This window comes from Schistocerca piceifrons, chromosome 11 (assembly GCF_021461385.2).
Source record: "Schistocerca piceifrons isolate TAMUIC-IGC-003096 chromosome 11, iqSchPice1.1, whole genome shotgun sequence".
Classification (NCBI taxonomy): domain Eukaryota; kingdom Metazoa; phylum Arthropoda; class Insecta; order Orthoptera; family Acrididae; genus Schistocerca; species Schistocerca piceifrons.
The window spans coordinates 97696710-97768798 of record NC_060148.1 but is presented as its reverse complement, the minus strand read 5'-3'; the positions used below and the strand labels follow the sequence as shown (position 1 = coordinate 97768798).

General features: G+C 42.1%; 1 protein-coding gene across 8 annotated transcripts; it reads right to left on the bottom strand.

Annotated features, from left to right (window-relative positions):
* Window positions 1–14253: 14253 nt before the first annotated feature.
* On the bottom strand, window positions 14254–63483 carry LOC124720154. 8 transcript variants are annotated; one of them, XR_007006078.1, is made up of 3 exons: window positions 15233–15680; window positions 14856–15030; window positions 14254–14766 (listed from the first exon to the last, which is right to left on the bottom strand). XR_007006078.1 is itself a non-coding variant. In XM_047245461.1 (3 exons), exons 1-3 carry the CDS (start codon window positions 63167–63169, stop codon window positions 14618–14620), a joined length of 420 nt encoding a protein of 139 aa, XP_047101417.1. In that variant the 5' UTR covers window positions 63170–63483; the 3' UTR covers window positions 14254–14617. The 8 variants fall into 8 exon arrangements, 2 of the variants coding, with proteins under 2 accessions (XP_047101417.1, XP_047101418.1); XR_007006077.1 differs by having other exon boundaries at window positions 14862–15030; XR_007006076.1 differs by having other exon boundaries at window positions 14889–15030.
* Window positions 63484–72089: the final 8606 nt, after the last annotated feature.

Below are 72089 nucleotides of genomic sequence, written 5' to 3'. Positions count from 1 at the left end.
GTGGAGGTGGGAGTACTCATCGCAGATGAACCGCGACGGACAGACGGAGGTGCAGCAGGCGGCGTCGGCGTCGGCGACGGGCAGCGGCGAACAGACGGACGAACAGCAGGCGGCATCGGCGTCGGTGTCGGCGGCGAACAGAAGGACGAACAGCAGGCGGCGGCGGCGGCGGCAGCGGTTGCGACGACGGCGATGGACAGCCAGCAGGCGGACGGACGGACGGACAAACACACACAATCTTCGAAGACGGAGATACCACCCTGAGAGTAGCCCAGGCTTTGCAATCTGACGCTTTCGAAGGAGGGGATCCAACCCTCTAGATGCACTACTACTTGCGATTGCATTTATATATAGCATTTGCCGTAAATAGTAGAAACGAGTATGAAGCTGTCGTCAGGAACCATTCAGTCTAATTCTCACTCACGTGATTATCATTAAAGAATAAATATATTTTTTATAAATAAGCTTTCCTTAAACGAATCGTCCACGAATATCCGAACAGGGGCCGGAAACCCGACTTTTACGTTAGGCAGGTATCGAAGAACGGCCCTGCTCCTGCCATCATCAACAGATGGCAGCACAGTAGCCACTCTTGCAATTGCTGCAGTGTCGATTCTTTCTCCCTTCAGTTTTGACTCCAGTTTAGAAGAAAGAGCGAGTTGAATGTTATAATTAGGGTCTGAACGTGTTCGCCAGATAAAGATAACAGAATACCGCCATATGCATTAAGGCAGTTCAAAGCAATTGCATGAAAAACGCTTTCTGCTGTGATGCAGCTGCTTGAGGAAATGGCGTTGTCACCTGAAAGTGGCAACCTCGTGTATCCTGATGTTCTCCAAACGAACAAGCCTCCATCTGATGCCTCTTCCTACCGTCCTATCTGTCTTAAATCAGTGTTCAGCAAACTCTTGGAATCCATCCTTACCCGGCGCATTCATCACCACCTCCACCAAAATCACCTCCTTCCTGACACCCAATGTGGCTTTAGACGTTCCTTCTCCGCCGATGACCAAGTCCTCCACCTGACTCATTTCCTCTCCCTCCAGCTAAACTCCCATCGCTCCGCCGTTTTTGTCTCCCTTGACCTCGAAAAGGCCTACAACCGTGTCAGGCATCCCGGTCTCCTGTTTAAACTCCAAATCTATGCCATTCCTGTCAACAACATCCATCTGATGGCCTCCTTACTCTCCTACCGCCCCTCCTATGTTACCATCCATAATCCCAATCCACGCACCTTCTACCCCTCTGCCGGTGTGCCCCAGGGTTCTGTTCTCTCCCCTCTCCTTACCCGGCGCATTCATCACCACCCCCACCAAAATCACCTCCTTCCTGACACCCACGTGGCTTTCGACCTTCCTTCTCCGCCGATGACCAGATCCTCCACCTCACTCATTTCCTCTCCCTCCAGCTAAACTCCCATCGCTCCGCCATTTTTGTCTCCCTCGACCTTGAAAAGGCCTACAACCGTGTCAGGCATCCCGGTCTCCTGTTTAAACCAAATCTATGCCATTCCTGTCAGCTACATCCGTCTGATGGCCTCCTTCCTCTCCCGCTGCCCCTCCTATGTTACCATCCATAATCCCAATCCACGCACCTTCTACCTCTCTGCCGGTGTGCCCCAGGGTTCTGTCCTCTCTCCTCTCCTCAACCTCCTGTACATGGCAGATATGCCCCAACCCCCCTCTCCAGTACACCTCTTGCAATATGACGATGACGCCACATTCCTCGCCCTCGCTCATACCCTCCAACGATCCCAATGCCTTCTCCAGAATCACCTTGTCCTTTTTGCCGCATGGTGTAACCAGTGGCTCCTGAAAATCAATCCTTCCAAGACCCAGGCAATCATCATAGGTCGTACCACTCACTCCTTCTGGCTCCTGGATTTCTCCCTTACCGTCTGCACACGTCCTGTCCGCCTCACCCCCACCCTCACCTACCTTGGCCTCACCATTGACTGTCACCTAACCTGGATCCCTCATATCCACTCCATCCAATCCAAAGCCCACAACCGCCACCCACTCATCAAACTCCTCTCTGGCCGGACATGGGGGTTGTACCCCTCTACCATCCTCCACACCTACAAATCCTTAATCCGTCTCATCCTCTGTTATGCCAGTCCCACCTGGATATCTGCTACCCCCAAATTCTATAAGTCCCTCCAGATCCTTGAGCGTCTTGCACTCCCCCTCGCCTTCTGTATACGCCTCCCGTCCCCCACGCGGATCCTCTATGATCTCATTCCTTTCACCCATCTGCTCCTATTCCTCAAACACATCCGCATACTCTACACCTCCCACCGCCTTGATCCCCCTCACACCCTGGTTGCTCCTCTCCTCTCCCATCCCTGCCCCCTGCCACCTCTTCACTTTTGTGTCCCCCTACGCTCCATCTCTACACCCTGCATCTCCTTTACCAAGGTGGCTTCCATCAACTCCCCCTCCCTGATGATGCCCTCTCTCTCTCCATTTATCCCTCCTATCAACTCTGATCCTCGACCCACTCCTTACCTCTGTCCTTTTCGTGGGCTCCCTCTCCCCCCTTCCATCCTCTGTTTTCCCCACCTACCATCTCTCTGCCTCCTTCCTCACCCCCGAGTCCTTTTGCATTTCCATCCTCTGCCTTTTCCCTTTCCCTATCGCGTCTGCCCTGCTCCTCCCCCCCATTATGAGTCCTCTCCCTCCTTTGGTTCCTCCCCCTTTCGTTTTTCCTCTCCTCCCTCCTTGTTTTACCCTCCCATCTGTCCAGACCCCTCCCCCATCTGCCCTCGGCTATGTTGTGTCATCTTTGTGCCGACATTTTAGTGCAGTGTTTACAGTGAGTGTTCAGTGTTGTGTCTTTTCCGAAGTGTTGTGAACAGACATCATACTGTCGCTGGGTGTGATTTTTATATCTCTTGCATACAGAAACCAGACTGTGGCCGTGTTCTTTAATTGTCTGTCTACTATGTTACATGTTTGCTTCCTGTGTATTTTATTAGCTTTGCCAACGGTTTACTTTATGTTTTAGCTTTGCACAATTTTCCACCGTTTCACAATTTAAGTCACCGTTTTATCCCCTGCTTTTATTGTTTCTTATCTTCTTCTTACGTTTTAAAAAGTCTGTAGGCTGCAGAGCAGCGTACTAAGCTGCTGCCAGCCCGCCCCCTTAGGGGGGAATCGAAATTCAATAAAGGAAAGAAAAAAGGAATGGAAGTGGCAGACACTAGCGGTAGACATGGCGTTATGGATATGGAATTCATCATAAGAATAAACCTGGTGTCAAAAAACACAATCGCGATGATAGGTCAGAAGCACTAGCAGACGTACACTGGTGTTATTACGGTCTTGGAAGTAGGTCCTACTTATGTATTAGCTACATTAAATAAAACATTATGATGTTCAAATCTATTAAGAGCCACCAACCTTTTTCTTAATAACGCTTTAGCTACGTATTTTAATTTAATTTCAAAAATGCTCTAGTCACAGCCTCTTTATTGTTGAGCTCTGATTGTCGCTCTGTTAATACGCGGAATGAAAATACCTAAGGCTGCAGACTGTTCCATAGTGAAACAGGGTTAGAAAGAGGGCCGAAAAATAGATTGTTCTTAATGTTTTTCATAAGTTTACAGAGGTAATCAATCGGCTTTGAACTTTTCTGAGGGACTGTATTAGACACAGTGCAGTTACACATCTAAACTGCAGGTTTCGCTGAATCGGTAGCCTGCTGTGGGCGTTTGTTCCCTGGTTACCATTTCCCCATAGTCATTTTTTTTCTCATTCAATTTGAAATAGCTACATCTCGTAATTGTAGAATTCATCATAACTTTTTATGAATAATGTACGAATTCTTGTTTCTAGTTACATATTGCATGCGAAATTCCCGTTTTTATTGGGTATATAACGTCTGAATTATCGATATTTTATGAATAACTGTTAACAAAAGTTGCTTAAATTAAGAAAACATAACAATATAATTTTTAAGACAAAAATGAAAAATCAAACACTTTTTATTTGAACTACCTTCATCGCTTCATACCGCAGATGTAGATAAGCCTCGAAGAAACATGAAAAACAAATATTTTCACAGCATCGAGCACGGCATACAAATTCTGCATTTTTACATTTGCCACTGTACCATTACAATACGAACTCAGCAGAACTGATCTGCTGCCAAATTAAGGGAATTGGCCCAAGAAATAACAAGACTTGCCAACTGCCAGACGTAGACTACTGGTACAAACGCACGCAGCTTTTTCACACGTCACGGCGAACGCTAGCGGGATACAGAACGAAAGAAGAAGAGAAAATGGGGCGGCTGGTTGGCTTCGTGTATTCTGATGTCGGTAGGGTCGTTATCAACGTAGCAGGTGACACTTCCAGAACTGAAATGTATTTCTCGGACTCCGATAAGGCGGGAGGTAAGAGATCACCAAATGACAGACTGTAATAAATACATTAGTGGCTTCAGTGTTCAACAGTACGATGAAATCCCTGCAGTATGCTTTTACATTACACACAGCTGGCTATGTTTAAGTTGGAAATTTTCATCACTCTTGTAATTAGAACACCATGTCAGGTGACAACAATTGCCTTTCATGCTTTCCGTCTTGTCACTGAAGAAGCGCGCGGTAGTGGTGGAGTTTCTCCAAATATAGTTTCATTCTCTTTAAAAATTAAATGACATTCGAAGCTATCTTGTTTCTTTCCTCGTCTCTTTTTACATCTGAACTGCAACTGTTCACATCATTGCAGGTTAGATGGACCGCTGGCTGGCCAGTGCTGTCCAAGTCTGATGCTCCGGTATAGCTGTTGTTCCGCATTATCGCTCAGTCTACGTGCGTGTAACACAACATAAAACGTATCCTTCTGATCGTACTTGACTGTACTGGTCTCAGCTTGGATTCCGCCCCACGTGAAACAAGCTCCAACTAGATTCAAGCAAACGTGCAAGATTACATGGTGTAGTGATTACATCAGTTTTATTCTTATTATGAACAGAGCATAATTAAGCTGTGCTGTCTTCCAGCATCGTCATTATATCAGACCGGCGAGTGCATTGATAGACGACATTCTTTGGAGGCAAACGACCGATCTGAATACTACACGATTCGCGTTATAACATTGCCCCGATTGTGAGAGAAAAACATAGATAAAAATAATCTCAGGGACGTATGAATTATAATGTGATTGATTAAAGTATGAATTATAATGTGATTGATTAAACTGCGAATGACCGCTAATAGTGTTCGGCCATGACCCCCAAACAATCCCAGAAACAATTTCTCGCCGATACAGCCCGAAACTGCACTAAGAAATGCATACTAAACTCATGTGTAACGTGAATAGAAAGGAAAGGGATCTTCAAATGAAACACGGCTACTTAAGATGAAATTGACATAATTATTTCACAAAAGCACACATGTGACACTACACAGCTTATCTCGGTACCGCAGGACAGAAGGGAGAGGGGAAAACAAGTCGCCTTCCGCTTTTTTTTTATATCGTTAGACAAACGAGCGTACCTACTACATTTTGTTTCAACATTTTAACTCAAAGATACTTCTTTACAAAATAATCCATAAATAACTAGAAATACATCATCTCATTAGTACATCGTTTCTTTCAATTATATACAAATTTATTTTTATATGCAAAATTATTTACGATATTTTCAGGCGATAATTAAAACTAGGGCTACTTCTTTATACATTTATAATGTAACATTTCAGCACGCTATCTGAACGTTCGTGAAGGGACGTGGCGGGACCGCATGTGATGACCAGTTATGAAAGAAAATGTAGCACTATGGATGTTCGGACATACAGCCACCTACATTGTTGAAACAGCGATGCTACATCCTCCGAATATCTGTCCTACGTTGAAGGGGAATATTTTCGGTTGGCGCGAGATGACAATCATCGGAAAACATTTGGCAACATGCTGCATATCATGACCATGGAATCCGCGCAAGTACTCTCGATTGCTGCACTTAACCCATAACTGACACGCTATAGAAGAATTCCGTACAATGCTATAGCCTGTTCATGTGGGTGATATAGGTGCGAGACTAGTTATAGAAGTGGGCAGCACGGGGGAAACAAGCACATGGATCAAAGGCACTTCATTAAAAATAGAAACAAATCAAACGTGACATATGCTTAAATTTATGTCATCCTGACGATGACGATGGGGGCTATCGTCGAAAGCTCGCGATCTTATCCCGAATTTATGCGGCAAGAAAACCGAGAACGTTTTACATATAAATGCCATTGCGAAAGACTTTTTTCTCATGATGATTAAATTCAATCCGCTATTTATCTTCAACTAAGGAATTTTGTTACTTACCAAGTCAGAAGAACGACGAAATCCTATCTATTTCTTCATTTCCATATCATTATTTTAATAAAATTGGGCAATTGGCAAAAGGCTGCCCAAGCACTACATTTGTGTATATGGGAGAATTTATCTAATTAGTAGTTACTTTATTATATAGAGTGGTGCGAAACATGCAGATACATTTTACACTGTGACAGGGGAAAAAGAAGAAAAAGGTGCACCACAAACAACTTGTGCAGATTGGTCAAAAATTTAAATGAATGCAGATATCGACAGAAAATGCAAATTTGTAAACTTTGGTGGTCGATGAATGAATGTGCGACGCTGCAGAGCAATTTCAACGCGCAACTAGCGAAGTTAGTAAATGAGGGACATGTCGGCAGGAAAAAATACAATCTTTACGAATTTCATTCTGTGTACTCTTCTGGACAGCAACTATGCCTGGCAGACAGGTACGTAGACACTATATGCAGATGTCATCATTTGGGAGACTTGTTGGGCTGAAAGAAGGCAGTTGGAGTAATAGACGAATCGCTCGACATCTGAGGGGGAGTGATGTCACTATTTTCCTATGTTAGCAGGAATGGGTAAACAGTGGCCAAACATAGCATCAAGAAGGAAGGGCTTGACCTCGGGAGATGACAGAACGTGAGGTCGGAGCAGTCATCAGAGAGACACTCAGAGCGCCGGATTTATCATTATTGTCGAGCTGACATGCAACTGGTACTTCATTTACTGCAGGGACCATTAACAGGCGGCTCACAGAAAGGGGCTGTGTTCACGCCGCCCCTGTACAGCATCAAGCTCGTATTCAGTGGTGTCGGGCACATTCGGCCTGGAATCTCATTGAGTCGAGTAGAATTGTCTTCAGTGATTAGTCCCACTTCAAACTGAGCCCCGAATACCAACGAACACGTGTCTGGAGATGCTGCAGACAGTGGTGGGATATCAGACAGACAGTCCCGTCATACAGGAGGACAATCAGGTGTTATCGTCTGGGGTGCTACTACATTTCCCAGGGTGTTTGACAATCTCTCTGTTCAACCAGTTCTCACACATCTGGACTCAATAAAGGGACATAGATGGTTAATTTACAGCCTTTCCCAATCGTACTTCACGATATCTTCTCGCTTGCAAAAGGATGCGCAAAGTACAGGGTTACTGCAAATGATTGAAGCGATTTCACAGCTCTACAATAACTTTATTATTTGAGATATTTTCACAATGCTTTGCACACACATACAAAAACTCAATAAGTTTTTTTAGGCATTCACAAATGTTCGATTTGTGCCCCTTTAGTGATTCGGCAGACATCAAGCCGATAATCAAGTTCCTCCCACACTCGGCGCAGCATGTCCCCATCATTGAGTTCGAAAGCACCGTTGATGCGAGCTCGCAGTTCTGGCACGTTTCTTGGTAGAGGAGGTTTGAACACCGAATCTTTCACATAACCCCACAGAAAGAAATTGCATGGGGTTAAGTCGGGAGAGCGTGGAGGCCATGACATGAATTGCTAATCATGATCTCCACCACGACCGATCCATCGGTTTTCCAATCTCCTGTTTAAGAGATGCCGAACATCATGATGGAAGTGCGGTGGAGCACCATCCTTTTGAAAGATGAAGTCGGCGCTGTCGGTCTCCAGTTGTGGCGTGAGCCAATTTTCCAGCATGTCCAGATACTCGTGTCCTGTAACGTTTTTTTCGCAGAAGAAAAAGGGCCCGTAAACTTTAAACCGTGAGATTGCACAAAACACGTTAACTTTTGGTGAATTGCGAATTTGCTGCACGAATGCGTGAGGATTCTCTACCGCCCAGATTCGCGCATTGTGTCTGTTCACTTCACCATTAAGAAAAAATGTTGCTTCATCACTGAAAACGAGTTTCGCACTGAACGCATCCTCTTCCATGAGCTGTTGCAACCGCGCCGAAAATTAAAAGCGTTTGATTTTGTTATCGGGTGTCAGGGCTTGTAGCAATTGTAAACGGTATGTCTTCTGGTTTAGCCTTTTCCGTAAGATTTTCCAAACCGTCGGCTGTGGTACGTTTAGCTCCCTGCTTGCTTTATTCGTTGACTTCCACGGGCTACGCGTGAAACTTGCCCGCACGCGTTCAACCATTTCTTCGCTCACTGCAGGCCGACCCGTTGATTTCCCCTTACAGAGGCATCCAGAAGCTTTAAACTGCGCATACCAACGCCGAATGGAGTTAGAAGTTGGTGGATCTTTGTTGAACTTCGTCCTGAAGTGTCGTTGCACTGTTATGAGTGACTGATGTGAGTGCATTTCAAGCACGACATACGCTTTCTCGGCACCTGTCGCTATTTTGTCTCACTGCGCTCTCGAGCGCTTTGGCGGCAGAAATCTGAAGTGCGGCTTCAGCCGAACAAAACTTTATGAGTTTTTCTACGTATCTGTAGTGTGTCGTGACCATATGCCAATGAATGGAGCCACAGTGAATTTATGAATCGCTTCAATCATTTGTAATAGCACTGTATTTTCACGTAAAAGCTTGCAAATAAACAGCAGTTTCCCCCTACGAAACATACACTATGTGATCAAAAGTATCCGGAAACCTGGCTGAAAATGACTTACAAGTTCGTGGCGCCCTCCATCGGTAATGCTGGAATTCAGTACAGTGTTGGCCCACCTTTAGCCTTCATCACAGCTTCCACTATTGCAGGCATACGTTCAATCAGGTGCTGGAAGGTTATTTCGGGAATGACAGCCGATTCTTCACGGCGTGCTGCACTGAGGAGAGGTATTGATGTCGGTCGATGAGGCCTGGCACGAAGCTGCCATTCCAAAATATCCCAAAGGTGTTCTGTAAGATTCAGGTCAAGACTCTGTGCAGGCCAGTCCTTTAGAGGGATGTTATTGTCGTGTAACCACTCCCCCACAGGCCGTGCATTCCGAATAGGTGCTCGATCGTGTTGAAAGGTGCAATCGCCACCCCCGACTTGATCTTCAACAGTGGGAGCAAGAAGGTGTTTAAAACATCAATGTAGGCCCGTGCTGTGATAGTGCAACACAAAACAACAAGGGGTGCAAGCCTCCTCCATGAAAAACACGACCACTCCATAACACCACCACATCCGAAGATTGCTGTTGGCATTACATACGCTAGCAGATGACGTTCACCAGACATTCGCCATACCCACACCCCGATCATTGGATGCCAGATTGTGTACCGCGATACGTCACTCCACACAACGTTTTTCCACTGTTCAATCGTCCAATGTTTACTCTCCTTACACCGAATGGGGCGTCATTTGGCATTTAACGGCGTGATGTGTGGCTTATGAACAGCTGCTCGACCATGAAATCCAAGTTTTCTGACCTGCTGCCTGACTTTCATAGTACTTGCAGTGGATCCTGATGCAGCTTTGAATTCCTGTGTGACAGTCAGGATAGATGTCTGCCTACTACACATAACGATCCTCTCCAATTCATGGCGGTCTCTGCGAGTCAACAGACGAGGTCAGTCTGTATGCTTTTGTGCTGTATATGTTACTTCTAGTTTCCACTCCACTATCACATCGGAAACAGTGCACCTAGGTATGTTTAGGAGTGTGAAAATTTGGCATACAGACGTATGACACAGGTGATACCCAATCACTTGACCATGTTCAAAGTCTGTGAGTTCCGTGGAGCGTCCCATTCTGCTCTCTCATGATGTCATTGATATGGAGTACCTGGCAGTAGGTAGCTGCACAATGCAGCACAGAGCTGGTTGATGTGGTGGATGGTATCTGTGGATCTGAATGCCATCATAAAAATTAGAAATCTAGATTCCAGATTAGTATTATTTTGTCAAATAAAGGGCGCTCAGCCCAATCATGTCGATTTGTCATTCCACTCCCAGCATCATTGTACATACATTTATCCATTTGCTGCCATGGATTAAGTAGCTAGAATTGTCTGTGATTGCTGTGTGTTTTTGCACTAAGAAAAGCCCGGCTTTCCGTTCCAATCTATCACGTAGTCTTTTGGCACTCTGCGCAGCACTCAGAATGGGCCTGTATGTGATTGGTAGAAATCAGACACGTGTTCTTCAGACGATAGTTTCGTTGTTTTGTCTGTCAGTAGCTCAGCAGAGTGGGAGGGGAAAAGCAGAGAGGAGCTTAAAAAAGTGTCTAGGCATATGAAGATAAAGTGGGCCTGGTTGTGAGAGTAAGTGGCGTAGCTATTGAAATGGAAGACGGAGCAGCAGCAAGGGAGATCTGCTGGATTGTGTGGGGATGTTGCAGTGGGTGGATATTCTGCAGAACAATGGTCAGGAACCAGATGTCTTCAGCTGTAGGGGGAGGGTGGAGGAAATTGATGGGATGGATGGGCTGGTCAATGTGGTGAATGAGGACAGTGAGCTCAGGATTTGCATTTGGAGGAGTGGGTGGGGTGGAATTCGTAGCAGGTGTTGCAGGAAGGACGAGGCCAAGGTTAGGACATTGTTTAAGGTAGTGGGAGGCACTTCATGAGGTAATGGTGGATGTGGGGCAAGTAGAGGTGTAAATGATGGTGCTAGTGGGTATGTCCATGATGGAATTCGTTGTCCACTGGCAATAGGAGTCACTGAAATGGGGAAATAGACAAATATGGAGGGTGGCTGTGATGAGGACAGGGGGACGCCGGCGGCGGCGGTGGTGGTGGGGAGCACCGGGCGGCAGCCGGCAGACAGATGGCAAAGGCACCTTGAGAGCAGCCCAGGTGGCATAATCCTCCGATTTGGAAGTGAGGGGATCCAACCCTCGAGATGTTAATTTTTTCCCCTTACTGAATGTCAATCCCCCCTGGCGATAGATGCGTAAAGCCGAAATAAGAAAAGAGAAAAAAAACACATTATGGGAAGATAACAAACGATATAAAAAGGCAATAAAACAGTGACTTTGTTAAAAACGGTAAAGTGGCGGAAAAGTTGCAGAAGTTAAAACAGAGAAAATATGGGGTTGATGACGCTAGTGAAGACATACAGAAAGTACACAGGCAAAATTTAAAAAACATGGCGACGGTACGTTTTCTGTTTGCAACGCGCATGCGTGTGAGCCCGCCGGCGACTGTTTCAACAAACCTATTCGTATTTCTCCTATCAACACCACCAAGAAACAAAGCTTCACAACGCCTGCTGTGACGTCACAGCTCTGCGACTGAGTTCAGAAACTAGCACTGAAGTAGCGCAAGGGAATGCACATTCGCTATTTAACTAATGATAGAAGTAACGAAAACAATGAAACCTTCAACTAAGAGAGTAGTGCATACGGTATCACCTAGTTTGTAAATGATGAATTGTGGCGTAACACAATCGAGTTAAAAAGATTTATATAAATATTGGATCCTATATCTTCAAAGGCAGTTCATATAGTCACAACTACCTACTTTTTAGAACTTTAAGCACTTATAGCGTCACCTTGCTGCTGATTAGATCTTACAATTAGGTAACCAACGCAATATTTCGACTACCTAAGGAATAATAATTTTACTTGAATACAAAAAAATAAATAAATAAATAAATAAATAAAAATAAAAAAAATAAATTAAAAAAATACACTAGGGCCTTCAAAATAAGCCTACAAATAAAATAAATCATTAATCCTATTTTTTCAGTCACCACTACCTACTTTTTATGTGATGCAAAATTTTAAGCACTTACAGCATTGCCTTGCTGCATATTCGATTTTATAATTAGGTAACCTTCCACATGATAGTTTAGACTACATAAGTAATAATGATTTTCCTTGATTGTTAATAAAATTACGCTAGGACCTTAAAAATTCACCGCAAATAATGTAAATCATTTATTACAAGTTTTTTCATTTAATAATTTATGAAAAATGGGCATGTGATACTTAACAAGCTTCACTTTAATAAGTAAACGTCCAGAAAACATTTATTTCACAATTTTTTGTGACAAGGAGTCTGATGTCAAGACTTTTTCATTCATTTGTAAATAATTACATCTTTTGTCACACACACATCATTTTTTCGTTTTACAAAGTTGTTAAGTAAAATATTTGCACTGCAAGTCAATATACAACGTATGATAGATTCAAGAGTGTGGCCATTTAAACAATGGAAACCAAGAAGTAAGTCTTTTGGCACATTAATGGCTGCTTCTTTCACAAGCACATTTCTTTGACTTACTTGTTGCAGGAACAAATTTTTCCTTTTCTTTAAGAATTTTTTGTAGTATTAAGTATACATAGGAAACACATGTGACTACATCACTGCTAGGGTATGTTAAACCTCCCCTGTCATTTGCCATTATCAAATCATCTGCTTGTCTTGTTTCTTCGGATGTTACAAACCCTTCACAATATGGACAATTTATTTTAGATGCACTTGGTGTGAGCAATATAATGGAGTAATGGCCAAGTGTTCTCGTCTATTTCATCAACATCACTATCATCAACTACTACATTTAACAGCTCTGGGATGTCGATATCTTGAAAGCCTGGGATTCTACAACAAGCAGCATCAACATTATTAGGTCTAACAACAACTTCACCAAACACTTTGGACTTTAACACAAGAGAAAACATACTGTGGGCCCTTAATTTTCCTTCTGTTTCAAACACAAGAGAAAACATACTGTGGGCCCTTAATTTTCCTTCTGTTTCAAATACCTGCCTTAGCGATACATGGTAACTTCCCCCATTAAGTTGGCGGTATTTCCCAAACCTGTCCTTCAAACTGTCTGTCTGTATTTTCCCAAAGAGCAAATATGTTCTCTTCTTCTCACACAGCCAGTATTCACTAAAATCAATAAAGGCTGCAGTAGTATGTTTGAGAGCAAAGTGTGTTTCTCTGGTCAATTTCTTTCCTCCATTGCAATCTTCCCATGAACACAACCACGAGAGAAAGTTTCTCAAAAAGACATGAATATGTTTTGAATTGAGAGTAATCTGTTCTTGGTAAACATTTCTTAGCCTTTTACCCTTCAGCAGCGTTTCAACATTTAATATCAAACCACTGACTTATTATTTTTACAAATGTGGCAGTACTCTCCCAGTTTTCACTTTCTTTCTTGCACCTAGTTGTTGCATTGCAACAACTGTCATGATATTAAAAATACGCAATGCTAATTTCACATTTTTGCCGTTCAAAAGAATCTGGATATAGTGACTTAAGTGTTAAAGTGCTGCCATACTGCAACAGTTCAACATTTTCTAGTAAATATAGTCCCTTCAGTGCTGTAACAGAAGCAAGACCTACCTTCAAGCTATCACTAAAAGAAGGAAGGCATATAATTTGGTCCTTTTCATTACCCCAGTTGTTCCGTTTACATTTTAAAATGTGTACAGTATCCACAAAATAGTAAAGTGGGCGGTCTGCAGAAGTCTGCTCAGGATGAACATATTTTATCTGTACACTTGGTGGGCGGGGGGGGGGGGGGGGGGGGGGGGGAAGAAAAGTACGAAATAGCTTTCTTATTAATAGCATTATTGTCAGCTACTACTCCTATTACCCGAAATCCCACTGCTTCTAGTTTAATTGAATTGTGTGAACTGGGAGAATATGCACCACATCTTTGTACACTGAATCCATACTCTGGATCATAAAAACATAAGCACAAGTTGCACACAAAACCACATCTGTGTTAAAAGCACCACCTACAACATTGCCACCTTTATAGTCAAGTTGTCACTTTAAATAAATCTCATCCATCAACAGGACAGTTTTATCATTCACAGATAAAGCACCAACTTTTTGTGGTATGTAACTGAGACACTGCTCACTCTGTAGCTCAATGATTGGGTTAGTTGGAAGTTTACTGCAAAGTTTTGACAAAGTACTGGGACTTGGAATGGAAAAATTACGAGCACTCGTCAAAAACCTATATGCATGTGGCCTGATAGAATAAGCTAATGACCATAAAATCATTGAAACACTCCCGTACCTAATCTCTGTTGGACTATTAAATCTTGGAAATTAAACTTGTTCCTCCAAAAATTTAATTTTATGCTCACTTTATGGTAATTTTTCTTACAAGTTTTCCAAAATGTCTTCAATGCAAGACAAACTTGCCTCAAATGGAGCCTCATTTATATGAAACATCACATACAACTCTTTCAAAATATTACTAACTGCACCAGTATCACTTACTTGGTTTGGTAATTTAATCTTACCAGCACAATTTAGCTAAGCTTCCTTCACAAATGCACTTAACACTAAATCTATTTATAACGACATGACACACAACACTTAGATAAGGAGCATCCTTTAACACCCGTGACCCAGTCACTGTGCTTTTCACAATCAGATAATTTTGATTTAAAATCTTCTAAACTAGCAAATGAACTCTTCTCCATCATTTTTTGTGTGATTCCACACTCTGCTCAATGACTTTCTCAAGTGCTTGGTTCCCCAAACGTTCGCGACCCTCTGGATCTTCTCGAGCTGGTGCTTGTTTTGAAGATAAATACGTACGTCTTCCTGGCAACTTTGATGGTACAGCATCTGCAAATAGAGAGAGATAAACATGAGATTCGTATAGCAATGTTTAATGATCTTAGATATTTAACAATATCGTAAGAAAATTAAGGAACCTGTACTTTAATCTGTAAACTGATTACAAGTACCCTTTACGACAAATTTTCACGAACGCTTCTTTAAACGTGGACGGTCCAAAGGTGCTGTAAACTGTAAAGAGTTTGCCAGTTTTGGGTCGTAAGCACTGGTAATTTTCTCAATGTCGTCTGCAGTGAAATGCAGTTCACATATCTGAAAAGAAGCATATATTTTACTGTTAACGTAAAGGCAGAATGTAAACCGACAAATGAAATCTAACTGAGGACTGCATAAAGTGAGCTTAAAAGTATAATGCTTCGTTATAGATAGGCTATTGATTTGAATTTTCAGTTCTGTAACATAACAGTATTAAAGAGTAACAATATAGAAATAAAGTTAAATTACAGATACTTACAACGAACTGTTTACTGGGTTCCCAGTCATTCCTATGAACTGCAGCGATCCGTTTCAATCTTAATGCTTCATCAGACGGGAATGAAAAGACGCTAACTTTTAAACCGTTGTCGTAGTTTCCCCTACAGTAGGGCATACAGCACTTGTGTGGCATTTTGAGCAGATGCTCAATAACAATCCGAATCGCATATGGCAATGAGAACAAGATTTCCGCCACAAATGTTACGAAAACAAAGCCAAGCTTTCAGTCACTGCTATGAAAACAAACCCATGCAATGACCACGCTTCCAAACATGAAACACCGCTTCTACCACAGATAGCACTGCTCAACCGCAGAACGCCAACGTCACAGCTCCCACAGAATTGTGTGCGTAAGCTTTGTTTTTAGGTGTAGTTGCTCCAATGCGACTCGTTTTTCGGTCAGTCACGAATTGCAGACTGAGCTAAAATGATAGCCATATTTTCTGAGGTGGCGTCTCGCACTGACATCTGTTGGCAGCGCCCAGCAACACGGAAGTATTCAAGAGCTGCTAATTTTACTTTACAAGTTCAGCAGGAAAATATTGAGAGTAAGAAACAATTTCGTAGTTATATCAAGTATTTATTTCTATACTGCTAATAAAATAGCAATAACTACCCTCACCCTTGGTTTGTCTATGAAGAATATATTTCATACCCACAAAATTTCTTGGTAAGGTATTATTTACATAAGGCAACTTTCTGCTGCTAGTTGCTATGAATGCTTAAATTGAACTCAATTTTTGCAAGATACGGATTGTATATTCCGTCCCGATATAAGAACCCGAATATGTGTTTCGTTATCTCTTCAGTGCCTTTCTATATGTGAAATATATCTTCTACTTCCAATATTTCTGTTAACAATTTAAGTATGGTTTGCTAGTGCGTTATGGAGCCTGACGTATTTGTATATATCCCTGTCTCCCCCAGTAATTCCCAACAAGCAACTCCTCAAGCTAAAGGTCAAATCGTGTAGACTGGTAGTATTTCCAAACTTCGACTTTCGAAGAAGTCGGAAACTTAGTTTTAAACCTACATCGAGTTTACAGTAAAGTAACCACCTTACTTTTATTTTCGTGTTTATCTTCCTTGTCCGCCCAATCTGTAACTTTCATCGATTTAATGATTGCATGATGTTTAGTTTTTTGTATGAAATTCCAAGCGTACTTTCGCCTTCCCTCGCTCCAGTATTGAAATGACAGTAAGCTTTTCTTTCGTCGCTGGCGCTCAGCTTTGGAAATGTAGGCAAGTAGATTCTAGTTAGTAATGGGCTTTGTGGTATTGTGAGTTCTAAGAGACGAAAAGCGGAACACAAAGTTGATGGAGAGAAAACAGGAAATGTAATGTACATTCGGATTCTGGGATGCAAACAGGCTGATCGGTTAAAATGATTGTGGCTAGAATATCGTATTTTCCCATAGATTATAAATGTATAGGATCTATTTGGACTGTATGTACTAAAGCTGCACGTGTAGTGTTGTACTCGTGAACGTTATAAACGGCAGATTTAGTTTCATAGCTGTGTTGTATGCAACTTACTACTGTTGTAGTCGCATCCGTCATATCCATTCCTGAACAAAAAACAACAACCGATTAATTTTACTAAAATTACCACACGATCTCTAATGAACAACACCAAATTAAGCTTCACACTCACTAAAACGAGCTCCACTACAAACACAGCCGACACTTGAACAATTCTGGATAATGAGCAAAACCAAACTGAACCCATTACAGCACACAAACGAAAACCCTGAACACACCACAAGAGAGCACAACAAACCACAACACGACGACATCTACAAACACGCCACACTCACAAGGCAAACTCCATGCCGTCATGACGTCACACTCGACAACACCCGTACGTCACGGGTCAAAGCCGACGCGTGGGATCGGACGCTTCTGTCGTTCCCTCTCAGATTATATTAGTGAATTATATAAGAAAACTTTTGTGGTTATTGTTGAACGCTTTTGTGAATCTTTGGCAGACTTAGTGATAGACAATTGTTATGTTTTCTTCTAAATTTTGATTAAAATAACCTCATGGCTGGCAGACAGCTATGGTGGTGAAGGGTCATTCTTTATTTACATCATTCCACATGGAATGAGCAAGAGCTGCACATGCAATGCAAATAGAGCAAAACTTACATTCAGATTACTTTTATTGTTGCCATTGTCAGCAGCAATGGGAAGTACATCAGTGGGGATGGTGGATAGAACAACAGTTGGCTCTCGCCTTCCTGTGCATCGTACTGCAGCTAAGAAAGCTGTGTGGTGCCTAAAAATCAGTCATTATAGTGGGCACATAGGTGTCAAGAAAGAACAGCAGTTGGCTGACTCTTAGTCACTGCCACAATCACAGTTACTTTAATCAAGGCATAGTGTGGTTGTGAAAAAATCAGTTCATGCTGAAATTTGATCTGCACTATCAATACAAGACAGAAATATAACTTTTGTGTAAACTTTGCATCCTTAACTAAGATTTAACAAAGTTATGTATTATGGTATGAAGATATTTGAGAAGCTCCCATCTAACATACAACAAGAAATTAGTTGTCTTAGGAAATTCAAAGGAAATTTAAAAAATACATCACTAGTGACTCCTTCCATTGATTATCTTAGTGCAAGGATTTCATTCCTTCTTTAGATGGATGGCAGGTAGTGTGTTGTAAACTGTCCCATGTAATTACATATGTAGGTTACTGTTTTTTTCTAAAAAATACTTGATTAATGAACTAAATATCAAGTTTCTTATAAGACATCCTGAAGGTACCTAATGTAACTGAAGTAGCAGCAGCTTTCCTTCTAATTCACTAGAACACATTTAACTGGCATAAGAAGAACTAGCATTAAGCAGTATTGTGATATTTTCTTGTTAATATAGTGTACAGCTTAAGCAATGTTTGGTTGTCATTTGTTAATGTTTACCTTCACTTACTCCCTGTAGGTTCACCTCCTTGGCGGTAGAGTAGAAGAAATTTCTATTCTTTTTCACCTTCTTGGTGGGATGTACAGAATATGATGAATGAGTAGAATAAATTTCTATTCTTTTGAAATTGTGATGGTTTATTTATGTCAAGAAATGTTAGTGAATGTATATAATGTGAAGGTGATACTAGAATGCTTAATGCCTTGAACACGTACCTATATAATGAGTGTCAGTAAATCCGTAGCATCACTATCTTCAGCTGTCCAGTTGCCATGTGCATGCAATACATGATCAGATTAGCTGATTAAATGTGCCACCATTTAACAACTTAATATTTAGTTAAATGTGGGAGTTTTATGAAAATGATTTGGACCTAATTGGCCACAGAGTGGTGTATTCTACATACAAAATTCATATTGCTGATCAGTACATACATAATTCTTTTCTTATTTGACATTTATTGATGTTATTCTAATTTGACATCTAATGATGTTATTCTACGTACGTTTGTTCTTTCCATTACTGCCAGGTTCTATCTTAAAATATGCAATAATTCATTCAATATATCTTTTATGTATTTTCAAAAACACATTGCAAATCCAGTACCACAACAGAGTGACTACAGGATTGCACAACCAAATGTTCTCTGCCACCACCGTATATTTTCTGGGATGGTTACTAGGGATAGGCAACAGCCAGTACCCAAGATCATTATTTTTATTTTACCATCTGTCTCAAATTAATGTGTCTGGTAATATATTAATAATGTTATATCACTGTCTGTAATAGTATCATAGATACACTTTAAGAAAATGAAATGGTTTACATTCCACTGTGAAAACCCATGTCATAAAATGTTTATTGACATGGATGACACGTGTATCTCTTGTGTTGGAGTTACTGTTGCAGTGAATGTGATTTTTTAGTATGACATGTTAAAAACAACAGCAGTAAAATAAATTTGTTTATTGCAAAAGGAGTTACCGGTATGTCTTTTATGTATGTTGTATTCTCCCATCTTATACATGTGTTGTTCACATCCCTGCTCCCATCCCCACCCACAGAAAGTAATTACAGAATCAAGAATCTGTGTTATGATTGGTTCTGCATGGAATGTTGTTATAATATATTCAATTAATCAAAATTTGTTTGCTTACTGTGAACTATTAGACATCATCTGTATTAGGTATATTAGTGACATGTGAAAATTTGTGCCGGAGTGCAACTTGAGCCTCATCAAAGATTCACTGTGTATATGTTTAAAATAAGGTATAATGAGCTAATTGTAGCACATTCGGCCAGTGATACACAGCTTCTTATATGGCATGTGTTCAGTTCTTTTTCTTTGATTCATTCCACGCATCACCTCTCCTCTGCTTGTAACTTCAGATTGATGAGTCTGTGAGAGTACATAATGGGCTACGAAAATGAACACTTATTTACAACAGTTCCTTCTAGATATGTTCAGTTTGGTTTGACCTTCTGAATGTGACATGATCTCGAATAAAACAAGTAGAAGTAGTAACAGTTATGACCAGTGCTTGATTTATAAAAAAGAAGAGGTACCAGTACTGTGACTTGTCGGACGTATCAGTATGGCATACCATTACAAATCGAGCACTGGTTATAACAACCAAAGGAGTTTTTTGGTTTAGTATAGTGATGCCAGTAACTGTACCTGGATTGCTTCGTCTTGTCACAGCAATGAAAAATGAAGATATATGTTCGACAGTTGTATGAAAAGGATAGTTGCTACCCACCATATAGTGGAGTCGCTGATTCGCAGATAGGCACAACAAAAAGATTGTCAGACACAGCTTTTGGCTAAACAGGTCTTCATTAGATTTAAACAGCACACAACACAACACACAAACACAACATGCGGAGACTCGGCCACAGTCTCTGGCTGCCAAGGCAAGAGTTTGAGCGTCTTGCACTGTTGCTCACATTCTGGCCTTGGCAGCCAGACGCTTAGGTCAGGTATGTGTGTTTGTGTTTACGCACACTGCCATTGCCACTCAAAGAAACTGATAAACAAAATAGGTCTTATGAATTTTTGTGTGGTGGAGGGGGTGAGGGGGATGGGAGGGGTTGGAGTCAGAAGGGAAGGTTTGCACTGCCCACATGCAAAATTCTATCTTACTATGCGTTAATTAGGAAATCCCAACCTAATCATGGATCTGCCACTAGGGGGTGAGGGGGATGGGAGGGGTTGGAGTCAGAGGGGAAGGTTTGCACTGCCCACATGCAAAATTCTATCTTACTATGCGTTAATTAGGAAATCCCAACCTAATCATGGATCTGCCACTATAGATTTAGCATTGCGTTAACATATCAGAATTAAACAATAATTTGAAAGTGATGAATGAAATGAAAATGTTTTGTGATTGGCTCTGTATGGGATCTGAACGCTGTCACATTCATCTTTTTTTGTTGTAATGTATTAGGTTACACTGATGCAAAACTTCAGAAAGAATACACGAAGAGGAAAGCTCCATAAAACAAGATTGATAGAAAAAAGTAAGTTAACTGTTAAGTATTTCTAAAGTGATCACCATAGCTGTGAATACATTTATGCCCCTGTGAGACTAGATGGTCAATCGCTTCATGGAAAAATGTTTGCAGTGTTGTACGAACTCTTGGTGTGAACCAAACGAATGACCAAGAATGTTTCTTTAGGGCTCCAAAAATATGGAAATCACATAAGGAAACATTGGGACTGTATGGAGGTTGTGTGAAAGCTTCCCAGACAAAACTCTGCATCATAGTTTAAGCAACCTGCCAGTAAAATGCCTGCCAGGACTGTATAGAGTAGGTTGTAGAAGTTTTGCTGGGAAACACATATTCTCAATAAAGTCCCAATCTCCCTCCATGTGATTTCCATATTTTTAAAGTGCTGAAGAAAGGCATTCATGGCTGTCCCTTTGCTTCAGATAAAGAGGTGTGTGTCTGGTAACATTTTTCCACAAAGGCATTGACCATTGTAAGGCAATTACAGTGGAATAAATGTGTTAACAACTATGGCAAGTACTTCAGTATTAATGAGTAGTTTACTTACATTTTTCCATCTTTTTCGTATTTGACTGCCCTTTTATGCCACACTCTTAAGTTTGCTTTTGTAGCTCTGTGTACTACGTACACAAGTACTCTATTATTATTTTACAGCATTTTTTTTAATGCCATGTTCCCTTCATGATCTTGCAGCTGTGTGCTGGGTTAAAGCTATCCCAAATTTGGTAGGTTTTCATAATGTAGCTAGATTTATCTGCAGTGCTAAAGCAATCAACAGTAACTTCAGAAACACTGATTGACAAGCGTGCACCATTTTGGATTTGAGAACTGTAGACTCACTTTTTTTTAGGTTGGGACAGTAGAATACATACTTCCATTGTAGAGATGAGGAACTTGAAACTTGGAAAGTTGGAGTAACTGCATTTGCTATAAATCTACTCCTTAGATAACTTTCTTATTTCTTTTTTTATATTCTGCTGGTTGTAGATGTACCACATTTACATAAAGCACCAAAATTCCTATTTAAGTGATGTTTCAGTAAAATTCATTATCTGTCAGTTTAACTGAGTTCTGCTAATGTAAACATTGTATGTGTTCTTTTAAGAGAAATCTGTAATTTGCTTTATTCAGAAGCCATATGCTCAAGAACATATTGTGAGCTAACAATTGTTTATTTCCAGAATGACATCAATTATTTGAAAGCCCTCATTTCACTCTATCAGTAAACATTTTATTATTTGTGAAAATTAATTAACTAAAATGTCATTCATAATTAAATTTCCACACCCAGAAAATAATATTATTATTTGGACCTTTAAGTATGTTTATTAAATCATAGATGTAGTTATAATTTTCTTGCTGTAATTTTTCTGAACTAGAAAATAGCTTTGGTTATCAGAGTAATTTGACAATTAAGAAATGGAGGAAACTACTATCCTGTTAAATTTACAAGAGGCTTGGTAAATTCCCACGGCAGTGTGCATGATATGAGTAAAATAATCCACCAAACTTTTCAGATAAACCAAATTATTAGTTGCTTCCCAATATTGTCATTGCCACTAATTTCAGAAATGTTCTCTTAATATAGCAATAGGAATTTAGGTTCTAGTAATTGTTACAGTAACTTCTCCATGGCAGAGTCACGATTAGCTATTTTCATCTTAATATCTCAATGTAAAAATCCATATGTACTCCACATTTCAATGTCAAAGTCACTAATATGAGCAGATCTTACTGTTACAGTCACTCAGTGTGATTATTTAATGAACTTGTTTGAAAAATCTGTCTGTAGTCATCCACATAACTTCTCTGTGTTTAAGTGTTAGTAAAGTTTCAGCGACTTAGTTCTTTCAAATGCTGTTTTCTGAAGGTTTACTTTTTTGTAGACTAGGATGACGACTTTGCCATGGAAAGAACCCATCACTGTTTAGAGTTCATCAATTGTAGTAGCTGACTTGGTCTATTTGAACTATAAAAATAGTTATACAAAAAGTTAATCTTCATCATTGTGTGTTTTGGCACTAAGAAATGTGAAGTAATGACAAGTTTAAATCAATGATATCATGCCCATCACTGAACTAGACTACATCTTCAACCACTTTCAGATAATGATACTTCAAAAGTTTAGCAGTATAAAAGAATACCAGCAATATAACCAGGTCAGTAATGTTACATAGTGTGTTTGGCTTTTCACCATGGAACTGTAGAGTCCCTAATGATGATTAAAAGCTTCCTAATGATGCACTAAACATAAAATGTGGCTACCCATACAACTAAGAATGAGAGGAGTGCACACTAAAACAAGCATTTTGTAAGCAACTTCCTTTCCAACTGGAAAAACAGGTTGCCCAAAACTGCAATACAAAATGTTATACTGTACAATCAAAGTGTTAATATGCACATCTTACAATGAAATTATGGAGTAGTCTACATACTAAAACAATGAATTTGTTGAGGCCATGAATCCATAAACAATTAACACATTCCAAGTACAGGAAACCTTGGCTAAATAGTGTTATGCTGATGAAGGCTAAATAGAATATTATAAAACGTACATGATACCTTTCACTGCATATGCGTAACTTTCTGGATTAAAATTATCTATCACAGATGAATAATATTGAATTCAGGTTGTGTTAATCACCAAAATGTTAATTAATTCGGGGATAAGCATTAGAGCTCTTGGTTCAAACATAATTCCTTCCTTTTGACAAAATGGTAGCATGTTGTAATAATAGTATTTCTTTGGTTTAGTACACACAGTAACAGAACACTGCTGTTGTAAATGAGAGCAGCAACGCTTGCACCAGATGTACATCCGCAAAGGTGCTATCCAGTATAAATATTTTGTTATGCGTACCCAAGACAAAGAGCTACAAAAAAAGGACTGGGTTAAGTAGGTATAATCTTGTGTAGGAAGGACCTCATGTCAGGACATGATACAAGAAAACATAAAAAGACGTATTTACTTCCACAGTTACTTTTTATTTTCCGTGTACCATTAAGATTAATCAAATATGTGTAATAAGATACCTGATCACAATACCATTCTTCAGACAAACAAAAACTTATGAATAAACACAAGTGGTAGAACAGCCTGCCAAGATATTTTAAGAGCAGTAACTGAAATCCCCCTCATGAACCATGGACCTTGCTGTTGGTGGGGAGGCTTGCATGCCTCAACGATACAGATAGCTGTACCGTAGGTGCAACCACAATGGAGGGGTATCTGTTGAGAGGCCAGACGAACGTGTGGTTCCTGAAGAGGGGCAGCAGCCGTTTCAATAGTTGCAGGGGCAACAGTCTGGGTGATTGACTGATCTGGCCTTGTAACACTAACCAAAATGGCCTTGCTGTTCTGGTACTGCGAACGGCTGAAAGCAAGGGGAAACTACAGCAGTAATTTTTCCCAAGGGCATGCAGCTTTACTGTATGATTAAATGATGATGGCGTCCTTTTGGGTAAAATATTCCGGAGGTAAAATAGCCCACTATTCGGATCTCCAGGTGGGGACTACTCAGGAGGACGTCGTTATCAGGAGAAAGAAAACTGGCGTTCTACGGATCGGAGCATGGAATGTCAGATCCCTTAATCGGGCAGGTAGGTTAGAAAATTTAAAAAGGGAAATGGATAGGTTAAAGTTAGATATAGTGGGAATTAGTGAACTTTGGTGGCAGGAGGAACAAGACTTTTGGTCAGGCGAATACAGGATCATAAATACAAAATCAAATAGGGGTAATGCAGGAGTAGCTTCAGTAATGAATAGGAAAATAGGAGTGTAGGTAAGCTACTACAAACAGCATAATGAACTCATTATTGTGGCCAAGATAGACACAAAGCCCATGCCTACTACAGTAGTACAAGTATATATGCCAACTAGCTCTGCAGATGATGAAGAAACTGATGAAATGTATGATGAGATGTAAGAAATTATTCAGGTAGTGAATGGAGACGAAAATTGAATAGTCATTGGTGACTGGAATTCGACAGTAGGAAAAGGAAGAGAAGGAAATGTAGTAGGTGAAAATGGATTGGGGCTAAGAAATGAAAGAGGAAGCCACCTTGTAGAATTTTGCACAGAGCATAACTTAATCATAGCTAACACTTGGTTCAAGAATCATGAAAGAAGGTTGTATACATGGAACAACCCTGGAGATACTAAAAGGTATCAGATAGATTATATAATAGTAAGACAGAGATTTAGGAACAAGGTTTTAAATTGTAAGACATTTCCAGGGACAGATGTAGCCTCTGACCACAATCTATTGGGTATGAACTGCAGATTAAAACTGAAGAAACTGCAAAAAGGTGGGAATTTAAGGAGATGGGACCTGGATAAACTGAAAGAACCAGAGGTTGTACAGAGTTTCAGGGAGAGTCGAAACAAGGAGTACACAACATTCCATTAGAACTACTGATAACCTTGGGAGAGCCAGTCCTGACAAAACTCTACCATCTGGTGAGCAAGATGTATGAGACAGGCGAAATACCCTCAGACTTCAAGAAGAGTATAATAATTCCAAAGAAAGCAGGTGTTGACAGATGTGAAAATTACCAAACTATCAGTTTAATAAGTCACAGCTGCAAAATACCCACTTGAATTCTTTACAGACGAATGGAAAAACTGGTAGAAGCCAACCTCAGGGAAGATCACTTTGGATTCCGTAGAAATGTTGGAACATGTGAGGCAATACTGACTTTACGAGTTATCTTAGAGGAATGATTAAGGAAAGGCAAACCTAGGTTTCTAGCATTTGTAGACTTAGAGAAAGCTTTTGACAATGTTGACTGGAATACTCTCTTTCAAATTCTAAAGGTGGCAGGGGTAAAATACAGGGAGCGAAAGGCTATTTACAATTTGTACAGAAACCAGATGGCAGTTATAAGAGTAGAGGGACATCAAAGGGAAGCAGTGGATGGGAAGGGATTGAGGCAGGGTTGTAGCCTATCCCCAACATTATTCAATCTGTATATTGAGCAAGCAGTAAAGAAAAGTTTTGGTCCTTTTCATTTCTAATTTGATTCGACTGTCTCCCTGTAATCTCACTCCATCTTAAATATGTTCCTTCTTACACTACCTGTAAGATGCTCAGATAATCTGCCTGTCTCCCTCCTGTCCAGGTGCAGGCACTAATTAGCTTATTCCTATCTCCCAACTGGAGCAACAGGCATGGCTTAGATGTAAGTCTTCATTTCAGTCAAAAACAATTGCCCTCAAGACTTTGCTTACACAGCTGATAACTGCATTAACTCAGTGCAGGTTGTGTTGCAGCAAAACCTCCAAAAACCCTTCACAAATATGTGCTGTTGCTGATCTTGTCTCATCCAGATAAGGTTTAATATTCTACCCTATGTTGATACAACTGTTTAAGTTAAACACGTCTGTGGCTCATTGTGGACTGTTTCTCTCCATGTTCTGTGTCTTTGTTCATGACCTATTTCCAAATTTTGTTATTTGTAGGAATGTTAAACATTTGTTGAAATTTACATACAAAAAAAACATGACTATACAGTTCGCAGTACCAAGGGGCTCAGTTGGACTGTTGACTGATGGTGAAAAAAGGAAAGTAAGAGAAGTACAGATACTTTGTTGTAATTCCAAAGTGGTATCATATTGTATCTCAAGTGACCTCTGTCATCCATTGTACAACAGCATATGATACAACTCAAACACATGATAAAAGAACATTGTTTCATGTAGTTTATACCACACTGAAAATATATTAAACATGAATTCAAAATGCTAAAAGTGTAAGAGTAAGTTCGAGTAGTAATGCTGGTCATAATCAAACATTTTTATTTCTAAAGAAACCGTTTAGTTTTGTATGCCAACCCAAAATATGTTTAGTATAATTCACAAGAAATCACATTCAAGGAAGTCCTAAATTCTACAGCAGTAATGGTTTGTTTGAAATGATCAAGTTTTTTAAATTATTTTGTTGGTTCTTGAATATTTTTTACTTTTCAAGATATGGTTTTTCAGCTCGACTCCCTTTCAGTTTCACCATTACTATACAGTTTAGATATATGGGGAACTAATCTCCTAACTTTGTTTGGCCTTGCGTCATGTTGGGGACTCTCCAGGTTCCTATACAGTCTGTTATGTTACCACTGTTCTATATATGTTAAATGTTGCAGGATTAAAGTTAGCTTCTTACTTCTGTAGAGATAACATAGACAAAGGAGGAGTTGCCAGTTTGTCAGAAACTGTTTTGATTTCAAGAATATTGATATTAATAAACTTTGATCAGAGCAGCACTTAGAAGCTTGTGCAATAGAAGTAGTGTTTTATAATAAAGTCCTTTATAATAGAGGTATATACAGATCACCTTCAGGAAATTTTAACCTCTTCATAAGAAATATGGAAGCTCTGTTGTCCCTTCTCACAGTAAAAAGAAAAGGAAATAGTGGTTACTGGTGATATTAATGTGAGTTTATTGAAAAGCTCTTGTCAGAGAACAATTATGGTACTCAGTAACACCATCTTTCAATTTAGTTCCCACTGTGGACTTTGCAGCTAGGATATGTAAATGCTCTGAGATTGCCATTCATAATATCTTTGTATACAAATCAAGGGGAAAAAAGACATATCACAAAACCAATAGTAAATGGGCTATCTGATCATGACATGCAGCATCTTGTGTTATATTTTGAAAGTTCTCAGGATAAAAAAAATCTATTAAATCTGAGTACAGGAGGATAATACATAAGTAAAAATTTAGATATTGCTCAAAAACATGAACTGGAAATATGCTTACAACACTTCTGACTCAAATGGAAAATACAAAGCATTCACTAATAAAGTTACCTCCACTTTTGAAAATTGTTGTTCCCTAAAGGTAACTCAAATCACACAGAACTCAAACAATAAACCAAGGATTATACAAGGAATAAAGATAACATGTGGGACAAAAAGGAGACTGTATCTACTATCTAGGAACAACTCTGATGTTAACACTGTAATGTATTACAAAGAATACTGCAAAATATTGAAGCAAGTAATCCAGAAATCGAAGCAGGTTTATTATGAGAAAAAGATAATTACATCGAACCACAAACCAAAATCTGTATGGGATATAGTGAAGACAGACAGGTGGGGCCAAAAAGGAAGGGGAACAGATAGCTCTAAAAATAAATGAGACTTTGGTAACAAGTGCATGTAGTGTTGCAAACCTCTTAAACAAGTACTTCATTTCTGTTACAGACAGCTTGGTGTCATCAGGTTCAGTGGGCAGTGCAATTGTGTATCCAAGACAAGTCTTTAAAAATAACTTCACTAAAATAGAAATGGCGCTCAGGTCTCCCAGAGAAGTAGCATCCATCATAAAATCCTTCAAATGCAAGTATTCTAGTGGGTATGATAATATATCAAAAGAAGTTAATCAGGCCGGCTGCGGTGGCTGTGCGGTTCTAGGCGCTGCAGTCCAGAACCGCATGACTGCTATGGTCACAGGTTCGAATCCTGCCTTGGGCATGGATGTGTGTGATGTCCTTAGGTTAGTTGGGTTTAAGTAGTTCTAAGTTCTCGGGGACTGATGACCTAAGATGTTAAGTCTCATAGTGCTCAGAGCCATTTGAACCATTTTTTTGAATTTAATCAAAGAGTGCTCGTGCAAGTTGAGTTCTATCTTAAGTTGTTTCTGTAATCCTCAAACACCTGACTGCAAATAATATACTGTCAAAGTCACAGTTTGGGTTACTTAAATGTTGTGATATAGAGAAAGCTATTAGAGGCTACTGGCATTTTCTGTTCCCGTCAAAAGCCTTTGACTGTGTGAACCACATCATTCTCTTAAGTAAGTTACAATAGTATGGTGTCACTGGCAGTGCTATGAAATTGTTTGTCTCTTATCTAACAGGAAACAAAGGGTGTTGTTGTGAAAAACCTAAGCAGGCAGCCTTCATCCGATTGGGAATTAATTACCTGTGGTGTTAAAGGTTCCATCTTGTGTCCATTGTTTTTTTTTTTTTTTTGTTTACATTAATGATCTCATCTGTTACATTGCCTACTCAGATTTGCCTACATTGATAAGTGATAGCATTGGAGGTGTTGTGCCAGGTCTTCGACGGAAATCACAGTTTATTAGAAATTAAGTGATTGGAGATATGTTGTTTCATTTACTTGTTAAATTATACTAGTTTTCTTGGTGAGGTCACCAGGTGCTTTGTTTTGGGATCGTCCCACAATTTTTCTCTACTTGCCCACCTGTGGGAAATTGGTTATTTATGAATTGGGTGGCCCATTTTCCCTTGTGGAGTGGGGGCAACTTAGAGCAATCTGCAGTTTAGGTTGTTCAGTTATCCCCCCGTCAATCTGCCATACGTTAATAGCTGCCTATGTCATGTTTGTCAGATTTGGTGTTAACGAATTTATTGCTTAAGGTGTAAAGGCTGAATTCCTGAAATATGTTTTTATCTTGCCTATCATCTTGCGAGGTGGTATATGTGTAATGTAGAGTATGTTGGTATATTTTATGTAAAATTGCATTTCATGGATTTTATTTAAATGGTCAATTTATCATATAAAGTTGCCACCCTTCCACCGTAAGAGTTCTTTTAAAACAAGTTACACTTTTGGTGGCAAATAATTTTTAATGTGAGTGTTTTGTACCATTTACAATCCTCTTACAGGGCGCATAGATTATGTGTTTGTGTGAGGTGTTAAAAATTTTAATTTAGGGTAATCTGGTGTGTTGCAGATTTGCATCAGTGTAGTCTTTAAGAGGTGTTGTGAGCGGTCGTGTCTACAGCCATTTTAAAAGAGAGCTTTCTGATTATAATTTTAAATCTGTTTAAAAAAAGGCTTTTCGGAATAAAATTTCCATTTATTGAAAATAAAATTTTTAATTTGTTTCTTCAGTTACCATTGGCAACTACTCTCACGCTCACATAGTCTAATTAAATGTGTTAATGTTCTTCATGAATCGCTAGTAAATAAAATAAATTCTTATGGATATTCTTTGAAAATAAATCAGGTTCAATGGAGGAGGGGATACTGTGGTGAGGGTTTAGATCCAGTAAGGTGATGGAAGGCTGACCAGTACTTGGATGAGTTTATAGTTAGGGTATCATTTAGGCAGGTGCAGGCCTGGCGCCAGTCCCAGCGTTTTTTGGCTGCGAGGAAATTACAGGCATGTCGTTGGAGTTGCCGGTGGCATCGGAGTGTATCCCAGTCCCGTGTGTGGAGAAAGGCATGGCGGAGATGATGGGATTCACAAAGGAGGATGGCCTGTGGGGGTAAAGTGTGGTGGTGTGGGTGAATGGTGGTAGTGGGGATGTGAGCCTCAGTGGCCTCAGACAGGACCTGTTGGAGAAAGGAGGCAGCATGGCTGATATCATGCTGGATGCTGGATGGTCAGATGATGGCCACTGACCTGGGTATCTAGGACTGCCCAGTAGCCATTCCCATCAGCACGGGAGTAGTTATGGACGAAATTTTGGGGAGGATTGGTGTGAGGAGTGAGGCGTGTATTTTTTAGGTCTGTCACGGTAAGGAGGATACACAGCTGGTCGCTACCAGTGGGATCTAGGATGTTCGCCATAATGTGTCGAAGGAGGTCACTGGAGGTCAGGACTACATGGTGAGTGGTATTGGAATCAGGGCAGGTGTGGCGGGGGAGTGGAGGAGCTCCCCTTGCTGTGAGGCGAGGAGCCGATGCCACCATTGTAGCTGTGCATCGGTACGACGGTGGATGTTTAGGTCAGTGGCAATCACATAGGAGGAGAAGGTGTGATCAATGTGGCAAAGGAAGTCAAACGGGATGAGGGCAGTGACACGGGCATAGATGGTGGCGCTGTTTATGATAAGGCTGGGGAAAAAGAAGCTCAGGATAAGGTGTTCAGTGGTGTCAGGAAAGAGGGTTTGGAGCCCAATAGGGATCTGGCGAAGGTATCCGATGGCAACTCCACCATGCGCAATCAGGTGGGGATTATTGGATTGTTGAAGGGGGTAGGGTGATGTGCTGATGATACGTGGGGGCTGGAGAAATGTTTCATTGAGGAGGGAGGCATCCACACGGTGGGTTGTACGGATGTGCATGAAGAGTTGCTTGTTGGTAGGTAGAGAACGGATGTTACTGAACAAGATACGATGCTGCTGCACCATGGTGGGGTTTAAACTAGGGTGTTGGGATGGGAGAAGGTAAAATGGGCTTGGTTATGGGAGTAGGTGTCGAAGGTGTTAGGGTGGATGATTGAACAGCAGCTAGGGAGATCTACTGGAGGGCATGGGGGCGTTGAAAGTGGTGGATATTTTGTAGGACGATGGTTACAAATATATCGATGTCCTCGACTGTGGGGAGAGGGCAAAGGCTGTTTCCAGGAGGGGTGGGATCGTAAATAGGTTGGACGGGGACAGTGAGATCGGGAGATGTGGGGGGTATCTGGCCTTACATTTTTCAATAGTTTCTTTTTCCTTTATTGTAATTTCCATTCACGATCAGGGGCAGGCTGGCACCAGCATAAGCGCTGCTCTACAGCTAAGAGACATAAATAAACAGGAAGACATGTAAAACAATATAACGAAGGAAACATGCCGGAATATAGAAACAAAAAAGGCGAAATAGAAGAAAAGAAAGCATACGAAGCACTGACATTAAATGAGAAATAAAAATCTGAAAAAATTATGCTACACAAAAAACACACACTAGATTAAAAGGCACCAGGCAAATTATGGAAACCAGGGTGTGGGAAGGATCTAGCCTGCAGACAGTGTAAAGGATGAAGAGATGTTGGAGGAAAAGGAGCAGGTGGGGGAAGGGGATGAGGTCGTACAGGAACTGTGTGGTGGAGGGAAGGCGGATATGGAAGGTAAGGCACAGCACATGCCATTTGAAGATTTGAGAGTCTTGTAAAAGCTGGTGGGTGCGGAGATCCAGGCAACACTGGCATAACAAAGGATAGGACAGATAAGGGATTTGTAGGTCGATGACCATGCAGCTTTGCCTAATACTACGAATGTAGTGTTGTGGACATGTTGGGAATGTGGATCTCACGGGGAGCGTGCTAGGGATAAGTCCCTGCAGACGCACTATCCTCTGTGCCCGCGGTGGCTCAGATGGATAGAGCATCTGCCATGTAAGCAGGAGATCCCGGGTTCGAGTTCCGGTCGGGGCACACATTTTCAACATGTCCCCAATGAAGTGTATCAACGCCTGCTTGCAGCTAGGGTGTCTATTTAATTATCATTTCATTTCTAGCAAAGCTGCATGGTCATCGACGGTAACTGTTCTTTCGGTAACAGATACTACCGTCATATATAGTTAAAGATAGGATGACGTTATAGAGATGGGCAAGGACAGTCAAGAAGGAGATGGGGCTTTCTCTAAGGTGGCAGTAGATGACACAGTCATGAGACAGTGGGCCTTGTTGCATTTGGACCAGAGAAGTTTAGTCTTGTGCTGTGATTGGAGTGTTCATTTTAGAAGGGGACAAGTGCTCCAAGTACTGGAGACTAGGGGCAAGTGGAGTGACCGAGGTATCGGCGCATTCCATGACGATGGGGAAGAGAGAATAATAAAAGTGGGGATCATCTGGGATGGAGAAGACCTCAGAAAGGTGGGAAGCAAAGGGGTTGGCTTTGGTTCAAATGGTTCAAATGGCTCTGAGCACTATGGGACTTAACATCTATGGTCATCAGTCCCCTAGAACTTAGAACTACTTAAACCTAACTAACCTAAGGACAGCACACAACACCCAGCCATCACGAGGCAGAGAAAATCCCTGACCCCGCCGGGAATCGAACCTGGGAACCCGGGCATGGGAAGCGAGAACGCTACTGCACGACCACGAGATGCGGGCGGGGTTGGCTTTACTGAGGTTGTCAGGAAGGGGGCAGTCATTATGGAGAAGGGCGTAATTTGGTGCGGAATGGGAACCAGTGAGGCGATGGGAGGCAGACCGGTACTTGGAGGAGTTGATAGGCAGGGTGGAATTCAGTCGTGTACATGTCTGGCGCCAGTCTTGGCGTTTCTTTTCTGTAATAAGGTTCTGTACGTTTCGCTGTATTTGCCGGTGGTGTTGAAGAGTATCCCTGTCATGAGTGCGCAGGAAGGAGTGGTAGAGGCGGCGGGATTCACAGAAGAGGAGGACAGCCTGCAGAGGGAGAGTGGGACGGTGGGGGTGGATGGTTTTAGTGGGAACATGGACCTCCAAGGCGTCAGTAAATACCTTCTGAAGGAAGGACGAGGCATGAATGATGTCGTCAGGATGGTGATAAGTAAGAGGATGGCTTTCGACCTGGGTGGTGATGGATTCCCAGTAGGCATCCCAGTTGGCACAATGGTAGACATGGATGACCTTGGGAGGGGGTGCAGGGCAGAGAGCTGGAGGGGCGTGATGAGCAGACATTATGGTGAGAGGACGGGGAAGTGGTCAGTACATGTGGGGTCAAGGATGTCGAAGGTGAAACACCCAAGAAGGTTGGTGGAGGTAATGACAACATTGTGAGTGGCGTCGCTTTCGGGATGGATGTGTTTTGGATGTGGAACAAAGTCACCTTGGATCGTGGAGAGGAACTGATGCCACCAATGAAGGGCGGAAGGGGAGCAGCTATGGATGTTTATGTCGATGGATATTACAAAGGTGCAGAAGGTGCAGCCAACGTGGGAATTGTTGGGGTGGATGGGAGACAATAGGACAAACAGGGACAGTAAGCTCAGGGGTGGCATGAGGGGGTTTAGGTTTACACATGTGGCAGTAGATAGAATGGGGGCTGTTGCAGCTGTTACAGGAGAGAGGGGTGGCTAGATTGGGGCAGTTTTTAAGAAAGTGGGAGACCTTGCAATGGGACAGTTGGGGAGGCTTTTGCAGTTGGGGGTCAGGTGATCATTGTACATGAGGCGGTGCTGGAATTGGTAGGATTGGGGAGGGATTTGGAGGATTCAACTGGATGGTGATGGTGGTAAATCTGAGCACCCTGGGAGTGAAGGTGGTCAGTGGAGGGGGTGGACTCCGAAAAGACCCTCAAGAGATAGGCGGGACCAGCAGCATTGTGGATACGTTGGGCTGAGTGGATTTGCAGGTTAGGGTGTGAGCTCAGTTCCACCAATACCTCATCCTCCGTGATCACTGGGCTGAGTTTGGTCATCATGGCGGTGTAGGTGGGAGGACGATCGGGAGGCTGACGCTGACGGGGAGAGGAAGATGAGAGGAAGGGAGTCAGGGATGCGTTGGGGCCAAAGATAATGCACAGTAGTTTACGGAGGAGGTGTGTGTGAAAGAAGGGGACTCGATGAGGACTGAGTCCCTGCAAGGAATCGAAAAATGGTTCGAATAGCTCTGAGCACTATGGGACTTAACATCTGCGGTCATCAGTCCCCTACAACTTAGAACTGTATGTGCCCCGGTGGTCCCGGTCGCCTACGGTGGACTGGATGACCGAGCGGTAACCTCTCCAGCTGTCAGGATGCTATGAAATGGCTGTAGAAGCGTCAGAAACACCAAAGAAACATTATTAATTCATAACACCTTTATTCGTGCCGATTACAAAGTGACCTTCCCCGAGTCCTCGCTGACTCATAGCGATGACACCAGATCCGGGCCGCACCAGTCTTGCTAGCGCAACGCCGCGTGCAGTGATGTAGCGGAGGAATGCCCTTACTTCAGTCACGCGTGGCTGGCGGCGCCCGGCTGGTGAGCTGGCTCAAGGCATACAGCAGGCTGCTGCACGTAGAGGTTTCGGGTTGGAGTCCCCGGCGCTGTTGGCACCAGAAGCTTTCTCGTAGTGCGGAGTGTACTCTATCCCACCCCATCTTCTTTCGTGCTCCTCCTGGTGGCTCGTCCGCAGTGGACGGGCGGAACAGACTGCAGTCCCCTAGCATCGTTGGCTCACCTGGCTGTGATGGCGGGTGCACAGGGCCTAGGCCCCGCACGATCTCGACGACGGCTCACTGATGTGGTCAGCATTGGCGGCGAGCGAGTCTGCCGCGATGTCTGCTAATCCTGGGTTGATGATTGATAGCGGCAGCAGAGACCCCTCACGTCTGCTGCTGGATGGGCCGCTCTTACTGCAACATCTCCTTAATAAAGAATAACATGTCGATCACCGACCTGAGTGCTATGCAGCAACCCAGTACACATCTAACTGCAAGTCTAACTGCGAGTGCGAGTGCCATGTTGCTATCAGAGCTGGCGTATTTAAAGGAAGCACGAGAGACGTCCTGCCGTCATTCTCGTTTGTAATGACCACATTCGTTCCACTTATAGTGCTGACTTATCTGTCGTACTCGCCCCTTAGGTGTTCTTGCAACAGAGTTAGGTGTTGTTTCGACAGACTTACGCGAAGTTGTGAAATGCAGTACAGCTGACGCTATACCTCTGTCTTGCACTCTATGAAAGTCTCCGTCTAACACAAACCCACGTGCTAAGCAATTCTCTCTCGCCTGTTGTGTGGAACCAGGCCATGGCCCCTGTGTGACGACACATTCCATACATGTGCAATCCTCTTACTTCTTGGCCGACCTACTGCTTCTGGCTTTCGGCATAGACAACGAAACTTGACAATAGTCCACGTCTCCACCTCTTTACAATTCCGTGACACTACAGAACTACTTAAATGTAAAAAATCTAAGGACATCACACACATCCATGCCCGAGACAGGATTCGATCCTGCGACAGTAACAGCTGCGCGGTTCCAAACTGAATCGCGCAGAATCGCTCGGCCACAGCGGCCGGCTGCGAGAAGTCAGCTGGGGGATGGGAGCACCAGTGTCTGGGGTGGACAGGAGAAACATTTGGAGGGTGGGGTCTAGGGTACGGTTGTCAGGAGGAGGGGTAGTGTCCATGGAGACAATGGGGGGAGGGGGAGGAGGTGGTGCCTTTTTGCTGAAGGGGCAGAGTCGGAAATGACGTGTTTGTGGAGTTTTTTGGAGGAGGAGAGAGGGATGGGGAGGAGAGGGAGGTGGTGGGTGGCAGATCCTGTAGGCGTGGTGGAGGTGCTGGGAGAAGCAGCTGGTTCAGTGGTGGTGATTGTGTCCTGGCATGGCGTGGCGAATGCGGTGGATGCAGATGTTGAAGTGACAGGGGGGTGAGAGGGAGCAAACCGACAACCTGAGATGTGGCAGCGAAGGTGGCAGCAGAGGTGTACTTGAGGGTGGGGGAAGGAGCTGTTGTGGGTGTGGAGGCTAGGGGAAGAGTGTAGATGTGGGGGGGGGGGGGGGTACATAGCAGAGGAGGAGATGGGGGAATGGGTGAGGGGGGGGGAGGGAGGACGAAGTATAAGGAGGGAAGCGAGAAGCAGCACTCCAGGAAGGGACAGTGGAAGAGGGGGAGGGGAAGGAGTAGATGACAGTGGAGGTGAGAAGGTTCATGATGGACGGCTGGCGACAGACAGATGGACAGCAGGCAGTGGCGACGAAGGACAATGGATGGACAAATGGACCGACAGACGGACACATGGACAGAAGGCGGCAAAGTGATGGATGTCGGGGAACGGGCAGGTGGGCAGGCTGTCTGCCTGACATCCAGGGCCGCACTGACACCTCTCTCCCCCCACTTGCTCCTAGCTTCCAGTACGTGGGGGCCATACCAGCATCCTTTCTCAACACCCCCATTGTCACACAAGACATCGTCACCACACTACACACCAGTCGTAATATGGCTCCCGGTCACGACCGTGTTACATACCACCAACTCAAAGAAGCCCCCCTCTCCTTCCTTACAGTCCTAACCACCCTCTATAATGTTATCCTCTCCACCGGCTTCTACCCTGACCTGTAGAAGTCTTCCCGGATCCTTATGTTTCTCAAGCCTGCCAGACTCCATTCCGATGCCTCCTCCTAGTGCCCTATGAGTCTCACGTCGGTGTTCAGCAAGGTCCTGGGGTACATCATTACCTGCCGCATTCACCACCACTTCCACCAGCACCGTCTCCTTCCCTTGACCCAATGTCACTTCCAACCTTCCTTCTCTCCTGACGATCTCCTCCTCCACCTGACACACCTCCTTTCCACTTATCTCAATTCCCATCGCTCCACCATCTTTGCATCCCTTTACCTTGAACGTGCCTATAACCGTGTATGGCATCCCGGGCTCCTCTTCGAACTCCAGACTTACACCTTCCCCATCAACTATGTTGGCATTATGGCCTACTTCTGCTCTCACTGCCCCTCCTATGTTACCATCCGCAACTCCAATTCTTACACCTTCTACCCCTCCACAAGCATGCCCCAAGGCTCCGTCCTTTGCCCTCTCCTCTACCTGTTATACACGGCGGACATGCCGCAGCCTCCACCACCTGCCCATCTCTTGGAATATTCCGATGACACTGCCTTCCTTGCTCTTGCCCCTCCCTCCAACACTTCCAGCGCCTCCTCCAGTCCCACATTGACCTGTTCACCACATGGTGCAACCAATGGCTCCTTAAGATCAATCCCTCCAAGACCCAGGTAATCATCATAGGCCACACCACCCCCTCCTTCCGCCTCCTAGATTTCCACCTTACCATCACTGGTTGTCCCATTGCCCTCACTCCCAACTACCTTGCTATCACCCTCGACTGCCGCCATTCTAGGACCCCCTCACAGTCCAAGCCAAGGCACATATCCCTCTCTGTCTCCTCTCTAGTCGAACATGGGGATTAGACCCTTCCACCATCCTACATACCTATAAGTCCCTCATCTGCGCCCTCCTATGTTACGCCCACCCCACGATGTCCACTTTCCCGACCTATTACAAATCCCTCCAATTCATTGAGCGCCATGCACTCCACCTCACTTATTGCATCCGTCTCCCGTCCTCCATGCGAATCCTTTATGATCTGATTCCTTTCCCCCATCTTTCCTGTTCCTAGAATGAATATGGATCCTATATGTCTACCACAAACTGGACCCCCCCCCCCGATTTTTGGTTTCTCCCATCCTCTCCCACCTTAGCCCACTGCCACACCTGCACCACAGTGTCCCACCTGGTCTCCATGTCCACACGCTCCATACCCTCGCCCAAGGTGGCTTCCACCAACTCCCCCTTCTGGATGATGCCCTCATGTCTTCCATCTACCCCTCCTACCAGATCTAATCCCTCCTTTTTCCCCCTCCTCAGGGCTCCCACCCTCTCCCCCTTCCCATTTTCTTCCTTTTCCCATGCCGAAAACCTTCTTTTTCCTTTTAACCTGCCCCCTCCTTTCCTTCTCCCCTCCACTGTCCCCCTACCCCCTCCTTGTTTCCTCCTACCATCTCTACCCCCTTTTCTTTCCCCCTCATCCCTTCACCCAGTGGTAGGTCAACTTCAGTGCTGTGATGTTTATCGTTTTTGTTATGGTGTCAGCATTACTCTAGTGCCATGTGCAGTGTCGCCAGAATCACTCATTTGTGTTCACACTGTGGTATTTATTTATTTTCGAGTCGAATTACAGTGTTCATTCTCCACATGTGTGTGTGGCTCTCGTCTATGTTCTTTCTAAATCTACCATTTATACTCATCTATTTTTGTTCTCCTTTCTTCATCACTTTATACCATTCTATGTTATGTGTTCTTTTCTCATTTGACTATGATTTTTCTGTAACTCTCTTGGCTGAAGAGCGGGGTATTGTGCTGCTGCCAGCCCTCTCCATTTTGGGGAGTGAAATAACAATAAAGAAAAAAAACATAAAAAAGTTTGGGCTGGTATGGAAAATCAGGCCACGCGGCTGTCGCTTGGCGCCACTAACAGATGACAGGGCAGTAGCCGCACTTGCCTTTGCTGCAGTGTCGGTCCATTTCCCCGCAGTTTTTTACGCTAGTTTCGAAGAAAGAGCGAGTGAAATGTGTGAATTTGTGTCTACAATGTGTTCGCCAGATAAAACAACTGACTAGCGACGTATCTATTAAGGTCATTTCCCAGCAACGGCGGTGACAAACGCTTTCCGCGGTGACGCGGCTGTTTGAGGAAATGGCATTCCCAGCTGGAAGCAGCAGATGTAAGCAACAGAGAATGACGGTGCAGGTGTGGACCCACTCAGATGCGTGATGAATTTCATTAACTATACCACGAACCTACACGAAAGAAAGACAGAGTTGTGTGAAGACGTACTAAGTTTATATTTTCTTTGCAAAATATTCTTCCACATCTTTCATTATTCATGTTTTCTTACTTCATCATAAAGAGACTGGACGAATTACTGTTCATGACTGTCCCCTGTCTCATTATGTAGTGGACAATATTTAGGAAACTGACCGCCCCAGAACTAAAACTTGCTGTGACTCTCATAACAACTTTTAGTATTGACAGTTGCAGTACCAAAGTGCAGTTTACCATAATTATTGCACATCACCTCTTGTGGAGTAGATATCTATAACCGAAAATGTGTGGCAGTTGATCCTTACTGTATATGAAGACGATATGTGTTAACCCCTTTGTTATTGAAACAATCAGTGAAGCAGTATCACAATACTCAGCTCCATCGCTAACCTGCCATTAACTTTATATGAAAAATAAACATAAATCCAAAATCCACCCACCACAGTGGTACAAGTTTACATGCCTTTCAACACCACAGATGAACAGATTGAATCACCGTACGATGAGATAAAAGAATTTATTCAGGTAGTTAACGGGGACAAATATTTAAAATGTGTTATATTACCAGTGGCGATAGAGGGGGGTCTTTGAGGAAGAGGCGGAGGGGTGGAGTGTGTTCCACACCTGTTTCCAGCTTCGTGGTGGTGACAAAACCTGCCACGTTCTGTTGTGGCACAAGTACTAAAAACTGGACAACATTTTGCTTGTCCTGCTCATCTGACTTGCTTTCTTCTCGACGCCATAAACATGGACCAATAGTCTGGTATTCTGCGCAGCAAATTTAGGTATGTCCTCTATCTTGACGGAGAACTCGATAGCATCAAAGTTATAACAATTACGAAAATCGGAGTATCAACCATATCGAGATGAACGCTGTGGTTTTTTCTCATAATTTCTCTCACGAGCTAGGACCGACCATACAAAACAAGCCTTATGCTTTTCATGTTGAACATTAATGCATTTACCGGATCATAGACGGATATGCAGTGGTACGACGAAAAAAATATATGGACTACTTACAATGGCGTTTCTGCCACTGCCGCTGCTGTTGCTGGCTTTCACCAGCCAGGTTGTCAATTATGCGCTGGACATACACAGAAACAAAACGAAATTCTTAACGAAAAGAAAAGAAGTAACGCTTAATCAATCTTTGAAATCACCTACAACAACTACATACACTGAATCGCCAAAGAAACTAGTACGGGTATTGCGTATTGAAATACAGAGATAATTAAGGAAGAATAAGGCGATGCAGTTGAGGGGACGGACATGTACAGGTATGGAGACAACCTCATGAACCCATGGACCCTGCATGTCAGTAGGGGAACGTTCAAGGTAGTGGAGGCTCTGTAATAATGAGGGGCTTGTGCAGTTGGAGTGATTTGTGAGCCCTGATATATCTAGATACGACTCTGACAGGTGACACGTACATAATGATCCTGTCTTAATACCTGCATGCATTCATGTCCATTTGCATTCCGTCAGACTTGGACAATTCCAGCAGGACAATGCGACAGCCCACACATCAAGAATTGCTACAGAGTGGCTCCAGCAACGTTAGTTTAAACTTTTCCACTGGCCACCAAATGTCCCAGACATTATTGAGCATAACAGGCATGCCTTGAAACGTGATGTTCGGACGAGATCTCCACAAAAGATTGCTTTTATTTAACTCGAAGAACAAAAAATTTCTTTCATGCAGATATAGTTATTTTTCTGCACATTTGCAGAAGAAAGGATTTTTTAACCTCATGAATTCAGAATCACTACATAATCCTAAATAATTCTTCTTTTCCATACTATTACTAAAGACAATTGGTCAGTTGGACGTCACATGGCACAAGCCAGCCGATCTGCACCCAAGCATGACATGTGTGTAAATGGGAGAATTATCTAACTCGTAGTTACCTTAGCATATAGAGCGATGTGATACATACATTTTACAGTCTGAGAGGTGAATAAAGAAAAAAAAGGTGCACAATGAACAGCTTATGCAGATTGGTCACAAACTGAAACGAATATAGGTATCGGCAGAAAAGACAAAATTATAAACTTTGGTGCCCGATGGATGAACATGTGATTCTGCAGTGTAATATCAATGCGTGACTGGCAAGGCTAGCGAACAGGGGACGTGTCGATACCAAGGTATAAAGTCTTTGTGAATTTCATTCTATGTACTCAGCTACGCAGTAAGTACGCCTGGCAGGTAGGCATGTGCACAATATATGTAGAAGTTAACATTTGAGAGAGGATGATGCCACTATTTGCTGATGGTAGCAGGAATGGGTGAAACAAGGAAAAAAAACACCATCCAGAAGGAAGCGGTCAACTTCGAGAGACGACAGAATGTGAGGACTGAGGAAATGTCAGAGAGGTGCTCAGAGCCTACATCAGGGACAAGTATACATTCAGAGGCCAACCTATTGTTCTCTTTTGACTGACAGGTCCTTAACCTAATGTTCTGCTAAGAGGATTATGACCCCATGGGGATTATCCTTCTCTTCGATTAACAGGCCTTTAACCTAGTGTCCACACCCATCACCCTACCCTTCCCTTCCCCCACGTCCATCCCCATCCCTCTGTGAACTCCCCTCGCCGATACGAGCACACTTTTGATATCAGTTTGAATGATTGATTAATGATATCGATCAACTGATTAATCCCATCTGGGAAAATCCCCAGATCTCCCTCCCCGCTCCCCAACTGTGAAATTCAGTGTATGGAGTATTGTTTGAACAATTAGACAATGTGTGGAATATAGTTTATTTAAACTATTTATAGGATATATGACTCTGTATGAAAATCGTTCATTCATTTATTTGTTTATTTAATTACGGAATTTGTTGCGAAATCCATTGTAGAGTATGGAACATTGTTTAAACAGTTTAGGCAATATAGTTTATTTATTTAAAGAATTTGGTGGGAAATTGATGGTGGTTCATGGAATATTATGTGAAGTATTCAGACAGTGTGTGGAATATTGTTAATTTAAGCAATTTATTGGATATGAATCTCTGAATAAAATTTAGTTTATCTGTTTATGTATAGATATCGGTGGGAAATCGATTGCAATGTATGGAATGCTTGCAATATTGTTTGTTTATATAATTCTATATTTATATTATTGTTTATTTATGTAAGTTATGGGATAGAATGTAATGTATAGAAAATTTAAACAATTGCAATGCTTTTTCATTCATAATGCATAAGCAAACACATATTTACACTGTCACAGAGTGCTTAAACATATCTGGAAAACTTGATTCCTTTTCACCACCTGTGTAGGATACCCGGATTTGGGACGCACTAGAGGGATTTAAGGCGACTACAGTCCATTATCCTTGTTTTGCTTTTGTTAACTTTCATCTTGTATCCTCCTTTCAAGACACTGCCCATTCCGTTCAACTGCTCTTCCAGGTCCTTTGCTGTCTCTGACAGAATTGCAATGTCATCAGAAACCCTCAAGTTTTTATTTCTTCTCCATGGATTTTAATTCCTACTCCGAATTTTTCTTTTGTTTCCTTACTGCTTGCTCAATATACAGATTGAATAACAACGGGGATGGTCTACAACCCTGTCTCACTCCCTTCTCAACCACTGCTTCCCTTCCATGCCCATCAACTGTAAAACTACCATCTGGTTTCTGTACAAATTGGAAACATCCTTTAGCTCGCTGTATTTGAACTCTACCACCTTCAGAATTTGAAAGAGAGCATTCCAGTCAACATTGTCAAAAGTTTTCTCTAAGTCTACAATGCTAGAAACGTATGTTTACCTTTCCTTAATCTATCTTCTAAGATAAGTCATTGGGTCAGTATTGCCTCACGTGTTCCAACGTTGCTGCTGAATCCAAACTGAACTTCTGCGAGGTCAGCTTCTATCAGATTTTCCATTCACCCGTAAAGAATTCGTGTTAGTATTTTACAGCCATGACTAATTCAATTGATAGTTCGGTAATTTTCACATTTGTCAACACCTGCTTTCTTTGAGATTCGGATTATCATATTCTTCTTGAAGTCTGAGGGTATTTCACCTGTCTCATACATCTTGCTCACCAGATGGTAGAGGTTTGTCAGGGCTGGCTCTTCCAAGGCTATCAGTAGTTCTAACGGAATGTTGTCTACTCCAGCGGTCTTGTTTCGAATTAGGTCTTTCAGTGCTCTGTCAAGCTCTGCACACAGTACTCCTTCCATCTTTCTGCTTTCCACTCTTGGCTTTGCACTGGTGTAATGCATGTGCATTCCTTTCACGTGTTTAAGTCAAGTATTACACACATTTAAGCAATCGGGAATATTCAGTAGCTGCCAGACTACAAGGACAGTCTTAGACATAAAACCTGACCGCCGGCCGGCCACCACAGAGACTAAGCCTGAGTTGTTCACTTAAGGTGCCCAATAAAACCGACCACCCCTGACAACGCTAAGTCCGACCCTCGGCACAATCTGGCAACACTGTAAGATGCGGAAGTGTCACGAGGAAAGGTAGTCTGCATCCTAGGTGTTCTTGTGTAGTGTGAGGCCGTGATCTAGTGGTAATCATTGTGCATTCTAAACTTATTGTCGCGTGTTTGTGTCCAACCATATTAACTTTTTTCCCCATGTATTGGCCCTCGTCCAAAGTTATGAGTATGATTGAACCCACCAATAATAAAAAATACTTCAAGAAACAATTCCACAAGACAGCTTGTGGCTACATCGCGATCAGAGCAGCTTGCGCTTGAGCGTTTCCTCGTGCTGTGGCAGCTACCAGCCACTGGCCAGGGGCCCTATTCTGTATCGTTCATACCGATTGGTGTAGTAGGTTTGTCACGGTAGTGACGTCATTTTGGGTTCTTTACCGAAATATCCTATTCAGTAAGCTTCTGAGATCTGTTACCAAACGGTCCTCCCAACGATTTTACGACAATTGTAACGAAAGGTTTTGGATTTCAGTGTGGCCCTGTTGATCGGTGAGCTGTGGTTTATGTACACCTATAATTTGTTATTTTAAACATATTTATGGGTTGTAGCTTTGGATTTAGTGATTGTGTTACTAAAGAATCACCAAAGGATGCATCCAGTGTGAAAGTGAGTTCATAATAGACAATTTTCCTTCGTTAGAAATATGGTTAGGTTAGGTTGTTTCTGTGAATGATTACATAAAAAAATGTTTTGTGTCATTATTCTCTCAAAATACATATTATTTTTATGCAAATAAGAGCTTAAAGATCATTAAATATCAAGACATCACCTCTGCTTACGTATATTACATGAGTGTGAACTGAAACAAATGGTTTAGTTAGTAATAATCGAAACGTGTTTATAACTTTGAAGTAACAAAGGAAAGCAATTATGTGAAACCTGATACTGGAAACCTTCCAAACTATCATGTATTTATGACTTACGCAGCACCATTTTGCAACGAAGTTCCTCTGCACAATAGTACAAGAATTGAGCGCTATGTTTCTGTTGTTTGGCGTGGCCAAGTGGTTGGCGTGTGGGTATTCTGTATACAAGCACCTGGGTTCGCACATGGATGGGTGAAAAATTTTTTTTTCCACTTCATGTATGAGACACTGTTATTCGTGTAAGTTAAGATTTTTCTGCAATATTCGTTATCACTTACATGTAAGAGCGCACTTCCTCACTAATGATTTCGTGACTTGTGTGTGTTTAAAAAATGCAATACGAAATTGCTGTAGATGAAATTGCTGTGAGTGAAACAACCGACAGTGACCTTTATATTTTTTCTTGTCAGAAATTATTTTCCATTTTTTTCCGAATATGTAGCGATTTCCTAGTTTCGGTTAGACAGGAATCTAAGAGCACAACTTAAATTACTGGGAATGTAACTAGCAGCAGTCATCTTCACAAGCTTGCTTGTCACAACTGTTTATCTGCGATCGAATCCTCATCCACAGTAGACAGAGATGAAAGTCTCCGCCATAATATTTTTGGACTGTAGCACCATTTACGAAATATTTTCATTCATAAGATGAATGTTATAAACTTCGACAAACTGCAGGAGCTCCCCAATTTTTTTTTTTCAGTTTTGTTTTTAAGACCCAAATCGTTGACGTATCATATAGGGAAGTGGGCTATTTAATCATTTGAATCTCTAGGAGCGAGTTATAACCACATTCTGTTTATCTTCTTATTCTTTGAAACTCTCAGAATCAATTTTTCTGGTGTTTTTATAGGTATATTAGTACAATGTGGTACTACACACTTTCCTAACTCATTTTCCGAAATGTAAACTCTACCATAACCCAATGTCAGTGTCAATGAGAATAAGATGACATAATGCGGCCTTTACGACAATCTGCAGAATACAGTCAAATACGCTATCGTTATTATGCATGCATGGAAACATGCGGACAGGGAAACTGTAAAAATTTCCATGCATTTCAGCTGAGGAACATGGAAATGGATATACTGCGCCTGATACTTTTATGGAGGAGGTACGGCTGATGAAGGCAGGCACATCAGCTCGATGGAATGTGGCGTCATGCGTTATGGCAACGTAAGCGCAATTTTCGGTACTTGGAAGAATAGCGCGCCTGTGTCATGTGCTACCAACTTTGTGTCCATGGTGCTGTGTGCGCTGCATTGTGCACGCCGGATCTGCGGCTGCTTGCTTTTGATTGGCTTGCGCAACGCGAACCGACAACAGCGTTTCGGTTCTCTAGACCCGAACGTTATCACTACCGAAATGCATACTGAATAATGCAGGGACTCTAATTCGAGTACTAGAGCGTTCGGTGCTCTGGAGTACCGAAACGATCGGCACAATGCCGGAAAGATACAGAATAGGCACCCAGACGCCACCCACTGCATGGAATCTGGCGCCGCCCAGGTGAACGAGGCGCGATACTGTCGTGTATGTATCAACCGTCATTTTAGAATTTGAAGTTCTAGTTATATCTTGCAGTTAAGCATTGGATTTTGCATACTTGAAAATCATGAACTACAGTTGGGTCGCAACTGGAAAAAGGTATAACATCAGCAACACAGTATTTGCTTTTTGTATAATAGAGGGCTGAATGCAGAGGAGGCAACTCGTAAGATTTGAATTGTGTCTGGATCGAGTGCTTTTGGGAAAAATACGCCAGAAAAAGATATTCTTGGTTCAACAAAGATCGTTCTGGCATTAATGATTTTCCACGTTAAGGAAGTCTCGACTACTGAGATAAGTGATGGATTACCATTTAACCATCATGCGACATTTGTATTCAACAGGCAAGTTCAGAAGTCTGGTTTAGGAGTACTGAGTGCTCCAGTTCGAAACAACAAAAATCTATGGAATGACTATTATTGCAGTTTGGCTTGAACGTCATCAGGTGGCTCATTGAGCATTCCTATGCAGTTCTGTTACTGGTGACATGTTATGATGCTTTTATCGTTAACTTTCTAGGAAGAAATAAATGGCTGAGTCCTACCAAAAGACGTAAACTCCAGCAAAGAGTAGTGTGAACATAATATTTTCCATCTGATAGCTCCAACAGTGTGTTTTGCACTACTACTACAGCTGGAATTTGTTGCCAACAATTGAGACACCATTCGGTCGCAGTGTCTCTGCGTAATTGATTGGTGCATGTGTTGTTCAACAGACAGCAGTCGTCACTCTCACTGGAATCAGTGACTCTCTCTCTCTCTCTCTCTCTGTGTGTGAGTGAGTGTGTGTGTGTGTGTGTGTGTGTGTGTGTGTGTGTGTGTGTGTGTTTTCATGTTCGTGCCCGATCTGAATCAATACTATCAACATAAGAGAGACAAGCAACAATAAATATTGCATCAAATGTAACTGTTAACCATTGTAATGCAATGGCTAGTTATTACAAACTGAATTTTTACTGAACCAATGTCCTGCGTATTACGTTAAGCAAGTAAGATGTATAAACTCCATTATATCGATACCAGCGACAGTGCGCTCTTGTTGTCGTGACCCGCGACAAGTGCAACGATTAGCAGTGCCCAATGCCGCCACGATTTGTCTATGTTGGCTGAGCGTGGACGCTGCTGCAGACGCTTCTCCATAAACAGAAGGAAATAAACATGGCTCTGACTGCAGTGAGCGGATATCACTGCCTGCGTGTTCTCATAGAAACCAACGTGAGACTCTACTCACAGGTGCCATGGAGGAATTGCAACGGGTATCATGTCATTAGTCATCAGAATATTGACCAGTGATGAAATTTCCACGCTATTTGAATCCCATGTATGCAGTAGTTGCACACAAGGAAATATTATGTCTTGCAAACATATACTTCATTTCTTCCTCTCGTATCAACGCCCTTGTTTTAGTATGAAATGAGGAAATAAACACAAAAAACTGAAGTTTCTGAGAGGCACGTAAGGCATTTCGTATTCTCATATTATAGGTTTTGTTTTCGTATGAAGTAAAAAAATAAACAGTTTAGGGTTCTGAAGTAGAATGTGACACCAGATTCTTGTCATACGATCTATCGAAAACGCAAAACCAGGGAGCTCTCCATTCTTTTGTCCAACAGTTTGTTTCCTTTCATGCATTACTACCGCTCGCAGATTCTTATTTAAGGATTTGGAGGCATCAAGTTCTTAAGCAGAATGAGCCTTATGTTATTTTGCTAATTACGGTACGAAAAAAATGCAACAAAGACGAGTTCTCCTAGAGCAGTGAAAATATTTGCACATGTCTGTATTCAGAAATGACTGCCAGGATCGCACCTACATGGAACCTGGTACCTGAGCGCTACTACTGTGCAACGAGGGACTACCGAAGCAGCAGGACACCAGGTTAGTGATACTAAACCAGAGAAGTAAGGCAGAGTTGCTTCCTTCTCACTACAATGCCACTGTCGAAACTTAAGTAATTGTGGTTGCAGGAGTTACAAAGAGTTCTTCCAGACGTATGTGGAAAACAACTTGTATTTAGATGATCCCCTGAAAGAAACGGATTTAATATCAATTATTTTGATCAAGTTGCCTCTGAGGGTACAAGGAAAATTGATAGGAATATATAAGTCAGATGTAAACGCAATTGTGCAAGCGTTGGACCAATTGGATTCATTTTCAGGGAACAATCAGAATCTAGAAGGTTGGAGAAGGAACCCCTGGGGAAATAACGGACCTAATGAAAATAGGATAGAAGGAGAACTGACAAACAGACAGATACCATATCCTCAACACACAGATAATGGAATAAATCAGCAGGAGACAATGATAGACAGGATACACACAACTGGTCAAAGGATCAACGGAAAACCTCAGCCCGCTGTGGTGGCCGAGCGGTTCTAGGCGCTACAGTTTGGAACCGAGCGACCGCTTCGGTCGCAGGTGCGAATCCTGCCTCAGGCATGGATGTGTGTGATGTCCTTAGGTTAGTTAGGTTTAAGCAGTCCTATGTTCTAGGGGACTGATGACCTCAGTAGTGCTCAGAGCCATTTTTTTAACCTCGGAGGGCGTTGTGTTCTGTACAACACAAGGTGTTTAACAAACACCTGGCACTCAAGTTATTGACAATATTATTTCAAAAAATGGTTCACATGGCTCTGAACACCATGGGACTTAACATCTGTGGTCATCAGTCCCTTAGAACTTAGAACTACTTAAACCTGACTAACCTAAGGACATCACACACATCCATGCCCAAGGCAGGATTCGAACCTGCGACTGTAGCGAATATTATTTCAGTTTCCCTTCATATTGTCAATCTTCCTCTTCTTTCAGTCAGAACTATTTACTATCATCTTTAATTCTTCGCTATCCAACTTCAGAGTATACCACTGCTTTGCAAGGTAAGGTACGTGACACACACCAGGTGCTCAGGCATTGTCAAAATATTCCAATTCTCGTCATATTGGCAATATTCCCTTGTTTCTGTCAAAACGATACTCTATCATCAGTCGCTGCTCATCTTCGAATATAGGAACATGGGAATAGCAAGTGACACTGGTAAGTGAGAAAAAGAGACGGTACAAAAAAGGAAAAGCTATCTATAAAATTGTCTTATCCTGTTGGAAAATGTTTAGAAAAATCTGAAATTATATGATTATAACATGTAACGACCCTAAAAGACAGTCAGTACAACAAGGAAAAAGCTATGATTGGAGTAAACAAGGTATAGAGACAAAGAATATTATCCTGTTGGAAACAAATTTAACAAATTCTAAAAAGACACCGTGGAGACAGTGAACAAACAACTTAGCAGCCCGCATCTCGTGGTCGTGCGGTAGCGTTCTCGCTTCCCACGCCCGGGTTCCCGGGTTCGATTCCCGGCGGGGTCAGGGATTTTCTCTGCCTCGTGATGGCTGGGTGTTGTGTGATGTCCTTAGGTTAGTTAGGTTTAAGTAGTTCTAAGTTCTAGGGGACTGATGACCATAGATGTTAAGTCCCATAGTGCTCAGAGCCATTTTTTTGAAACAACTTAGCGAAAACAGGAAAAATAAATATGAGTGGGTATCATTCTGCAATTGTGCTTAGATAAGTGAACAGTAACGAGACTGAATGGTAACAAAATGCGAAACATATGTTTAGCCAACTGACAAGGTAAATGGTGACCAAAGGATAAAGAGGTAAGTGCAGCAGAATATGATGAAGAATTGAAGTTATGTAAGTATGGGAACTGGGTCCAAACACCATCGAATAAAAGAAAGAAAAGGTATAAGTTAATGAGCGGCTGAGGACGGTATCCCTATAAGTTATGTAGTATAAAGATGATGAGGGTCATACAAAGGTGTCCCCACATCTAATAATGGGTAATGGTAACCCGAGAGCTACCTTGAGTAAAGATAAGAAGTATTGAGATAAGTTAGAGGGAATGCTTTATAGTTATAAGAGTGAGAAGGAGGTCATTCACGACGAAAAAGGAAAACAAAGTAGTGAACCAGTGAGTAATAGGACGGCAATTACATAGCCGATGATTATGGAACACGTTCTTGTATGTAGTAGAAAATGGACATTATAAAGTAAGATTAGCCAAATGCGAGTTTTATAAATTTTTGATTAGCTTGTTCTGTATCGGATATAGAAATAATTAATATGTAAATGTTTAGATCAGCTAAAAGGAAAGGGCATGTGAGTATATATTCCATCTCAGATAAAACAGTAGTGCATCAGAATAAGTATTCAATTGTAATTAAGGTATGTATTAGATAGTGTTCATGGTATATTCAGAAAAGATTTAAAGCTAAAATGGTGCCACTCTCAAGGCATCAGATAAAGATCGCATCAGATAATGATCAGAAGTAATTTTAAAGATAGAATGCATACTCACTTTAATGGGACATATATTTGTATAGCTATATCGTGTTAAGGATAGCGTAATAATAAGAACAGTAGTCGATAAGCAATGATTGTAGAGTATGCGTAAGATTAAGTAATACCAGTGATTAAAGAAGTTAACCGAGGGCAAGAGACACCCAACCGAGAATATTTCAAAATTAAACAAGGTCTTCGAGCATATTGAATTTTGAAAATAAAAGAAGAGGGAGGAATGTGTAATGCACTTTCAATCCCTTCACGTGTTTAAGCCAATTATTACGCACATTTAAGCGATGAGGAATGCTCAGCAGCAGCCAGGCTACATGTTCATTTGACAATTAAGCGTCAACAAGGAGCATTAGTGATGAAACCATAGGAGGCAATGTTGTGCAGACAAACTTCCGTCACAGTTTCCGTAAACATGATGTCACATCCGCCTAGCAACAGCAATCTGAACGCCCATTGGCTGAAAGTTTGGACATATATATATATATATATATATATATATATATATATATATATATATATATATACGTTGTGTGTAGGAAATGAGCGAAGTGTCCTTATAGGCTGAGAGAGAAAGGTGGGGTTTCTCTTGTCCGTCGGGAAGAGAGGGCGAGTTAGTAGCGAGGCGCCACTGAAAAAGCACGTTCGAGTAACTGGGGGTGGCTCCAAAAGAACGATGACGAATAAATGTTCCAGCTGTTAAACATGAGATAGTGAAAGTTAGTTATCAGTGAACGCCACGTGTCGTGGGCAGTGTGTATTACGATTATGGAAAGTTAGAAAAGTGTTAATTTGTTGTAAAAGGGTTGAATAACGGCGTAGCCAAGAGCCGCCATATTGGAAGTTCGGTGAAGTGTGTTTCAAAGTATTTTCTTTATTAAAATGAGTATAGTACAAAGCGTTGTTGGCATTTAACTACTGGCATCCAGAAACACTCCACTTCAGCAAGATCGCCCGTACATTGAACCTGGTGGCTGAGTGCTAATACTTGGGATGAGGGACTACCGAAGCAGCAAGACACCAGGTTAGTGATACATAAACCAGAGAAGTAAGGCAGAGTCGTTTCCTTCTCGCTACAGTGTCACTAAGGGCATTGTACTGGGTTTCTATCTGAGCTCTTGATATTCAAACAAGTGGTTCTCTTTCCTCCAAAGGTCTCTTAAATTTTACTGTAGGTAGTATCTATTTCACCCCTGGTGATATATGTCTGTACCTCCTTTCTTTTGTCCTCTAGCCATTGCTGCTTAGCCTTTTTGCCCTTCCTGTGGATCTCATTTTTGGGACGTTTGTATTCCTTTTTGCATGCTTCATTTACTACATTTCTAAATTTTCTTCTTTCATCAATTAAATTCAATATTTCTTCTGTTACCCAAGGATTTCTAATAGCCCTCATCTTTTTACCTACTTGATCCTCCCCTGCCTTCACTATTCCATGCATCAAAGCTACTGATTCTTCTTCTACAGCATTTATTTTCCCCATTCTTGTCAATCGTTCCCTAATGGTCTCCCTGAAACTCTCTACAACCCCTCGTTCTCCCAGTATATCCAGGTACCAAGTTCTTAAATTTCCCACCTTCTTGCACTTTCTTCATTTTTGATCTACAGTTCATAACCAATAGATTGTGGTCAGAGTCCATGTGCGGATCTAGTTGGCACATAAACTTGTTCTATTGTGGCAGGTGTGGGCTTCGTGTCTACCTTCGTTACAATAAGGTGTTAACTATGCTGTTCACTGTAGCTCACCCGCACTCCTATTTTTTAAATTCATTATTAGACCTTCTCCTGCATTACTCTATTTGATTTTTTATTTATAACCCTGTATTCACCTGACCAGAAATCTTGTACCTCCTGCCGCTGAACTTGACTAATTCCCACTATACGTAACTTTAACCTATCCATTTCCCTTTATAACTTTTCTAACCTGCCTGCCTGATTAAGGGATCTGACATTCCACACTCCCATACATAGAACGCCAATTTTTTTTCTCCTGATTACGACGCCCTCCTCAGTAGTCCCCACCCAGAGATCCGAATGGCGGCTACTTTACCTCTGGAATATTTTACCCTAGAGGACACCATCATCATTTTACCATACACTGAAACCACACGCCCTCGGGAAAAATTACGACTGTAGTTTCCCCTTGGTTCCAGTCATTCCCAGTACCAGTACTAGAGGTGGCAAAAAATAACGTAACTGATAGAAATAACCGGTTACTGAGAAGTAACGGTTACCGCTATAACCATTCCTCTGATACAGGCAGTTATTTCAATAACTATCTAGTGTCAACAGTGACTCACGCCATCTGTTGACCGAAGATCATACTATGCTATCCTGTCAACTCATCGGAGATCAGGTTACGAACGAAAGAGAGGGATAGACCATTTGGAAAGCGTTCTATAGACCATGGGAATAACTGTGAGACTGCGCGCCATCTGTTGACAAGAACTGTGTACTATTTCATGTGCCGTCGTTACTTTTAGCACAAACAATTAAATAAAGTTAATGTCCGAGCGGTGGCTGATAGTAGCTGCAGTACAGGAATTAACAAGTATGGTTGTTCCCTTGAGCCACCGCCTTATATGTCAATTTAGCGTGGATGGGTAGTATAAAGAGAGTTACCATAAGGAATTCGAGCGACTATGGAAATATCTGTCAGCGATCCATAATTTACTCAAGGCCGACTGGAATAGCTACCGGGATACCCTCTCACCTACCACCACCCTGATGATTTTACCCGTGCCCCCTCCTTTCTCCTGCAGACCTTGTCTGAGGCCGTGGAGACCCACATAACTTCCGTCGCCATCCACCCCCACTGTCCTACTTTAGCCCCACAGGCCGTCCTCCTTCTCCGTGTTTGCCGTCGTCTCTACTGTGCCCTCCTTCACATGCGTGAACCGGACACTGGCCACACGCAACTACAACGACACCTCTGAAATTTGCTCGCGGCTAAGAGACGCTGGGACTGGCGACAGACATGCACCCGTCTTAGTGCTACGCTTCCTATCAACTCGTCCAAGTACTGGTCAGCTTTCAGCTGCCTTACCGGACCTAAACACCCTCCCTACTACCCTCTCCTTCACGATGATCAACCCTTCCCTGACAACCTTAGTAAGGCCAATCACTTTGCCTCCTACCTGTCCAATGTCTTTATCATCCCCGATGATCCCCAGATCGATTACCCCCTCTTCCCAGATGTCCACGATCGAACTGACACCTGTGTCCCTCCCCTAGCCCATGGTTTCCAGTACTTGGACAACATTGCACACACCAAACTCAATGACCGCATCACTACTCAGGATATCATCGCTACACTCTGCACGAAATGTAACACCGCTCCTGGTCAAGATCATGTCACCTATCGCCACCTTCGTGAAATTCCTGCCTCCCTCCTCTCCACTCTGGCCAGGCTCTACAATGTAGTCCTCTCCATCGGCTAGTACCCTGACCTGTGGAAAACCTCCTGCATCCTGATGTTCCTTAAACCCGACAAACCGCCGTCCGCTGTCTCTTTCTACAGTCCCATCAGCCTTACCTCGGTCTTCAGCAAGGTCCTGGAATCCATCCTTCCTGACACATCCTCTAGCATCACCACCAGCACCGCCTCCATCCCTTTACCGAGTATGGCTTTCGGCCGTCCTTCTCTAATGATGACCTTCTCCTTCACCTCACTCATCTCCTCTCCCAACAGCTCAATTCCCGTCTATCTGCTATCTTCCCCTTCCTTGATCTCGAACGCGCCTATGACCAGTAGTGGCATTCCAGTTTCCTCTTCAAGCTCCAAACCTACGCCCTTCCTATTAACTACGTCCGTCTGATTGGGTCCTTTCTTTCCCAACGTCCTTCCTACCTCACCATCCATAACATGGATTCCTACACCTTTTTCCCCGGTGCCAGTGTGCCCCAAGGCTGCGTCCTCTCCCCTCTTCTGTACCTTTTGTATATGGTGGACATGCCGTCGCCTTCACCTCCCATCCACCTTCTCCAATGCGCCGATGACACCACCTTCCTTGCCCTCGCCCCCACCCTGCAACGCTCCCAATACCTTCTCCAGTCACATCTTGACCGGTTCACCACATGGTGCAACCAGTGGTTGCTTAAGGTCCAACCTTCCAAAACCTAGGCGATCATTGTAGGCAAAACCACCCCTTCCTCTCGCCTCCTCGACTTCTATGTCACCATCTATGGCCGCCCTATCGCCCTCACCTGGACCCTTAAGTACCTAGGCGTCACCCTTGACTGTCGCCTCTCCTGGACCCCCCACCTCCGGACACTCCCAGCCACACTCCAAACTCTGTCTCCTCAAGCTCCTTTCTGGCCGTACATAGGGTCTGGACCCCCGTCCACCATCCTCCACATCTATAAATCCCTCATCTGCCCTATCTTCTGCTATGCCCACCCTGCCTGGATCTCTGACCCTCCTACCTTTTCCAAATCCCTTCAGATCCTTGAACGCCATGCTCTTCAACTCGCCTATCACATCCGTCTCCCCTCCCCCACGTGGATGCTGCATGACCCTATTTCGTTTCCCCACCTCCTCCTTTTCCTCCAACGGATACGGGTCCTCTACACTTACCGTAACCTGGATCCTCCTCACCCGCTTGTCTCTCCCATTCTCTCCCGACCCCACCCGCTGCCATGCCTGTATTTCTGCTTTCCACCAGCTCTCCATCTCACCACTCTCGTTACCCTCTCCCAAGGAGGCTTCCACCAGCTCCCCCTCCCTGATGATGCCCTCCTCCCCTCCATCTACCCCTCCTACCAATATTGATACTCCTCTCCCTCTTCCTGTGTTTGTTCCTATGGGCACCCTCTCTCCCTTCTCTCCCCCTTCCCTCCCTCCTCCTTTCCCCCCCTCCTCCCCCAGCTTCCCCTACCCCCATACCTTCATTCCTCCCACCATCTCCTCTGCCATTACCATCTTTGCTCTCCCCTCTCCCTCCCCCACCACCTTCTTCCCCTCTTGGCAGGTCCCTGGACTCGAACACGTTCAGTGGACATTCGCACGCTGGATATTATCGCCATCAGTTTCTCGTGTGTGTGCCATCGTGTTTGTGATTTAGTGTTTTTTCCCGCCACGCTCCTTCGTTCACTTGTACCATCTAAGTCATCAGTGTTTGTGCGCAGCGCTGACCATTTCTTGTGTTTTTTCGTCGAGTGTGAATGGCTTCGTGTTTTTAATTTTTGTACCTACTGTATTTTTAACCACCAATCTGTTACTTTCCTGTCTTCGTTTTCTCTTTTACTGTAATGCTTGTGGTTGAAGAGCAGAGTAGATTTACCTGCTACATGCCTACATTTGTATAAGGTGAACAATAACAATAAAGAAGTAATAACTTCCTCTTGGCTGACTGGGATGCCTACCGGGATACCCTCTCTATCCAGGTCGATAGCGATTTCACAGCTCTACAATAACTTTATTATTTGAGATATTTTCACAATGCTTTGCACACACATACAAAAACTCAATAAGTTTTTTTAGGCATTCACAAATGTTCGATATGTGCCCCTTTAGTGATTCGGCAGACATCAAGCCGATAATCAAGTTCCTCCCACACTCGGCGCAGCATGTCCCCATCATTGAGTTCGAAAGCACCGTTGATGCGAGCTCGCAGTTCTGGCACGTTTCTTGGTAAAGGAGGTTTAAACACTGAATCTTTCACATAACCCCACAAAAAGAAATCGCATGGGGTTAAGTAAGGAGAGCGTGGAGGCCATGACACGAATTGCTAATCATGATCTCCACCACGACCGATCCATCGGTTTTCCAATCTCCTGTTTAAGAGATGCCGAACATCATGATGGAAGTGCGGTGGAGCACCATCCTGTTGAAAGATGAAGTCGGCGCTGTCGGTCTCCAGTTGTGGCGTGAGCCAATTTTCCAGCATGTCCAGATACACGTGTCCTGTAACGTTTTTTTCGCAGAAGAAAAAGGGCCGGTAAACTTTAAACCGTGAGATTGCACAAAACACGTTAACTTTTGGTGAATTGCGAATTTGCTGCACGAATGCGTGAGGATTCTCTACCGCCCAGATTCGCGCATTGTGTCTGTTCACTTCACCATTAAGAAAAAATGTTGCTTCATCACTGAAAACGAGTTTCGCACTGAACGCATCCTCTTCCATGAGCTGTTGCAACCGCGCCGAAAATTAAAAGCGTTTGATTTTGTTATCGGGTGTCAGGGCTTGTAGCAATTGTAAACGGTATGTCTTCTGGTTTAGCCTTTTCCGTAAGATTTTCCAAACCGTCGGCTGTGGTACGTTTAGCTCCCTGCTTGCTTTATTCGTTGACTTCCACGGGCTACGCGTGAAACTTGCCCGCACGCGTTCAACCATTTCTTCGCTCACTGCAGGCCGACCCGTTGATTTCCCCTTACAGAGGCATCCAGAAGCTTTAAACTGCGCATACCAACGCCGAATGGAGTTAGCAGTTGGTGGATCTTTGTTGAACTTCGTCCTGAAGTGTCGTTGCACTGTTATGAGTGACTGATGTGAGTGCATTTCAGGCACGACATACGCTTTCTCGGCACCTGTCGCTATTTTGTCTCACTGCGCTCTCGAACGCTTTGGCGGCAGAAATCTGAAGTGCGGCTTCAGCCGAACAAAACTTTATGAGTTTTTCTACGTATCTGTAGTGTGTCGTGACCATATGCCAATGAATGGAGCCACAGTGAATTTATGAATCGCTTCAATCATTTGTAATAGCACTGTATATTCACGTAAAAGCTTGCAAATAAACAGCAGTTTCCCACTACGAAACATACACTATGTGATCAAAAGTATCCGGAAACCTGGCTGAAAATGACTTACAAGTTCGTGGCGCCCTCCATCGGTAATGCTGGAATACAGTACAGTGTTGGCCCACCTTTAGCCTTGATCACAGCTTCCACTATTGCAGGCATACGTTCAATCAGGTGCTGGAAGGTTATTTCGGGAATGACAGCCGATTCTTCACGGCGTGCTGCACTGAGGAGAGGTATTGATGTCGGTCGATGAGGCCTGGCACGAAGCTGCCATTCCAAAATATCCCAAAGGTGTTCTGTAAGATTCAGGTCAAGACTCTGTGCAGGCCAGTCCTTTAGAGGGATGTTATTGTCGTGTAACCCCTCCCCCACAGGCCGTGCATTACGAATAGGTGCTCGATCGTGTTGAAAGGTGCAATCGCCACCCCCGACTTGATCTTCAACAGTGGGAGCAAGAGGGTGTTTAAAACATCAATGTAGGCCCGTGCTGTGATAGTGCAACACAAAACAACAAGGGGTGCAAGCCTCCTCCATGAAAAACACGACCACTCCATAACACCACCACATCCGAAGATTGCTGTTGGCATTACATACGCTAGCAGATGACGTTCACCAGACATTCGCCATACCCGCACCCTGATCATTGGATGCCAGATTGTGTACCGCGATACGTCACTCCACACAACGTTTTTCCACTGTTCAATCGTCCAATGTTTACTCTCCTTACACCGAACGGGGTGTCATTTGGCATTTAACGGCGTGATGTGTGGCTTATGAACAGCTGCTCGACCATGAAATCCAAGTTTTCTCACCTGCTGCCTGACTTTCATAGTACTTGCAGTGGATCCTGATGCAGCTTTGAATTCCTGTGTGACAGTCAGGATAGATGTCTGCCTACTACACATAACGATCCTCTCCAATTGACGGCGGTCTCTGCGAGTCAACAGACGAGGTCAGTCTGTATGCTTTTGTGCTGTATATGTTACTTCTAGTTTCCACTCCACTATCACATCGGAAACATTGCACCTAGGTATGTTTAGGAGTGTGAAAATTTCGCATACAGACGTATGACACAGGTGATACGCAATCACTTGACCATGTTCAAAGTCTGTGAGTTCCGTGGAGCGTCCCATTCTGCTCTCTCATGATGTCATTGATATGGAGTACCTGGCAGTAGGTAGCTGCACAATGCAGCACAGAGTTGGTTGATGTGGTGAATGGTATCTGTGGATCTGAATGCCATCATAAAAATTAGAAATCTAGATTCCAGATTAGTATTATTTTGTCAAATAAAGGGCGCTCAGCCCAATCATGTCGATTTGTCATTCCACTCCCAGCATCATTGTACATACATTTATCCATTTGCTGCCATGGATTAAGTAGCTAGAATTGTCTGTGATTGCTGTGTGTTTTCGCAATAGAAAAGCCCGGCTTTCCGTTCCAATCTATCACGTAGTCTTTTGGCACTCTGCGCAGCACTCAGAATGGGCCTGTATGTGGTTGGTAGAAATCAGACACGTGTTCTTCAGACGATAGTTTCGTTGTTTTGTCTGTCAGTAGCTCAGCAGAGTGGGAGGGGAAGAGCAGAGAGGAGCTTAAACAAGGGTCTAGGCATATGAAGATAAAGTGGGCCTAGTTGTGAGAGTAAGTGGCGCAGCTATTGAAATGGAAGACGGAGCAGCAGCAAGGGAGATCTGCTGGATTGTGTGGGGATGTTGCAGTGGGTGGATATTCTGCAGAACAATGGTCAGGAACCAGAGTGTCTTCAGCTGTAGGGGGAGGGTGGAGGAAATTGATGGGATGGATGGGCTGGTCAATGTGGTGAATGGGGACAGTGAGCTCAGGATTTGCATTTGGAGGAGTGGGTGGGGTGGAATTCGTAGCAGGTGTTGCAGGAAGGACGAGGCCAAGGTTAGGACATTGTTTAAGGTAGTGGGAGGCACTTCATGAGGTAATGGTGGATGTGGGGCAAGTAGAGGTGTAAATGATGGTGCTAGTGGGTATGTCCATGATGGAATTCGTTGTCCACTGGCAATAGGAGTCACTGAAATGGGGAAATAGACAAATATGGAGGGTGGCTGTGATGAGGACAGGGGGACGCCGGCGGCGGCGGTGGTGGTGGGGAGCACCGGGCGGCAGCCGGCAGACAGATGGCAAAGGCACCTTGAGAGCAGCCCAGGTGGCATAATCCTCCGATTTGGAAGTGAGGGGATCCAACCCTCGAGATGTTAATTTTTTCCCCTTACTGAATGTCAATCCCCCCTGGCGATAGATGCGTAAAGCCGAAATAAGAAAAGAGAAAAAAAAACACATTATGGGAAGATAACAAACGATATAAAAAGGCAATAAAACAGTGACTTTGTTAAAAACGGTAAAGTGGCGGAAAAGTTGCAGAAGTTAAAACAGAGAAAATATGGGGTTGATGACGCTAGTGAAGACATACAGAAAGTACACAGGCAAAATTTAAAAAACATGGCGACGGTACGTTTTCTGTTTGCAACGCGCATGCGTGTGAGCCCGCCGGCGACTGTTTCAACAAACCTATTCGTATTTCTCCTATCAACACCACCAAGAAACAAAGCTTCACAACGCCTGCTGTGACGTCACAGCTCTGCGACTGAGTTCAGAAACTAGCACTGAAGTAGCGCAAGGGAATGCACATTCGCTATTTAACTAATGATAGAAGTAACGAAAACAATGAAACCTTCAACTAAGAGTGTAGTGCATACTGTATCACCTAGTTTGTAAATGATGAATTGTGGCATAACACGATAGAGTGAAAAAGATTTATATAAATATTGGATCCTATATCTTCAAAGGCAGTTCATATAGTCACAACTACCTACTTTTTAGAATTTTAAGCACTTATAGCGTCACCTTGCTGCTGATTAGATCTTACAATTAGGTAACCAACGCAATATTTCGACTACCTAAGGAATAATGATTTTCCTTGAATACAAAAAAAAATAAATAAATAAATAAATAAATAAAAATAAAAAAAAATAAATTAAAAAAAATACACTAGGACCTTCAAAATTAGCCTACAAATAAAATAAATCATTAATCCTATTTTTTCAGTCACCACTACCTACTTTTTATGTGATGCAAAATTTTAAGCACTTACAGCATTGCCTTGCTGCATATTCGATTTTATAATTAGGTAACCTTCCACATGATAGTTTAGACTACATAAGTAATAATGATTTTCCTTGATTGTTAATAAAATTACGCTAGGACCTTAAAAATTCACTGCAAATAATGTAAATCATTTATTACAAGTTTTTTCATTTAATAATTTATGAAAAATGGGCATGTGATACTTAACAAGCTTCACTTTAATAAGTAAACGTCCAGAAAACATTTATTTCACAATTTTTTGTGACAAGGAGTCTGATGTCAAGACTTTTTCATTCTTTTATAAATAATTACATCTTTTGTCACACACACATCATTTTTTTGTTTTACAAAGTTGTTAAGTAAAATATTTGCACTGCAAGTCAATATACAATGTATGATAGATTCAAGAGTGTGACCATTTAAACAATGGAAACCAAGAAGTAAGTCTTTTGGCACATTAATGGCTGCTTCTTTCACAAGCACATTTCTTTGACTTACTTGTTGCAGGAACAAATTTTTCCTTTTCTTTAAGAATTTTTTGTAGTGTTAAGTATACATAGGAAACACATGTGACTACATCACTGCTAGGGTATGTTAAACCTCCCCTGTCATTTGCCATTATCAAATCATCTGCTTGTCTTGTTTCTTCGGATGTTACAAACCCTTCACAATATGGACAATTTATTTTAGATGCACTTGGTGTGAGCAATATAATGGAGTAATGGCCAAGTGTTTTCGTCTATTTCATCAACATCACTATCATCAACTACTACATTTAACAGCTCTGGGATGTCGATATCTTGAAAGCCTGGGATTCTACAACAAGCAGCATCAACATTATTAGGTCTAACAACAACTTCACCAAACACTTTGGACTTTAACACAAGAGAAAACATACTCTGGGCCCTTAATTTTCCTTCTGTTTCAAATACCTGCCTTAGCGATACATGGTAACTTCCCCCATTAAGTTGGCAGTATTTCCCAAACCTGTCCTTCAAACTGTCTGTCTGTATTTTCCCAAAGAGCAAATATGTTCTCTTCTTCTCACACAGCCAGTATTCACTAAAATCAATAAAGGCTGCAGTAGTATGTTTGAGAGCAAAGTGTGTTTCTCTGGTCAATTTCTTTCCTCCATTGCAATCTTCCAATGAACACAACCACGAGAGAAAGTTTCTCAAAAAGTCATGAATATGTTTTGAATTGAGAGTAATCTGTTCTTGGTAAACATTTCTTAGCCTTTTACCCTTCAGCAGCGTTTCAACATTTAATATCAAACCACTGACTTATTATTTTTACAAATGTGGCAATACTCTCCCAGTTTTCAAATTCTTTCTTGCACCTAGTTGTTGCATTGCAACAACTGTCGTGTTATTAAAAATACGCAATGCTAATTTCACATTTTTGCCGTTCAAAAGAATCTGGATATAGTGACTTAAGTGTTAAAGTGCTGCCATACTGCAACAGTTCAACTTTTTCTAGTAAATATAGTCCCTTCAGTGCTTTAACAGAAGCAAGACCTACCTTCAAGCTATCACTAAAAGAAGGAAAGCATATATTTTGGTCCTTTTCATTACCCCAGTTGTTCCGTTTACATTTTAAAATGTGTACAGTATCCACAAAATAGTAAAGTGGGCGGTCTGCAGAAGTCTGCTCAGGATGAACATATTTTATCTGTACACTAGGAGGGAGGGGGGGGGGGGGGGAAGAAAAGTACGAAATAGCTTTCTTATTAATAGCATTATTGTCAGCTACTACTCCTATTACCTGAAATCCCACTGCTTCTAGTTTAATTGAATTGTGTGAACTGGGAGAATATGCACCACATCTTTGTACACTGAATCCATACTCTGGATCATAAAAACATAAGCACAAGTTGCACACAAAACCACATCTGTGTTAAAAGCACCACCTACAACACTGCCACCTTTATAGTCAAGTTGTGACTTTAAATAAATCTCATCCATCAACAGGACAGTTTTATCATTCACAGATAAAGCACCAACTTTTTGTGGTATGTAACTGAGAAACTGCTCACTCTGAAGCTCAATGATTGGGTTAGTTGGAAGTTTACTGCAAAGTTTTGACAAAGTACTGGGACTTGAAATGGAAAAATTACGAGCACTCGTCAAAAACCTATATGCATGTGGCCTGATAGAATAAGCTAATGACCATAAAATCATTGAAACACTCCCGTACCTAATCTCTGTTGGACTATTAAATCTTGGAAATGAAACTTGTTCCTCCAAAAATTTAATTTTATGCTCACTTTATGGTAATTTTTCTTACAAGTTTTCCAAAATGTCTTCAATGCAAGACAAACTTGCCTCAAATGGAGCCTCATTTATATGAAACATCACATACAACTCTTTCAAAATATTACTAACTGCACCAGTATCACTTACTTGGTTTGGTAATTTAATCTTACCAGCACAATTTAGCTGAGCTTCCTTCACAAATGCACTTAACACTAAATCACTATTTATAACAACATGACACACAACACTTAGATAAGGAGCATCCTTTAAAACAAGACACAAATTATTTGATTTGGTTACCGTGACCTAGTCACTGTGCTTTTCACAATCAGATAATTTTGATTTAAAATCTTCTAAACTAGCAAATGAACTCTTCTCCATCATTTTTTGTGTGATCCCACACTCTGCTCAATGACTTTCTCAAGTGCTTGGTACTTCAAACATTCGCGACTCTCTGAATCTTCTCGAGCTGGTGCTTGTTTTGAAGATAAAGACGTAGGTCATCCTGGCAACTTTGATGGTACAGCATCTGCAAATAGAGAGAGATAAACATGAGATTCGTATAGCAATGTTTCATAATCTTAGATATTTAACAATATCGTAAGAAAATTAAGGAACCTGTACATTAATCTGAAAACTGATTACAAGTACCCTTTACGATCAATTTTCACGAACGTTTCTTTAAACGTGGACGGTCCAAAGGTGCTGTAAACTGTAAAGAGTTTGCCAGTTTTGGGTCGTAAGCACTGGTAATTTTCTCAATGTCGTCTGCAGTGAAATGCAGTTCACATATCTGAAAAGAAGCATATATTTTACTGTTAACGTAAAGGCAGAATGTAAACCGACAAATGAAATCTAACTGAGGATTGCATAAAGTGAGCTTAAAAGTATAATGCTTCGTTATAGATAGGCTATTGATTTGAATTTTCAGTTCTGTAACATAACAGTATTAAAGAGTAACAATATAGAAATAAAGTTAAATTACAGATACTTACAACGAACTGTTTACTGGGTTCCCAGTCATTCCTATGAACTGCAGCGATCCGTTTCAATCTTAATGCTTCATCAGACGGGAATGAAAAGACGCTAACTTTTAAACCGTTGTCGTAGTTTCCCCTACAATAGGGCATACAGCACTTGTGTGGCATTTTGAGCAGATGCTCAATAACAATCCGAATCGCATATGGCAGTGAGAACAAGATTTCCGCCACAAATGTTACGAAAACAAAGCCCAGCTTTCAGTCACTGCTATGAAAACAAACCCATGCAATGACCACGCTTCCAAACATGAAACACCGCTTCTACCACAGATAGCACTGCTCAATCGCAGAACGCCAACGTCACAGCTCCCACAGAATTGTGTGCGTAAGCTTTGTTTTTAGGTGTAGTTGCTCCAATGCGACTCGTTTTTCGGTCAGTCACGAATTGCAGACGGAGCTAAAATGATAGCCATATTTTCTGAGGTGGCGTCTCGCACTGACATCTGTTGGCAGCGCCCAGCAACACGGAAGTATTCAAGCGCTGCTGATTTTACTTTACAAGTTCAGCAGGAAAATATTGAGAGTAAGAAACAATTTCGTAGTTATATCAAGTATTTATTTCTATACTGCTAATAAAATAGCAATAACCACCCTTGCCCTTGGTTTGTCTATGAAGAATATATTTCATACGAACAAAATTTCTTGGTAAGGTATTATTTACATATGGCAACTTTATGCTAGTTGCTGTAATCTGGAATACTTATCTTTACTCAATTGTGGTCAATTTTTGTAAGGTACAGATGGTATATTCCGTCCGTATATAATCTGCACAAATTGTGTATCGGTATGTCTTCAGTTAATTACTATACGTGAAATATATACGTTCCAACAATTATATTATCAACTGCAATATGGTTTGTTAGTGCGTTATGGGGCTTGACGTATTTGTATATATCCCTGTCTCCCCCAGTAATTCCCAACAAGCAACTCCTCAAGCTAAGGGTCAAATCGAGTAGACTGGTAGTATTTCCAAACTTCGACTTTCGAAGAAGTCGGAAACTTAGTTTTAAACCTATATCGAGTTTACAGTAAAGCACCCACCTTACTTTTATTTTCGTGTTTATCTTCCTTGTCCGCCCTATCTGTAACTTTCATCGATTTAATGATTGCATGATAGTTTAGTTTTTTGTATGAAATTCCAAGCGTACTTTCGCCTTCCCTCGCTCCAGTATTGAAATGACAGTAAGCTTTTCTTTCGTCACCGGCGCTCAGCTTTGGAAATGTAGGCAAGTAGATTCTAGTTAGTAATGGGCTTTGTGGTATTTATCCCGACCTGTGGAAAACCTCCCGTATCCTGATGTTCTCCAAACCCAATAAGCCTCCATCTGATGCCTCTTCCTATCGTCCTATCTGTCTCACATCGGTGTTCAGCAAGCTCTTGGAATCCATCCTTTCCCGGCGCATCCATCTCCACCTCCACCAAAACCACCTCCTCCCAAACACCCAATGTGGCTTTCGACCTTCCTTCTCTGCTGATGACCAACTCCTCCGCCTCACTCATCTCCTCTCCCTCCAGCTTAACTCCCGTCGCTACGCCATTTTTGTCTCACTTGACCTTGAAAAGGCCTACGACCGTGTCTGGCATCCTGGTCTCCTGTTTAAACTCCAAACCTACGCCCTTCCTATCAACTACATCCGTCTGGTGGCCTCCTTCCTCTCCCGCCGCCCCTCCTACGTTACCATCCATCATGCCAATTCCCGCACCTTCTACCCCTCTGCCGGTGTGCCCCAGGGCTCTGTCCTCTCCCCTCTCCTCTACCTCCTGTACACAGCAGATATGCCCCAACCCCCCCCTCCAGTGCACCTCTTGCAATATGCTGATGACACCGCATTCCTCGCCCTCGCTCCTACCCTCCAACGGTCCCAACGCCTTCTCCAGACTCACTTTGACCTTTTTGCTGCATGGTGTAACCAATGGCTCCTGAAACTCAATCCTTCCAAGACCCAGGCAATCATCGTAGGTCGTACCACTCGCTCCTTCCGGCTCCTGGATTTCTCCCTTACTGTCTGCGCACGTCCTGTCCGTCTCACCCCCACCCTCACCTACCTTGGCCTCACCATTGACCGTCACCTCACCTGGATCCCTCATCTCCGATCCATCCAATCCAAAGCCCACAACCGCCTCCGCCTCCTCAAACTCCTCTCTGGCCGGACATGGGGGTTGCACCCCTCTACCATCCTCCACACCTACAAATCCTTAATCCGTCCCATCCTCTGTTATGCCAGTCCTGCCTGGATATCTGCCCCCCCCCCCAAATTCTATCAGTCCCTCCAGATCCTTGAGCGTCATGCACTCCGCCTCGCCTTCCGTATCCGCCTCCCATCCCCCACGCGGCTCCTCTATGATCTCATTCCTTTCCCCCATCTGCTCCTCTTCCTCGAACATATCCGCTTCCTCTACACCTCCCGCCGTCTTGAACCCCCTCACCCCCTGGTTGCTCCTCTCCTCTCCCATCCTCGCCCCCTGCCCCGTCTTCACCGTTGTGTCCCCCCTACCCTCCATCTCTACACCCTCCATCTCCTTTCCCAAGGTGGCTTCCGTCAACTCCCCCTCCCGGATGATGCCCTCTCTCCCTCCATTTATCCTTCCTATCAACTCTGATCCTCCCTCCCCATCCTTTCCTCTGTCCTTTCCCTGGGCTCCCTCTTCCCCCCCCCTTCCGTCCTGTTTCCTCCCCACTACACCTCTCCCTACCTCCCTTCTCCCCCCCAGTCCTTTTGTATTCCCCTCCTCTGCCTACCCCCCCTCCCTGTCGCGTCTGCCCCCCACCCCTCTTATGGGTCCTCATCCTCCATCAGCTCCTTTCCCGGTTCCCCCCCCCCCCCTTCGCTTTTACTCTCCTTTCCCCCCCTTTTTGTTTTCCCATCTCCTGTTCAGTTTCCCCCCACCTGCTCTCGACTGTGGTGTCACCTTTGCCGACTTTTTCGTGCTGTGTTCTAGTGACTATTCAGTGTTGTGTTGCGAACAGAAACCATGCTGTCGCTGGGTGTGCGTTTTATATACTTTGCGAACAGAATCCAGACTGTCGCCGTGTTTTTTTAATTGTCTATTGTTTCCCCTGTCTGCTCCGTATGTATTTTTATTCGCTTCATCATCCCTCTGTTGTTTGTTTTCATTTCCCCATTTTCTTTTCACCTTGTTACTCAATGAGTCCCCGATTTTATCGCCTGCTTTTTATTATTATTTATTCTCCTGCTCTTTGTCAGAAAACCTGTAGGCTGCAGAGCGGCGTCCTAAGCTGCTGCCAGCCCGCCCCCTTCGGGGGGAATTGAAATTCAATAAAGGAAAAAAAAAAAAAAAAAAAAAAAAAAAAAAAAAAAAAAAAAATTGTGGTATTGTGAGTTCTAAGAGACGAAAAGCGGAACACAAAGTTGATGGAGAGAAAACAGGAAATGTAATGTACATTCGGATTCTGGGATGCAAACAGGCTGATCGGTTAAAATGATTGTGGCTAGAATATCGTATTTTCCCATAGATTATAAATGTATAGGATCTATTTGGACTGTATGTACTAAAGCTGCACGTGTAGTGTTGTACTCGTGAACGTTATAAACGGCAGATTTATTTTCACAGCTGTGTTGTATGCAACTTACTACTGTTGTAGTCGCATCCGTCATATCCATTCCTGAACAAAAAAACAACAACCGATTAATTTTACTAAAATTACCACACGATCTACAATGAACAACACCAAATTAAGCTTCACACTCACTAAAACGAGTTCCACTACAAACACAGCCGACACTTGAACAATTCTGGATAATGAGCAAAACCAAACTGAACCCATTACAGCACACAAACGAAAACCCTGAACACACCACAAGAGAGCACAACAAACCACAACACTCACAAGGCAAACTCCACGCCGTCATGACGTCACACACGACAACACCCGTACGTCACGGGTCAAAGCCGACGCGTGGGATCGGACGCTCCTGTCGTTCCCTCTCAGATTATATTAGTGAATTATATAAGAAAACTTTTGTGGTTATTGTTGAACGCTTTTGTGAATCTTTGGCAGACTTAGTGATAAACAATTGTTATGTTTTCTTCTAAATTTTGATTAAAATAACCTCATGGCTGGCAGACAGCTATGGTGATGAAGGGTCATTCTTTATTTACATCATTCCACATGGAATGAGCAAGAGCTGCACATGCAATGCAAATAGAGCAAAACTTACATTCAGATTACTTTTATTGTTGTCATTGTCAGCAGCAATGGGAAGTACATCAGTGGGGATGGTGGATAGAACAACAGTTGGCTCTCGCCTTCCTGTGCATTGTACTGCAGCTGAGAAAGCTGTGTGGTGCCTAAAAATCAGTCATTATAGTGGGCGCATAGGTGTCAAGAAAGAACAGCAGTTGGCTGACTCTTAGTCACTGCCACAATCACAGTTACTTTAATCAAGGCATAGTGTGGTTGTGAAAAAATCAGTTCATGCTGAAATTTGATCTGCACTATCAATACAAGACAGAAATATAACTTTTGTGTAAACTTTGCATCCTTAACTAAGATTTAACAAAGTTATGTATTATGGTATGAAGATATTTGAGAAGCTCCCATCTAACATACAACAAGAAATTAGTTATCTTAGGAAATTCAAAGGAAATTTATAAAATACATCAGTAGTGACTCCTTCCATTGATTATCTTAGTGCAAGGATTTCATTCCTTCTTTAGATGGATGGCAGGTAGTGTGTTGTAAACTGTCCTATGTAATTACATATGTAGGTTACTGTTTTTTTCTAAAAAATACTTGATTAATGAACTAAATATCAAGTTTCTTATAAGACATCCTGAAGGTACCTAATGTAACTGAAGTAGCAGCAGCTTTCCTTCTAATTCACTAGAACACATTTAACTGGCATAAAAAGAACTAGCATTAAGCAGTATTGTGATATTTTCTTGTTAATATAGTGTACAGCTTAAGCAATGTTTGGTTGTCTTTTGTTAATGTTTACCTTCACTTACTCCCTGTAGGTTCACCTCCTTGGCGGTAGAGTAGAAGAAATTTCTATTCTTTTTCACCTTCTTGGTGGGATGTACAGAATATGATGAATGAGTAGAATAAATTTCTATTCTTTTGAAATTGTGATGGTTTATTTATGTCAAGAAATGTTAGTAAATGTATATAATGTGAAGGTGATACTAGAATGCTTAATGCCTTGAACACGTACCTATATAATGAGTGTCAGTAAATCCGTAGCATCACTATCTTCAGCTGTCCAGTTGCCATGTGCATGCAATACATGATCAGATTAGCTGATTAAATGTGCCACCATTTAACAACTTAATATGTAGTTAAATGTGGGAGTTTTATGAAAATGATTTGGACCTAATTGGCCACAGAGTGGTGTATTCTACATACAAAATTCATATTGCTGATCAGTACATACATAATTCTTTTCTTATTTGACATTTATTGATGTTATTCTAATTTGACATCTAATGATGTTATTCTACGTACGTTTGTTCTTTCCATTACTGCCAGGTTCTATCTTAAAATATGCAATAATTCATTCAATATATCTTTTATGTATTTTCAGAAACACATTGCAAATCCAGTACCACAACAGAGTGACTACAGGATTGCACAAACAAACGTTCTCTGCCACCACCCTATATTTTCTGGGATGGTTACTAGGGATAGGCAACAGCCAGTACCCAAGATCATTATTTTTATTTTACCATCTGTGTCAAATTAATGTGTCTGGTAATATATTAATAATGTTATATCACTGTCTGTAGTAGTATCATGGATACACTTTAAGAAAATGAAATGGTTTACATTCCACTGTGAAAACCCATGTCATAAAATGTTTATTGACATGGATGACACGTGTATCTCTTGTGTTGGAGTTACTGTTGCAGTGAATGTGATTTTTTAGTATGACATGTTAAAAACAACAGCAGTAAAATAAATTTGTTTATTGCAAAAGGAGTTACCGGTATGTCTTTTACGTATGTTGTATTCTCCCATCTTATACATGTGTTGTTCACATTCCCTGCTCCCATCCCCACCCACAGAAAGTAATTACAGAATCAAGAATCTGTGTTGTGATTGGTTCTGCATGGAATGTTGTTATAATATATTCAATTATTCAAAATTTGTTTGCTTACTGTGAACTATTAGACATCATCTGTATTAGGTATATTAGTGACATGTGAAAATTTGTGCCGGAGTGCAACTTGAGCCTCATCAAAGATTCACTGTGTATATGTTTAAAATAAGGTATAATGAGCTAATTGTAGCACATTCGGCCAGTGATACACAGCTTCTTATATGGCATGTGTTCAGTTCTTTTTCTTTGATTCATTCCACGCATCACCTCTCCTCTGCTTGTAACTTCAGATTGATCAGTCTGTGAGAGTACATAATGGGCTACGAAAATGAACACTTATTTACAACAGTTCCTTCTAGATATGTTCAGTTTGGTTTGACCTTCTGAATGTGACATGATCTCGAATAAAACAAGTAGAAGTAGTAACAGTTATGACCAGTGATTGATTTATAAAAAAGAAGAGGTACCAGTACAGTGACTTGTCGGACGTATCAGTATGGCATACCATTACAAATCGAGCACTGGTTATAACAACCAAAGCAGTTTTTTGGTTTAGTATAGTGATGCCAGTAACTGTACCTGGATTGCTTCGTCTTGTCACAGCAATGAAAAATGAAGATATATGTTTGACAGTTTTATGAAAAGGATAGTTGCTACCCACCATATAGTGGAGTCGCTGATTCGCAGATAGGCACAACAAAAAGACTGTCAAACACAGCTTTTGGCTAAACAGGTCTTCATTAGATTTAAACAGCACATAACACAACACACAAACACAACATGCGGAGACTCGGCCACAGTCTCTGGCTGCCAAGGCAAGAGTTTGAGCGTCTTGCACTGCTGCTCACATTCTGGCCTTGGCAGCCAGACGCTGAGGTCAGGTATGTGTGTTTGTGTTTACGCACACTGCCATTGCCACTCAAAGAAACTGATAAACAAAATAGGTCTTATGAATTTTTTTGTGGTGGAGGGGGTGAGGGGGATGGGAGGGGTTGGAGTCAGAGGGGAAGGTTTGCACTGCCCACATGCAAAATTCTATCTTACTATGCGTTAATTAGGAAATCCCAACCTAATCATGGATCTGCCACTATAGATTTAGCATTGCGTTAACATACCAGAATTAAACAATAATTTGAAAGTGATGAATGAAATGAAAATGTTTTGTGATTGGCTCTGTATGGGATCTGAACCCTGTCACATTCATCTTTTTTTGTTGTAATGTATTAGGTTACACTGATGCAAAACTTCAGAAAGAATACACGAAGAGGAAAGCTCCATAAAACAAGATTGATAGAAAAAAGTAAGTTAACTGTTAAGTATTTCAAAAGTGATCACCATAGCTGTGAATACATTTATGCCCCTGTGAGACTAGATGGTCAATCGCTTCATGGAAAAATGTTTGCGGTGTTGTACGAACTCTTGGTGTGAACCAAACGAATGACCAAGAATGTTTCTTTAGGGCTCCAAAAATATGGAAATCACATAAGGAAACATTGGGACTGTATGGAGGTTGTGTGAAAGCTTCCCAGACAAAACTCTGCATCATAGTTTAAGCAACCTGCCAGTAAAATGCCTGCCAAGACTGTATAGAGTAGGTTGTAGAAGTTTTGCTGGGAAACACATATTCTCAATAAAGTCCCAATCTCTCTCCATGTGATTTCCATATTTTTAAAGTGCTGAAGAAAGGCATTCATGGCTGTCCCTTTGCTTCAGATAAAGAGGTGTGTGTCTGGCAACATTTTTCCACAAAGGCATTGACCATTGTAAGGCAATTACAGTGGAATAAATGTGTTAACAACTATGGCAAGTACTTCAGTATTAATGAGTAGTTTACTTACAATTTTCCATCTTTTTCGTATTTGACTGCCCTTTTATGCCACACACTTAAGTTTGCTTTTGTAGCTCTGTGTACTACGTACACAAGTACTCTATTATTATTTTACAGCATTTTCTTTAATGCCATGTTCCCTTCATGATCTTGCAGCTGTGTGCTGGGTTAAAGCTATCCCAAATTTGGTAGGTTTTCATAATGTAGCTAGATTTATCTGCAGTGCTAAAGCAATCAACAGTAACTACAGAAACACTTATTGACATGCATGCACCATTTTGGATTTGAGAACTGTAGACTCACTTTCTTTAGGTTGGGACAGTATAATACATACTTCCATTGTAGAGATGAGGAACTTGAAACTTGGAAAGTTGGAGTAACTGCATTTGCTATAAATCTACTCCTTAGATAACTTTCTTACTTCTTTTTTTATATTCTGTTGGTTGTAGATGTACCACATTTACATAAAGCACCAAAATTGCTATTTAAGTGATGTTTCAGTAAAATTCATTATCTGTCAGTTTAACTGAGGTCTGCTAATGTAAACATTGTATGTGTTCTTTTAAGAGAAATCTGTAATTTGCTTTATTCAGAAGCCATATGCTCAAGAACATATTGTGAGCTAACAATTGTTTATTTCCAGAATGACATCAATTATTTGAAAGCCCTCATTTCACTCTATCAGTAAACATTTTATTATTTGTGAAAATTAATTAACTAAAATGTCATTCATAATTAAATTTCCACACCCAGAAAATAATATTATTATTTGGACCTTTAAGTATGTTTATTAAATCATAGATGTAGTTATAATTTTCTTGCTGTAATTTTTCTGAACTAGAAAATAGCTTTGGTTATCAGAGTAATTTGACAATTAAGAAATGGAGGAAACTACTATCCTGTTATATTTACAAGAGGCTTGGTAAATTCCCACGGCAGTGTGCATGATATGAGTAAAATAATCCACCAAACTTTTCAGATAAACCAAATTATTAGTTGCTTCCCAATATTGTCATTGCCACTAATTTCAGAAATGTTCTCTTAATATAGCAATAGGAATTTAGGTTCTAGTAATTGTTACAGTAACTTCTCCATGGCAGAGTCACGATTAGCTATTTTCATCTTAATATCTCAATG

Coding starts and splice junctions, on each gene's coding strand:
- LOC124720154 (XM_047245461.1), bottom strand. CDS start 63,169: ATGCCACACAAGTGCTGTATGCCCTATTGTAGGGGAAACTACGACAAC. Junction 62,815..63,016: donor AACCCAGTAAACAGTTCGTT/GTAAGTATCTGT, acceptor GCTTCTTTTCAG/ATATGTGAACTGCATTTCAC. Junction 14,767..62,696: donor CCGTCCACGTTTAAAGAAAC/GTTCGTGAAAAT, acceptor CTCTATTTGCAG/ATGCTGTACCATCAAAGTTG.